This window comes from Balaenoptera physalus (assembly GCF_965194825.1).
Source record: "Balaenoptera physalus genome assembly, chromosome: 3".
Classification (NCBI taxonomy): domain Eukaryota; kingdom Metazoa; phylum Chordata; class Mammalia; order Artiodactyla; family Balaenopteridae; genus Balaenoptera; species Balaenoptera physalus.
In genome coordinates, this window is record NC_138890.1 from 173,895,299 (window position 1) to 173,967,387 (window position 72,089).

Here is a 72,089-nt window from a genome sequence, read left to right on the forward strand (position 1 = left end):
GGCTAGGTGCAGATGCTGAAGCTTCATTAACTTCATCCGTAACCATCAAGGTGACTTGCAAATAGTCTCAATAAGGATTTATTCGACAAATTAACATGCATAAAATAACTCAGGTAGCAGGGACTTTAAAGGGAGACAACACTGCTTCAGGCAAAAGACTTCACCACGGTCCACCCTTTGCTCTGCTCCCACCTAGAACAGCTGGGTGACAGGTCAGGGAGGCTGCTGTCCCAAGCTGTTCCTCCTGGGGAAATGCAGTGGGGATGGGGGCTAGTTGCTGGAGAGGATGACACCTCAGGAGAGAGCGGACCCGGGTGCCGACTCCGAGAGGGCAGACCCCTCCCCGCATTGTACCTGCAGGTGACGGAGTGAAAAGTGCCAGAAGGGGGAGGTAGACAGCTCCTTCTAGACCAGCTGTTGTCCTGAAGAGTGGGGCACCTGGGTGTTTATTTATAATAATAAAAAAGTTATGTTGAGAAATACGGATAGGATTACGATATATCACTCAAAGTAGAGACACGGAAGGAATCTTCAGTCAAGAAGAACATGATTTTGACCAACAGCCCAAAATAAGCAGGCACACGTATGCATCGTGGAGACGGAGCCAAGGGGCGGTGGCCAGAATGAGCTGAACGGCTTAAATGTAGATTAAAATGCACGCACGCACAGTACCACGTACTTTGTCAACTTTGATTTCTATTTACGTTTTGCAGGAGAAGTGGGAAACCTCCTGGCTGGCCACACGGGTCCAGGTGTGTGACAGGAGGTTGCTCCATGAGTGGGATCTGAACCACTTTCTGATTCTGTTCAGATCATAGACCCTCTCCAGTTCTAGTTCGTTAATGCCTAGAGACAATATTCCATATATTTCACCTTTTGTGTTGTGGTGGCTGAAAAATTCCAGCCACGAAGCTGCAGTTAGAAGATGAAATTTCTCCCAGCTGACACCAGGTGCAAACACACGATCTGCACTAGTTCCTCAGAGACTAACTGTGTAAGCTCCCACCACCAGCAGACAATGAACTTAGCACCAGGAGGCACTGACATGAGACCCAGTTCACTAACCAAACAGCACTCAGCATGTGCAGTAGGCCTGGCGCAAGTGAATTAATCTGCGGTCAGCAGTTGCATTTCCCAAATAAACTAATAAACACCTTCTTCACCAGCTTGATACTGCATCTCCAGCTCTACAGCAATAGACCTAGGACAGCCATACTCATTTGGGATGAACTAACCCTTTTCTGACAAGGAAACTAAGAGGAATTATTTATAACAGATCTATTAGTCTCATGGGGATGCACAGTATACTTCAAAATGCACTAAATCACATTTCTTCCAACCTACAAACCACCTTCCCCAGACAGTGCAATATCCTAGTGAAACTCTTCTTCACAGGGAAACTGGGGATAAAGAGACAACTTCTGGAAAGATGATAGTAGCAATAAACCTACTATAGAGTAGACAGTATTGAGTCAGTGGAAAAATAGCTTGTTGTTATTTCCCTGGAGTAACTTAACAGAGATAATTATATATATATATATGTGATATATGTGTATGTGTGTGTGTGTGTGTGTGTGTGTGTGTGTATGTGTATATGAGCTATCAGTCTGACAATGGTAAATATCACCTCTGGAAATATTATCATAATCATAATATGATTAATGTAATAATATTTTTAAAGGGGTTGGGAATTTTAGAAAATTCACATGAGAGCAGTGAAAACAATCAAATGGTTAGAAAATATGTCTAATGAGCAAAGGTCAACTGAATTATGATGGCTGAGCTAACAGGGAAAATATCAAACTGAGTGGGCCTGGTGAATAAACATTGACTAGCAAGGAAAATAAATGAATGAAAGATTATAATAAAAAAGAAGCAGTGCATATTAAAACTAGAAAACACCTCAGAAACCACATTTGGAGGCCCACCTGATCTGCCAATGAGAATCCATGAGGCTAAGGCCCAGAAATCTTTTTTTAAAATCTCCAATTTTTAAAATTTATTGATCACCAAAGTGGAAGCCCATGAATCGTTCCATCTCCTTCTATTATAAACAGAGCAGGGAGGTAGTTAGAAGGAGAAAAAAGGCATTTTAATTTCATGCTTGATTAGAAATTAGGGAGCTCTATTACATAGATTCTGTAAACGAGTTTCCAAACATCTCAAAGACTGCCTTTCCTGTCTTTTGCGTGATGAGGACCAGGGCGCCATTTTCAGTCTTTGGGATGGACACAAATCAGAGAAGCTGTGCAATTCCATCTAGTCCTGGTCACGGAAGGTTAGCCAGGCCTAAATGTTTTATTGCAATCAGGAAAACTCCGTATTTTTATTTCCCTCTGGATTTGGATATGTGCTTTTATTATTCTCTTTAGATAGTTCTCAACTCAGCAAGAAGAGCCTCCCTTACACAGGACAGATTCAATTTGGCAAAATCTGCACTGTTTTCCTTATCAAAAAGAGCACTTGGGAAGAACCTACTTTTGCATAATGGAGTGCTTGGCACTGAGATCCCGCATACAATCGCCGGACTGGTCAGCGTGTTTGTTGTTCTTCAAGGGGCGCGTGCTGAATTTTGAAATTTCATTCCGAACAGTTTATGCACTCATCATTCTTGTCTTAATACACATTGGTTTCAAATGCTAACATTTTAAAGTTGCTCTAAGCTCAGCTCTGTGGGTTTAAAATGTGGAAAGCCATGGGAAACACTTGGAAGCCATCCTCCTCACTCAAGTTAATAATAATGGGATGATAAACATGTACAGATTACTCTGTATTCCCAGGGAAATAAGACAACACAAAAGAAGCAGAGTAAATTGGCTCCGCTTTGCGGTTTGATGGTTCTATTAAAGAGAACATGATTATGTCCTCATATTTGTTAGCAAATCACTTTTTTTTTAAACATCTTTATTGGAGTATAATTGCTTTACAAAGGTGTGTTAATTTCTTCTGTATAACTAAGTGAATCAGCTGTACATATACATATATCCCCATATCTCCTCCCCCTTGCATCTCCCTCCCACCCTCCCTATCCCACCCCTCTAGGTGGTCACAAAGCACTGAGCTGATCTCCCTGTGCTATGTGGCTGCTTCCCACTAGCTATCTGTTTTACATTTGGTAGTGTATATATATCCATGCCATTCTCTCACTTTGTCCCAGCTTACCCTTCCCCCTCACTTTTTACCTACTGACTGTTCTTGCTTTTTGGCCTGTCTAGCTGTTAGTCCCAAATCTGCTTCAGACCTATCTCTGCCACTTGATGCTAAGAAGTCACTCACCTTGCTAGTTCTTGGTTTTCTCACCTTAAAACGAGAATAGGAATACCTATCGCATAGGGTGGTTGTAGGAATGAGATAAATCACATGTGAAACTCAACACATGTTAATGTCTTAGTTTTTCAAAGCACGAGGTATTTGAATTCATTAGAGGACTGCACATATAAGGCAGTGATAGGGCCAGCCTTCCTTCACGTGGTGTGGAAATAAATGCACCGTTGCATATTAGTGCTCCGGGCATGCTCTTGCTATCTCCCTCGCCCCTTTTTCTTCATCTGATATTTAAATTCTGGAAAAGAATCAACATGTGATGGCAAATGCAGTGGAAAAAGATTGTTTGAAACTGTGAGAGAGCAAATTCTTTTGCTATAATGACCAAATCTTCTTTTTTTCTTTTCTTTAACATCTTTATTGGAGTATAATTGCTTTACAATGGTGTGTTAGTTTCTGGTTTATAACAAAGGAAATCAGCTATACATATACATATATCCCCATTTCTCCTCCTTCTTGTGTCTCCCTACCACCCCCTCTATATCCCACCCCTCTAGGTGGAATGACCAAATCTTCTAAGAGTCACCAGGAAGCGATGGGAGACACAACATTCCTTGAATTCCATAGCTCTTTCATTGCTGCTTGAACCATTTAGACAGGAAGACTTGAGAGAACCAGAAGAAATAGAGATCATCTGAGGTTCACCTGCCAGGATCAGAGTCCATGGGGCTTGGTGTTTCGGGGTGGATCCCATCCCACTAAGCTCCTTCTTCTTTAGAACCTTCTGGCTGGTTCTTCTATGACCTACCTGCCAACTGTTCTTCTTCCATTAGATTTTTCTCCACTGAAGGAAATGCCAGTTTACCAGTTTTCTAAATTATCCTTGCAGGTCCCTGGATAAGCAGCCTGCTTGGGCTTCTTAAGCACTTGATTCCAGTAAGTATTAGAGAAAGAGACAGGGTCAAAAATGAAACAAAACAAAACTGGCTAGAATAGATAGGAGACCTCTCCTAAGCTACATAAACTGGGTTGTCGATTAAGGTGTTTTTTTGGAATATAAGGAGGGCCAGGACTCAACTGCCTGCCTCTTCCATAAACACAGTTGAAAAAGGGAACTTCTTTTCTTGAAGAATCAAACTGTAGCCTTCACCCTCTGCATTGTTTACTTCCTTTAGCTGAATCCAAGCTCCTCCCAGCCCCCTCCTCAGGACTCCTGCCTTTATCCTGCTGTCCCTTCTCTTCCCTCTGGTCACAGGCAGCTTGATGAGACCAAGGTGAAGAGCAGCTTATTTATATCACAAGTAAAATTCTAAAGAAGTATCTCTGTCACAACCCCATATTTCATATAGCAAAATACCTTTGTACTATCCAGAAAACATCTTACAGATCAAATAATTAAATGCACCATTAAATGTAAAAATATGCAGGAAAATATACATTTTAGTCAATAAAAAATATCCTTGGCAGATAATTTGAGTAATATTTAGATGATTTCAGCTTATGCTTAGCAGTAAAGATACAGGTCCTTTGTGTGGATTGTTTTTTAACTTACAGCCAAAACCCAATCTTTTCTACAAATGCATATACCCTCCCAACTCAATGCCAAACCATAATTTCATGAGTTTTTTTGACCCTTGTGTTTTCAGCATTGATCTTTCCAGTGTGTATTTTAATTTAGTGTATTTACAAAGAATAAAAAACAAGATGAAACAAAAAATGTAGCGTAAATTTAGATGTCATTTTTTTTTTTTACATGTCATTTTATTAGTCTTTAACGGAATTTTTCAAACTTTAAGGAAAATTGGGACCCTGCCATTCAAGTGGAGTATCAGGTATGTGAAGAAAAGGTAGAGCTGTAATGTTCAGAGACACTTGAATTGGAGTGGGGGTAAGCAGACTGTTTGCTGGCTCTAGGGGATCCCTGAAACCTCAAGGTTCCCAGGAGCACAGATTGAAAACCTCTGGCTGAAAACATAGGGGCTGTGAGGTGGTTACACTCAGCCTCCCCTCTGAGCTACACTAGTGAGAATTCAGCAGGCAACACCCGGAGTCATGCTGCTTCATTTGCACTTGGGATCCCAACGGGAAATGGCCCTGCTCAACTTAGTGATCGGGAGGTAGCCCCCCTCGATACTACAGCCTGACCGACATGGGAATCCTGCCCTGGCTATTTCTCTGAATTTCATGTGTGATGCCCATATTGCTGGAACCTAAGGACAGTTTTCATTGCCTATCCTAATGGACTTCTCTACAGAGTATAACATTTGGCTTTTGGGACACTCCTCTTTGCTAGCTCTCCTTGGAAGTCACTCTTTTGTCTCATTAAAGACTTCCTCCTCTTCTGATCCCTCTCTTTAGACAGTGGTGATACTGAGGGATCCATCCTTGGGCCACTGCAGGCCACTGCAGTCTCCTAAGCAAAGTCTCTCCCTGGGGCAGCCCATGCCTTCCTGAGATTGCATTTCATGTGTATCCAGCACACACGTGTGCATCTTTCATGCCCTGGGATCTCCCCCGTGAACATCGGGCACAGGCTTGGAAGGACCTGCTGGGTGCTTCACTTACAGGTTGTAAGAGGTCTGCTGGCAGCGACACTCACCCTACTCCTGGCTCTGCTGCGGCAGAACTGCCTTTATAACACCACTCCTCACCTCTCTTGTCCTCTTCTCTCACGCCTGATGGGTGAGTTTGGGCAGAAGTAATAGACAGCGTGGGGCTTCAGCTCTTCTGGGTCCTCCTTCAGGGCTGATGTGTCTGCACAGCTTCTGAATTCTCACCTTTTCTAGGCCATGCAGAGCAGAGGGGTATACTGATAGGCCCAATGAACTGTCCTCCTAAGCGCCATCTTCCTGTAGAGATCTTTTCAATAATAAATCTCACACTTGCCTCTCCAATTAACTGACCCTCGGTTTATCTCTGAATTGAACCCTCAAGCAGAGGTATATTATTTATTGGGACCCTAAACCTCCAACAATAACTCAAACTCCAAATAATAAAGACCAAGCAGGTCCACCTTCTCCCAGAGCTGATCCTTCTCTCTGCCACTCACCTACATCAGAAACCCGGGGTCATTCTCAACCATCTTCCTCTACGTTTAATTGGGCTCGACCTTTGGCTGTTCTTTCTCTAAACTTTCTCTCTTCCTGTCCTATGTTAGAGCCTACTCTACTGGGCTCATTGCAGTAATCTCCACTCCATGTCCTGAATCCCCCATCCCCTCCCATCCCTGATCCTCCAACGGCAGCTAAAGACAGCTCTAAGATGCAGGGGGACCACATCCCTACCCCCATCAAATGCTTCCGTGGCTTCCCATTTGTTTTAGTTGCAGATCACAGAAGACAACTCAGAATAGCTTATGCCAACAAAGGAAACTACTGTCTCATTAGTCTGCAAGGTCCAGGGGTTTCTCACTTGACTGGATGTGCATATACTGTAATCCCACTTTGACCTCTCTCTCCTGCTACAGACAGAAGCTCAAAGCCCCAGAGGCTGAAGACGGCCTTCTCACAAGCTCCATCTGACTCTCTGTCTTCCACCCCACCTCCCCTCACCTCACGTCTTTCCACGGTAGTGAATATTTACCAAACATAAGTGTGCTCTTGTGTTTGTCCATACACGTCTGCTCAGCTGCCCCTTCTGTCTAAAATATGACTTTTATTTTCTTCCTCTGGCCAAGATTACTTACCCCCAAAACTCAATTCCTTTTATCCAGTTACCCCTCCTTCGTGGGAAACTGGACACACTACTCTCTCACCTTCTAACACCCAGCTCTTGGCATATCAGACACCGTCTGCTGAAACTCCCCGTATAGGAAGCCAGCCTCCAAGAGGAAGTCCCTAAGCCATCAGATCGTGGGCTCTGTCTTCTTGGTGTCTGGGAAATGGTACGTGCATCTTCAGTGCGAGTTCAGTGCACTGATGGTGGGCAGGCTGTTCAGGTTAAAGAGAGAGAAAGGCAAGGTCAAGGCATCACAAAATAGCCATTCCTAGTTAAATGGGAGCAACATTTTTAAAAGTCTGTTAATTGAAAGGAGGAAATCAATAAATACTTATGGGTTGTATTGAGAATGTTTTGAGGAATTGAAAATGCATACATGGAAAACTCTCATAGGACAATAAAAAACTATAAATCAAAGAAACAAAGCAGTGCTTCCCAGATAACATGGAGAAACACGATGCGGGCCCAGAGAGGATTTGGATCTGGAAGACTGGACCTCTAGAGAACTCTGAGAGTCCACACTGGTCTACGGAACTGCACACATCAGAACTCAATGCCCAGGTTCGTGTTGATGCTGACAAGGGCAGCGCCATCTTGGCTGAGGGTGCCTGTGATAAAGGACATTTAGTTCTCACTGTACGCTGGGCTTGGTTATTGTCAAGAACTTCAGTTTTTTCATACGTTACTGAGTTAGAAAACAAAACAAAGCAAAACAAAACCTGCTCAGAAATTGATATCTAAGGACAGTTGAATGGGTCCTGCCAAATGTCAATGGCCTGGTGTTCAGAAAGTTGGCACAGTTTCAACAAATGACTGGTTCTACCAGTGTCTTTCCTTTTAGAGTTTCCAGACCTTATAGTGTCATCTCATTCTTTCTTCTCCTTTGACTTTTTCATACCCATTTACTTAAGGATACAAATCTTGGATGGTATTTTGGAACATATTTTTCCTAATCCTAGCCAAGTGTCTTTCTTTGTTTGACTAGGGAGAAAAAAGAATTTATGTTAAAGTCACTACCTCTTTGTTGTGTGTAAGTCCCCATTGATATTAATTAATTAGGAGACCTAATATTAATTCCTCTTCAATACTCTTCTTTATCTGGAATTAAAAATGACCTATTATCTCCCTTTTACTGTATACTCTTTTGTAAAAGGATTCATAATCAGAAAATTGCCCTTGTCATGCCTAAGTTCATTGTTGTATTTGAATGATTTTGATTTTTAGCCTCAAATTCAGGTAACCTATATATTTGCTTCCTGTATTTTTCCTGTTCTCAGCATTTTTCTCCACTGCATGGGAATGTCCCCAAAGTCACTGAAGGCCATGCTCATAGAGTCTTGAAGGCTACATTTGGGCCATTACAGCTGGCGTGACCTGAGGAGGTACCCCTGTGCCCTATTAGAAAGGCACATGCATACAGCAAATACAAGCCCAGAATGTCCCTGTAGATGCGGGAGGGAGGAACCAGCCAGGGAGCTGGACTTTCCAAAGCATGAGGGAGGGGGAGGCTGCAGCTGTAACATATCTGAGTGGCCCCTGACACATGGGCTTATTAAATTAAAATTATTGGCACAGAAACATGGACAAATGTCATGCATTGAATATGAATCAAGGATTCATATCCTGACTCATTCATGAATCAAGTCTTGCCTTTTTTGAGGTGACAGTTATATGATCCCCTTGAACTCTGGCTCTTTTGTTATATTAACAGGATGCCCTTTAGCTTGCACGCTTGAGATTTATCCAGCTCGCTGCTCTTGCCTCCTGACAGTGCACTCCTTGGCTTGCATTTCCATTTGTTTAAAAAACCTTTGCCAGATTGCAATCGCCTCACCCTCATCAGGGTAGTGTATATTTCATATGGGTTTTTAAAAGTTACCTCTACAGCTCTGTCAAAAATGTGTCCATACAACCAAAGCCCCCAAGAAGCTACTGCGAATCCAGTGAGTAATACCATCCACTAAAGTACCTGGAGGCAGTATTTCAGGTAAGTCCTTACCATGTACCATTTCTTGATTACAGGTAAGGCCAGGGCACCCTACAGCTGGCAACAGGCAGACATTTCTCCTCTGTCAGACTCGGAGCCTCTTTAAACACCTCCCTTCCACCTACAGTGACCTCTGCGGCTCCTGTTCAGAAGGTATCCACACGGTGTCCAGTGAACAGTAGTGCTGGAGTCTGGATTCAAGAGCTGAGGAGTGAGATGGAGTGTCCCGAGCTCCCTCCTGGTTGTCACAGCCATGCCTACGTTGTCCCATGACCCAAATGTCCCTCCAGCACTGCATCTGCCCAGGGTCCACCTCTTGGTATCTTCTCTAAGCTCTGCTCCAGGGAAAACTGTTTGTTTCTCTGCTTTCCTTCAGCTTCGCACATTTGTCTCTTGTCTCATGTTTTCCCACATCGTGTTGTAGATGTTTCTCCCTGTGGCTATCTCTCTTCACCCCCTCAGTGAGGGAAGGATTCCTGCCCCAGGGTTATGGGGACAGCCAAACACTCTACCCCCAACACTGGACAGACGAGATTAGTGTCAGCTTATTAGTCACTTATACTCACAACCCCCAGGGTGGAAGATATCGCATGTCACAGGCTACCCAGGGCCTCACGGAGGTTGTACTCAGAAGAGAGGAAATCGTCAGGGTCGGTGGGGGGCCGGCTTTGTAGTAACGAGAGGGTGAGGTGACCTCTGGTTCCTGAGGGAAGATGTGATTGACTTGTTTCGTAATTTCACAGGCTGGCAGGGCCTGACACCCACCCTGAAGGGAGATGCAGACACAGTGTCTGATCCCTTGGTCGGGGGAAGGGGGAGGTGGTGACTAAGGCACTGTGTCCGGGGAGCAGAGTGGGGAGGGGGCTTGTGGTGAGGACATCCACGGCCCTCCCAGTTTCATCAGATGTCAAGGCAGTCCCTCATACTAAGACTTAGTTTTAGGTGTGACACCACAGTGCCTGTGAACTAGGGGTGCTCTCTGGGGCCACATGTGCCACCTAAGTGTGCTGTGAACACCCCGGCTAAGAGATCGGTGAGGACCTAAATTTCTGCATCACGTGCTTTGTCCTCCCTTGTGCCCCTCAAAATTATAGCCTGGAAGGTTATGAAGATCTCATTTTTGGCATGTTGAGGGATCTAAGATTAGTGAGAACTCCCTCTGGTGTGTGGCAGGCCAAGAATTTTACAGAGGGGGATGGACATCTGGATGTCAACAGCTGGCTTTGTTCTTTTCCCATATTCATTTTCTGGACATTCCAGAATTTTTAAAGTAGTCAGAAAAAATAAAATTTCAGTTAGTTCTAATTCTTCGTTAAAGATGTCTTAGAGTATTTCCCAGCAGAGCTGAGTGTTGGAGAATCATCCCAGACAGGGCATCACCTGGGCAGCTTCACCAGGTGCTCCCAAGGGTCAAATGTCTCATGTCTACTTGGATTCTAGCTCTGGGTTTGCAACCTTTATCTCTGAGACCTCAGACAAATTACATAACTTGCCTCAGTTTTTCTACACGTAAAGTGGGAATGATAATAATAGTACCCGCCTCGTTGGGTGGTGCTGAGAATAAAATATGAAAACAAGCAGAGCACATAACATAGGGACTGCCACGTCAGCGCCCACAGGTGCTGTTGTTCTGATGTATGCAGTGTAGTGAACAGCGAGCCCCCAAAATTCACACTCCCTGGAACCTCAGAACATGACCTTATTTGGAAATAGGGTCTTTGCAGATGTAACTAGGGTAAGGATTGAGGTGAGATCATACTGGATCAAAGCGGGATTAATCCAATGACAGTGGCCTTATGAGAGACAGATTTGGACACAGGGAAAGAAGAGAGTGACCTGTGAAAATGGAAGTAGAGATTGGAGTGATGCGGCCACAAGCCAAGGAGTGCTAAGCGTTGCCAGCAACACCAGCAGCTGGAAGAGGCAAGGAGGGACCCTCCCCTAAAGCCTTTGGGGAGAGTGTGGCCCTGCCCACACCTTGATTTTGGACTTCTGGCCTCCAAAACTGTGAAGGAACACAGTTCTGTTGTTTAAGCCACGCAGATTATGGCAATTTGTTACAGCAGCCCTAGGAAACTAAGAACAGTGTTATATCATTTAAAGTGCTTAGGGAATAAAACAAAGACTAAACCCTTCTTGGGACCCTATTCTTGAGAACCAGTCCGTTGGGATAATTATTCACCTGACAAAGGTTCTTAAGTGCCTACTACATGGCAGGCACTACTGTGGAAACAGTGAGTGAAATTATAGGAACCCCCAGCCTCTAGAACTTGTGGGATTGATTCCCAGTTTTTAGCTAGTTTGCACTGCTCTCTGCAAGCTCACCTGGAGCTCCCTGGGCCCGAGGGCTGGCCCTGCAGGTGTGTGCTGCAGGAAGGGTGTCCTCAGAGAGCTGTGTGGGCCCAGAAGGACAGAGAAGAAGCCCAGGCCAGACGCCCATTCCTGTTGCTGCCCTGACCTCAGCTTCTCCCCTGTGACGTGGAGCTGTTGGCACCTGCCTCCCTGCAGGTCTCAGGACAGAAGAAGGGACCTGTGTAAGTGCACAGGACGATACCAAGGCTGCTGTGGCCCCAGCCGAAGGCTGGCATCCCGCCCTGCTGGTCACCTCCTGCTCCACAAGACGTCTCCACCCCAGAGAGTGGAGCAGCCTAAGCAAATAACCTCGGGACTCTCCCAACTGTAAACCATCCGGACATTCTAAGGCCCTGCCTTATTCTCCACATTCCAGATTAAAATATGTCATGTACTTTTATCTCTTCCAAAATCACAGGATGTCTTTTCCGCTAAACTACCAGAAGTCTTCACCCTTCAAATATAATAAAAAAAACAATTTTAGTGAAGACTTTATTCTGAAAAATATCTGATTTGACTTTGTGGACATCTCATAGACACAGACGTGGCATCTTCCTTTTTTTTCCTGAGAATCACAATGTTTATTGATAGATACAAGTATATAAAATCAGGGCATGAACGTGACTTGATAGATTAAGTAGACAATTTCATTGCGAGAATGAGAGGGACTAATTCAGATTGTCATCATCTGTTTATACCCGCAAAACCACCTCAAGGACATTAATGATCTCTCAAAATTGATCAGTGTTGTGCAGGTAAACCATGTTTCTTTTTTTTAGAGATCAATTATTTTAAGTTTTTTAGTTTTTTTGTTGATTTATAGTTGCTATACAATATTATATGTTACAGGTGTACAACATAGTTATTCACAATTTTAAAAGTTATACTCCATTTATAGGTATTATAAAATATTGGCTATATTCCCCATGTTGTGCAATATATCCTGGTAGCTTAATTTATACATAATAGTTTGTACCCCTTAATCCCCTACCCCTATCTCTTTTTTTTTAACATCTTTATTGGAGTATAATTGCTTTACATTGCTGTATTAGTTTCTGCTGTATTACAAAGTGAATCAGCTATATGTACACATATATACCCATATCCCCTCCCTCTTGCATCTCCCTCCCACCCTCCCTATCCCACCCCTCTGGGTGGTCACAAAACACCGAGCTGACAAAGCACACCGAGCTGTGCTATGGGTCTGCTTCCCACTAGCTATCTATTTTACATTTGGTAGTGGATATATGCCCATGTCACTCTCTCATTTCGTCCCAGCTTACCCTTCCCCCTCCCCATGTCCTCAAGTCCATTCTCTATATCTTAGTTTTTATTCCTGTCCTGCCCCTAGGTTCTTGAGAACCATTTTTTTTTTCTCTTTTAAGATTCCATATATATGTGTTAGCATATGGTATTTGTTTTTCCCTTTCTGACTTACTTCACTCTGTACGACAGACTCTAGGTCCATCCACCTCACTACAAATAACTCAATTTCGTTTTGTTTTATGGCTGAGTAATATTCCATTGTATATATGTGCCACATCTTTTTTATCCATTCATATGTTGATGGACACTTAAGTTGCTTCCATGTTCTGGCTATTGTAAATATAGCTGCAGTGAACATTGTGGTACATGACTCCTTTTGAATTATAGTTTTCTCTGGGTATATGCCCAGTAGTGGGATCGCTGGGTCATATGGTAACTCTCTTTTTAGTATTTTAAGGAACCTCCATACTGTTCTCCATAGTGTCTACACCAATTTACATTCCCACCAACAGTGCAAGAGGGTTCCCTTTTCTCCACACCCACTCCAGCATTTATTGTTTGTAGAGTTTTTGATGATGCCCGTCCTGACTGGTGTGAGGTGATACGTCATTGCCTTACCCCTAACTAGCCCCTTCCTCTTTCCCTCTCTCCACTGGTAAACCACTAGTTTGTTCTCTATATCTGTGAGTCAGTTTCTTTTTTGTCATAGTCACTAGTTTGTTTTACTTTTTTAGGTTCCACATATAAATGATATCATACAGTATTTGTCTTTCTCTGTCTGACTTATTTCACTTAGCATAATATGCTCCAAGTCCATCTGTGTTGCTGCAAATGGCAAATCTTATTCTTTTTTATGGCTGAGTGGTATTCCATGGCAGAGAGATACCATATCTTCTTTATCCTTTTATCTGTTGATGGACACTAAGGTTGCTTCCGTATCTTGGTAATTGTAAATAATGTTACTATGAACATTGGGGTGCATGTGTCATTTTAAATTAATGTTTTCAGGTTTTTTTTCAGATATATGCCCAGAAGTGGAATTGTTGAGTCATATGGTAGTTTTATTTATAGTTTTTTAGAGATTCTCCATACTGTTTTTCATAGTGGTTGTACAAATTTACATTTACATATGAGGGTTCCCTTTTCTACACATCCTTGTCAACATTTGTTATATGTGTTCTTTTTGATGAGGCCATTCTAACAGGTGTGAAGTGATATCTCATTGTGGTTTTGATTTGCATCTCCCTGATGATTTGTGATACTGAGCTTCTCACGTGCCTGTTGGCCATCTGGCCTCTTTGAAAAAATGTCTATTTAGTTATTTTGCCAATTTTTAAATCAGGTTGTTTGTTTTATGATATTAAGTTGTGTGAGTTGTTGATATATTTTTGGATATTAACCCTTAATTGGTCACATCATTTAAAAATATTTTCTCCCATTCTGTAGGTTGTCTTTTCATTTTGTTGATGCTTTCCTTTGCAGTGCAAAAGCTTTTAAGTTTAATTAGATCTCATTTGTTTGTTTTTTGTTTTTGCTTCCCGTGCCTTAGGAGACATCCAAAAAAATATTACTAAGATTTATGACAAACAGTGTATTGCCTATGTTTTATAGTTTCTGGTCTTACATTTAGGTTTTTAATCCATTTTGAGTTTATTTTTGTATATGGTGTAAGAAAATGTTCTAATTTCATTCTTTTACATGTAACTGTCCGGTTTTCCCAGCACCACTTATTGAAGAGACTGTCTTTTCTCCACTGTATATTCTTGCTTCCTCTGTTGTCGATTAATTGACCACAGGTGTATGGGTTTATTTCTGTGCTCTCTATTTTGTTCCACTGATCTATGTGTGTGTTTTTGTGCCAGTACCATACGAGTTTGATTACCGTAGCTTTGTAGTATAGTCTGAAGTCAGGCAGTGTGATTCCTCCATCTCTGTTCTTCTTTCTCAAGATTGTTTTGGTTATTTGGGGTCTTTTGTGTTTCCATACAGATTTTAAAATTATTTATTCCAGTTCAGTGAAAAATATCATTGGTATTTTGTTAGGGACTGCATTAAATCTGTAGATTGCCTTGGGTAATATGGTCATTTTAATAATATTGATTCTTCCACTCCAAGAACATGATATATCTTTCCATCTGTTTGTGTCATCTTCAATTTCTTTCATCAGTGTCTTACAGATTTCCAAGTACAGGTCTTTCATCTCCTTACGTAGGTTTATTCCTAGGTTCTTTATTCTTTTTGATGCAATGGTAAATGGGATTGTTTCCTTAACTTCTCTTTCTGATAGTTTGTTGTTAGTGTATAGAAATGCAACAGATTTCTGTATATTAATTTTGTATCCTGCAACTTTACTGAATTCATTCATGAGATCTAGTAGTTTTCTGGTAGCATCTTTAGTATTTTCTAAGTATAGTATCATGTCATCTGCAAACAGTGACATTTTTACTTCTTCCTTTCCAATTTGGATTCCTTTTCTTTCTTTTTCTTGTCTGATTGCTATGGCTAAGACTTCCAACACTATGTTGAATAAAAGTGACAAGAGTCAGCATCCTTGTCTTGTTCCTGATCTTAGAGAAAATGCTTTCAGCTTTTCACCATTGAGTATGAGGTTAGCTGTGGGTTTGTATTATATGGTCTTTACTATGTTGAGGTAGGTTCCCTCTATACCCACCCTGTGGACAGTTTGTATCATAAATGGATGCTGAATTTTGTCAAAAAACCTTTTCTGCATCTATTAAGATGATCATATGGTTTTTATTCTTCAATTTGTTAATGTGGTGTATCACATCAATTGATTTGCCTATACTGAAGAATCCTTGCATCTCTGGGATAAACCCCACTTGATCATGGTGTCTGATCCTTGTAAACCATGTTTCTTTTACAGGCACCCATGCACTTGCCCAGGTTTAAGACTATTAAGGTCTAGCACATAAAGCCCATCACTAGAGGTAGAAACACTGGTAATAGACTATTACAGGAACAACCACTACTTAACAGTTAAGGATTTTTCTATAATAACCAAATGGACAGTCAAATATTGCAACAACTGGACTATTCCTGAGCAAAGTACATTTCCCCAGTATTCACTGTTGCTATTCAGTTTTCTATCTTAAAGCAGCCCATAATAACTGCAGCCAAGAATGTCCTTGCAGTGGACCACCTCTGCTTGAGAACCTGGGATGTAAGTATTGCGTGGTGCTAACACACTTCTAAACATTAAACATAGTCCTAAAATATCTGATAATAGACTATGACTAAGACATTACATTAGAAAAAAAGTATATAGAAATCCATAATGCCACCCAGAAAAGAGGCCTGGACCTGAGAGGTGGGATTTAACCTTGGCAGCCCCAGTCAAGGTTACAGCGATGATCCTCCGCTGCCCTCTGGTGGCCGTGTCTGGAACATCAGGATGAGGCTCCTTTATTAGAGCCCAAGGGCTTCTGTGGGGTTGGCTTTGATGTCCTCTGCATCCAGTGTGGGTGGATCTTAACGTTTCCAAGTTAGGGTGACCAACTGACCTAGCTTGGTGGGGAATGGATGGGAGATTTCCAGGAACACAGGGCTTCCCGTTTTTAAAATTCTGCAAGTCCTGCAGCAGCGGGAACCTGTCATTGCCAGGACCACATGGGGATGAAACTGAGGAGTAGGGTTCCTTCTACATGGTGACCACTCTCCAGTTTGGTTCCATCTGCAATTTAATGACTTGCTTGGCTTACCAGTGAGGTTATGACTAACTGGCAAACGGGAGCCTAATAAGACAGAGAAGCACCTGGAAATGAGCATCAGTGGGTGCCCTGTGGAGTCACCGCTGCGTGTGGGCCTGTTGAGTGGGCTCAGTCTCCGCATAGTCTGTCGGCATCGAAGGCGTCCCCTGGGGCAATGCCATCCCTGGGGTGCTGCCCACGGCCTGGACCCAGCTCCTCGGCATGATGCAGCCCCTGACGATGTGTGTCTGCTCTGCTTCTGGAACACCCCACAGGCCCCCTCTGCGGGCAAAGTCCAGCCCGTCCTCCCTCCAAGCCTGGCCATCTCTCCCTCCAGAGGGCTTGCTTCCTCAGCCAGAGCTCTCCCTCCATCTGAATTCCTTCTTGCTGTCGGGCTGGGGTGATGACTTGCTGATGGACACGGGTCCATCCTGGTTACACATCTCATGAGGACAAGACCTGTCATGCCATGCCACCTAGCAGTGACCACCTCCCAGCCCCGTCATCCCCCAGAGCAGAGAGCAGGCCTCTTGTGGTCACCTCAAGGGCACTGACCCTCCCTGGGTGTTGCAGAAGCACCCGCCACCCCTTCTTGGATCCGAGAGGAGGGGCAGCTGGTCGTGGCAGGGACCAGCCTCCAGGTCAGGGACTCCATCTGGGAGAATTCGAGAGCCAGAGCTTTACCTGAAACTTGAGGAAGCTCCGCAAAGAATGCCTCTGTTGTTTTCCTCAACTCCTGCAGAATGGCTACCAACACCGCTGGGTGGTTAGAAAGACACATACACACAAGGGAATCTAAGGAACCTGCTCTGTGCCATTCAGGGTGATCAGTGCCCATTGCTACCCAGGCCTGAACAGACCACCTACCTTCAGGGTGGAGAGACTGAATCCACCACCACCTGTCCTGCTGTTGGGCTGGAGTCCTCCCCACATCTGTCCTGCTGTTGTGCTGGGGCTCTGCCGGCACCTGCAGCCCTCTGGCCTCGCCCACCACGCGATGTGCTGCTGTGGGAAGAGACGGGGTCAGTCTGTAACCTTCCTTTCAATCCTTGTAAAAACACAGTTCCCTTAAGGAGAATATTGAAAAACGAGGTAGGCCCAGCTACCTTTACGGGAATTCGGATTCTCTGCCAGTCGGAGTGTTTGTGGCACACACCTCTTGCTTATTTCTTCCCACTTGCTACCTGTCACCTCTTGTTTGGAATCAAGTGAGGAGCTCATGGATGAGACTAAAATGTGAATCTCTGTTAGGGGTCAGTTTCCGGGAAGGGGGGACCCTGACACCCCTCCTAGGGAGAAATAGGAGTTGGTGGAAAGAAGGAAATCCCTGGATGCCATGGAAGGTGGAGGGGCCTCAGTGCTAATGGGGGCAGCTCACCTTTCCATCCATCAGCCCAGCTGGGTGTGCAGAGTCTTCAAGGAGGGAAGGAAACAGAAGCCTGAGGGTTTCCTGGCCCAGCACCCTTATGAGGATGAACTGAGAGAAAGTTCTGGGTGGGGGAAGGGTTGATTGGACACTCTTTGCAGAGAGAAAAGTGAGAGGCATGCAGCCAGGGGCTTTGTTAGACACTGGCCCTGACCCCCCAGAGAGGACAGAAACCTCTCCAGCCAAGAGTTCTCATCTCAGCGCTATAACAACCCTGGAGAAGATATGCTGGGCAGATTCATAGCGTCAGTAATCTATGCAGGGCTGCAGAAAGGGGGTTTCCTAGTCATTTCTTCTCAAGTAAAGCAAGAATTGCAAAGCTCCTTTTCCAAATAGAAACTTCTTTTATAAAAAAGAGAAAAGAGCAAGCAAACATTTACAATTGGGAAGTTAAAGATGAAAAAAAAATTACCCTTGCCCGCAAGTGAGTTGCTGCCCTTGGGGAAACAGGTCAAGGCTGTGGGCAGTTGCCAGGGAGACCGGCCTCAAGAATTAGCCTCTCTGGCTCCTAACAGCAGGGTGTTCCTGCCTTCAACCCCACAGCCTACTCACCCACAGAATTCCTAAAAGAAAGCAAGAAAAAAAGAGCAAAAAGTTCTGAGTCAGTTGATACAAACAGCAAACATGGCAAACTTTGATTAAGGGCTAAGGACAGGGGTCGGGGGTACCTTTTACAAATATCACTGACTCCTGGCAACAGCCACTCCTGTCCCCAGTCTTCCCAACCAAGTCCTGGACCAAAGTACAGGCAAAGTATCACAGCTGCTTTTCACGGCAACATACATAATTACAAGGAAACAGTTACAAAGGACAAATTTGACTATGCACAAATGAGTCAGTAGTTGCTTACACTTGTAAGTAGACACCCCTAGTGTAAAACCCTCGTGTGATGTGCTGGGGGACCGAGAGGGTCCCTGAAAATGCATATGGCAGATAACCGAGGTTTATTTTTTGTTTCAGGTGGGTGAAGTTTTAAAAACTTTAAGCAAAACATCACAAAGTAAAAATTAATAAATAAATACACAAGACCAATAATGTAGTCAATGAAAAGATCAAATAAACCATAACTTTTGAAAATGAAAGAAAAGCATTTTTATTATTTGTATTTTTATTTGTAAATGTCTGTCGGGCTGCAACTGCAGTCCTGAAAGCCTTGTAGTTGCCCAGCTGGCAGACGTAAGAAAGAGCCTGGAGACAGTGACAGAGACATCCATGGTTTATTCGACAGGGGATCTTACCCGTCTGATGCAAAAGTCCTGGAGTGAGACCCCACCAAGTACAGCAAACCGCAGGCAGGACATGACAGTGACCTTCACTCCTTGAGGGGGAAGGAGGCTACCATTTATAAGGAAAATTGACGTCAGGATGGCTCATCAGTTACCCAGAAAACCAGCGGCTGAGGCAGGGGGCCAGCCCCGAGGTTGTTACTGATTAAGCCCTATGGTTAAGAGGATTGGATAGTCAGGTGAGTAGGTGTAGAAGAAGCAGGGACTGGTCTAGCAGGGGATGGACAGAGTGCAAGAGAACAGCCATCCTGAGTGGCCTGACCGTACGATGCCTTTCATATCCTTCCCAGTTTCCTTAAACATCTCACGCCAAGCCTGACAATATTATCTGAAGATGGGGAATTGTGATTACGGAATAGTAAGTATGTCCTGTGTCATGGAGAGCGGGGGATACCTTCACCGTGAGCAAGCTCCGTGGGTTTTGGTGTGCACTTAGCCCAACACCACGCCTCTGGCCTCCCCACCGTGATCCTCCCTGAGCGGCACTTTCTTGCATGGGAAGGGCTCCAGCTCCGGGTTTAGCAGCCCCAGGCGTTATTAATTCCTGCCCCAGGGAGTGCTGCGGGGAGTGGATGGTACCTGGGTCCAGCCCCGGAATGTTAGCTGCATTAACTTTGGGGCTGACTTTGGTAAAAGGTGCCCTCAGTGCCAAACTTGTTCACCACTGTCACTTGTCCCCATCATAATTCCTTGAGGTTCTGCCCTTGAAGAGGCTGAGTCACAGAGGCTGCAGTGACGCTTCCCAGGTCACCTAGAGGCTGGTAGCGGAGCTGGCCTTGGTCACCACCTGTGCTCCCTCTCCCCAAACCTCAGCTGCCCACACTGTTATCACAGAGCCTCTGTGATTTGGATGAGATAGTTAACCTCCCCAGCATCATATCCACCACCTTTGAAAAGAGGTTAGTACTTCTTCTGCACAGAGACACTTCCGGGCAAAACTAGTTAACTGCCAGTGATAGGGAAGGTCTCCATGCTGCTTTTGCTTGGCCCACCTGGATACGAACTTGGAAGCACCCCCTTCTTTTCCCTGAACCCTTCGTGACTCCTTCCTGGTATCTCCAGGACTTCTCACTGCATCAGCAAGCATCTTGATTTTACACCCTCATGCTTGGGGGCCAGGCTCTGAGTAACCTTGAGAAGTTGACTGGAGGCTGTGGGCTGAGGAGGGGACAGAGGATGCTGTAGTCCCAGAGTTGGGTTGGAATGGAGACAGGATGCCTGATAACGTGGGAACTCCAGGCAACCTACCAGTAGCTCAGGGAAATCTCAGGGTGGTGTGACATGCCTGCCCTTCTGAAACCATGGTCTCCCTGCCCCTAGAACACTAAGTTCTACCTGTGTCCCCCTCCCTTATGCTGGCCACACTGAGTGAATGCTTTTCACAGGGAAAAGTCTTTTTTGAGCAGATAATTCATGGCAGGTCCTAGGGTTGCACCCTGAGGGTGCAGATCCAAATGCAAGGTGCTGTTGCCACTGGGGAATTTGCAGTCTCTGGGGAGACAGTCCAGTAGCAGGTCATTGTGATAGAATGAAGCATGTCAGTGATTGGCTCAGGTACTGGGGATTGGGGCCAGGGCTCTGAGCTAGTAAATATACATCACTGGCTTGGCACTGTCATCGGAGCACATCCATCTTCCCCAGAACTTGAGGAGGAAAGAATTGTGAGATATGGGATTTTGGCCAATTATCTTCCTGTTCCAATATGACAGATAATAGAGGTTGGGAAAAAAATAAAGAATTAATGTAACTTGGTGAAAGCTTTCTATCCCTTCTTGAGAATTATCACGGTCAAAGCTCAGGGGAACCTTCTGTTCTGACAGGAGGTGGCATTATTGGTAGAGAGACCCTCACCCCCCAAATCTGTGTTGTACCCTGAGTTTGAAGCAGGCACACACCCTGGATGAACCAGGCTAAATAGAGGAGACCATTCATCACCATCCCAGTGGACAGGCACTTTGATAAACTACTCAGATGACAGAGGGACAGCTTTAAACTTTGGTCTTCTCTGGGATCTACATTTATCCCTCTTGAAACTGGGTGACCCTCTGTCTCCTTCCACCAAGAGAGTGTGGAAGAATTTCCGAGATGAGATCTTTAAAAGGCCATGGCTCCTCTGAGGAATGTCTCAGGGCACTCAGAGAAGGCAGGTCCCAAGGACAGGCCACAGAGGCTGAAAGTGCCGATGAGCCCAGCATCTGAGTCTGGCTAGCCGTGTAGGGGCGGGAACCTGCAGAGGACTCCAGGCATTCCCATCTTCCCATCTGAGGCCCCAGTCATGGGGGATCAGAGATAAGCCAGTCCTCCGTGCTGTGTCCAAATTCTTGGCCCATAGAATCCACGAGCTTAATAACATGGGTTTTGCTTAATGCCACCAAGTGCGGGGATGTTTGTTATGCAGTCATAGAAACCAGAAGTCTTCATAAGGCAAAGGATACTGTGCGATGCAGCCAGTGACCAGATGCTACAGAGTGTGGCTGAGACTTAACACCTTCAAGCCCGAGTCTAGGCTGAAGGTGCCCTAAGCTGGTAATCCTTTCGGATTCTGGCAGACGTGTAAAGAACACGAGGGTACAAAGGAGACGGTATGACATAAAAAAACCTCATGAATGATATTCTCTTTCCAATTTCCCCTAAACAAGGCCACCCTGACAGGACAGGAGAAAGGGTAAGTGACACCACTGGGGAGACTCCGGAGCACATAGGGGTGCCCAGTGCTGATTCTAGGAGGGAGAACACGCACACTCTAGGGGGACCCACACCAGCTTCCGTCTCTCGGGGCATCTGGACGACAGAGCTGTGGGGAGCTTTAGCGATGGCAACGTGCCGTAGGGAGGACCACGCAGGTTGACATCTGGATGAGAAAGCTGGTGTGCATCGTCCCATCCTTAGGGTAAGGAGCGGAGAATGAAAACCAGGGTTGCATATTTATTTATTCTCATTAAACAAATGTTTACGTAATGTTAATCTCTGCCTTCCAGTTGTCACGGCTTTGTCGTAAGAGTCCTATTAGCAGAAGTCTCCTCTATCCACAGCCCCCGCCTGTGTGCATCAGACATGTCTCCCTTTGCACACCAGGGACGCAGGCTTAGCTAATGCTTTGCTGAAATGCTTCCTCTAGCACGTGCAGTGCCCGAAACATGGCTTTGCTTTCCAGTGGAAGTAAGCCTGTAATTGCAAGGCTTGCAGTACTAACTGTCTCACTGTGACACGGAGGTGATCGCTTCAGCTCCATCACCCGTCTGACTGTGTGGATTAGATACAGAGCCAAGAAAGTCACACCCAACTCCAGGGCAGACTTACTCAAGGTGGGTGCCCGTTTGGGACTGAATTCTGCTATGGAAGCGAGACTTGCTGGATTCTGAATGAGACCCCCCCCTTACTCCTGTTGACTTAATGATTCAGAGGCAAATAGGGCCTTTGTCACCCTTGTGTGCAAGGTGTGACACAAATGTTCCCCTTCACTGTTAGTCTGAAAGGACCTGTTCCTCCTCAGTTGCATCCGTTCCCATTTGAAATCAGTTTCAGGGCCCTTCTCTGGGTTGAGTAACTGGGCTCAGGATGCAGTAACATCCTCTGGCTCTTCTTCTACAGCCTGTGCGCTGGGGGCTAGGAGACCCCTTAATACTCCAGGGAGCCCTGAGCCAAATCTCAAACTCATCTAATATTACATTAGGCAGCGGGGATTTTTTGTTTTTAATATTTTGTTTATTTATTTAATTTGGTTGCACTGGGTCAGTCTTCCCATTCGTTTTTTTTTGTTTGTTTGTTTTTTGTTTTTTTTTTAATTAATTTATTTATTTTTATGGCTGTGTTGGGTCTTCGTTTCTGTGCAAGGGCTTTCTCTAGTTGTGGCAAGCAGGGGCCACTCTTCAACCCGGTGCACGGGCTTCTCACTGTCGTGGCCTCTCTTGTTGCGGAGCACAGGCTCCAGACGTGCAGGCTCAGTAATTGTGGCTCACGGGCCCAGCTGCTCCGCGGCATGTGGGATCTTCCCAGACCAGGGCTCGAACCCACATCCCCTGCATTGGCAGGCAGATTCTCAAGCACTGTGCCACCAGGGAAGCCCCTGCACCGGGTCTTATTTGTGGCAGGAGGGGTCCTTAGTTGTGGCATGAAAACTCTTAGTTGTGGCATGCATGTGGGATCTAGTTCCCTGACCAGGGATCGAACCCAGACCCCCTGCATTGGGAGCTCGCAGTTTAACCACTGCACCACCAGGGAAGTCCCGGGGATTTTTAATAGTCATATATTTTTTGTCTTTTTTCTTTATGTTAGTTTCTGCTTTGCAACAAAGTGAATCAGCTTTGCATATACATATATCCCCATATCTCCTTCCCCTTGTGTCTCCCTCCGACCGTCCCTATCCCACCCCTGTAGGTGGTAACAAAGCACCGAGCTGATCTCCCTGTGTTATGCGGCTGCTTCCCGCTAGCTATTTTACATTTGGTAGTGTATATATGTCCATGCCACACTCTCACTTCGTCCTAGCTTACCCTTCCCCCTCCCCGTGTCCTCAAGTCCATTCTGTATGTCTGCATCTTTATTCCTGTCCTACCCCTAGGCTCTTCAAAACCATTTTTTGTTGTTGTTTTTAGATTCCATACATATGTGTTAGCATACAGTATTTGTTTTTCTCTTTCTGACTTGCTTCACTCTGTATGACACACTCTAGGTCCATCCACCTCACTATAAGTAACTCAATTTTGTTCCTTTTTATGGCTAGGTATTATTCCATTATATATATGTGCCACATCTTCTGTATCAATTCATCTGTCAATGGAAACTTAGGTTGCTTCCATGTCCTGGCTACTGTAAATAGAGCTGCAATGAATATTGGGGTACATGACACTTTTTGAATTATGGTTTTCTCAGGGTATATGCCCAGTAGTGGGATTGCTGGGTCGTACGGCAGTTCTATTCTTAGTTTTTAAGGAACCTCCATACTGTTCTCCATAGTGGCTGTAACAATTTACGTTCTCACCAACAGTGCAAGAGGGTTCCCTTTTCTCCACGCCCTCTCCAGTATTTGTTTGTAGATTTTATGATGATGGCCATTCTGACTGGTGTGAGGTGATACCTCATTGTAGTTTTGATTTGCATTTCTCTAATGATTAGTGATGTTGAGCATCCTTTCATGTGTTTGTTGGCAATCTGTATATCTTCTTTGGAGAAATGTATATTTAGGTCTTCTGCCCATTTTTGGATTGGGTTGTTTGTTTTTTTGATATTGAGCTGCATGAGCTGCTTATACATTTTGGAGATTAATCCTTTATCAGTTGCTTCACTTGCAAATATTTTCTCCCATTCTGAGGGTTGTCTTTTAGTCTTGTTTTTGGTTTCCTTTGCTGTGCAATAGCTTTTAAGTTTCATTAGGTCCCATTTGTTTATTTTTCTTTTTATTTCCATTTCTCTAGAAGGTGGGTCAAAAAGGATCTTGCTGTGGTTTATGTCATAGAGTGTTCTGCCTATATTTTCCTCTAAGAGTTTGATAGTGTCTGGCCTTACATTTAGGTTTTTAATCCATTTTGAGTTTATTTTTGTGTATGGTGTTAGAGAGTGTTCTAATTTCATTCTTTACTTGTAGATGTCCAGTTTTCCCAGGACCACTTATTGAAGAGACTGCCTTTTCTCCATTGTATATTCTTGCCTCCTTTATCAAAAATAAGGTGACCATATATGTATGGGTCTATCTCTGGGCTTTCTATCCTGTTCCATTGATCTATATTTCTATTTTTTGCCAGTACCATACTGTCTTGATTACTGTAGCTTTGTCTGAAGTCTGGGAGCCTGATTCCGCCAGCTCCATTTTTCTTTCTCAAGATTGTTTTGGCTATTTGGGGTCTTTTGTGTTGCCAAACAAATTGTGAAGTTTTTTGTTCTAGTTCTCTGAAAAATGCCATTGGTAGTTAGTTAGGGATTGCACTGAACCTGCAGATTGCTTTGGGTAGTATAGTCATTTTCACAATGTTGATTCTGCCAATCCAAGAACATGGAATATCTCTCCATCTGTTTGTATCATCTTTAATTTCTTTCATCAGTGTCTTATAATTTTCTGCATACAGGTCTTTTGTCTCCTTAGGTAGGTTTATTCCTAGGTATGTTATTCTCTTTGTTGCAATGGTAAATGGGAGTGTTTCCTTAATTTCTCTTTCAGATTTTTCATCACTAGGGTATAGGAATGCAAGAGAATTCTGTGCATTAATTTTGTATCCTGCTACTTTATCAAATTCATTGATTAGCTCTAGTAGTTTTCTGGTAGCATCTTTAGGATTCTCTATGTATAGTATCATGTCATCTGCAAACAGTGACAGCTTTACTTCTTCTTTTCCGATTTGGATTCTTTTTTTTCTTTCTCTCCTCTGATTGTTGTGGCTATAACTTCCAAAGGTATGTTGAAAAATAGTGGTGAGAGTGGGCAACTTTGTCTTGTTCCTGATCTTAGAGGAAATGGTTTCAGTTTTTGACTATTGAGAATGATGTTGGCTGTGGGTTTTGTCATATGTGGCCTTTATTATGTTGAGGTAAATTCCCTCTATGCCTACTTTCTGGAGGGTTTTTATCAAAAATGTGTGTTGAATTTTGTCGAAAGCTTTTTCTATACCTATTGAGATGATCATATGGTTTTTATCCTTCAATTCTTTATATGGTTTATCACATTGATTGGTTTGCATGTATTGAAGAATCCTTACATTCCTGGGATAAACCCCACTTGATCATGGTGCATGATCCTTTTAATGTGCTGTTGGATTCTGTTTGCCAGTATTTTGTTGAGGATTTTTACATCTATGTTCATCAGTGATATTGGCCTGTAGTTTTTTTTTTTCTTCGTGATATCTTTGTCTGGTTTTGGTATCAGGGTGATGGTGGCCTCATAGAATGAGTTTGAGAGTGTTCCTCCCTCCCCTGTATTTTGGAAGAGTTTGAGAAGGATAGGTGTTAGCTCTTCTCTAAATGTTTGACAGCACTCACCTGTGAAGCCACCTGGTCCTGGGCTTTTGTTTGTTGGAAGATTTTTAATCAGTCTCAATTTCAGTGCTTGTGATTGGTCTGTTCATAGTTTCTATTTCTTCCTGGTTCAGTCATGGAAGTTTGTGCTCTCCTAAGAATTTGTCCATTTCTTCCAGGTTGTCCATTTTATTGGCATATAATTGCTTGTAGTAATCGCTCATGATCCTTTGTATTTCTCCAGTGTCAGTTGTTACTTCTCCTTTTTCATTTCTAATTCTATTGATTTGAGTCTTTTCCCTTTTTTCCTTGATGAGTCTGGCTAATGGTTTATGAATTTTGTTTATCTACTCAAAGAACCAGCTTTTAGTTTTATTGATCTCTGCTACTGTTTCCTTCATTTATTTTTCATTTATTTCTGATCTGATCTTTATGATTTCTTTCCTTCTGCTAACTTCAGGTACTTTTTGTTCTCCCTTCTCTAATTGCTTTAGGTGTAAGGTTAGGTTGTTTATTTGAGATGTTTCCTGTTTCTTGAGGTAGGCTTGTATTGCTATAAACTTCCCTCTTAGAATTGCTTTCGCTGCATCCCATAGGTTTTGGGCCATCGTGTTTTCATTGTCATTTGTTTCTAGGTATTTTTTCATTTCCTCTTTGATTTCTTCAGTGATCTCTTGGTTATTTAGTAGTGTATTGTTTAACCACCATGTGTCTGTATTTTTTACAGATTTTTCCTGTAATTGATATCTAGTCTCACAGATTTGTGTTTGGAAAAGATACTTGATAAAATTTCAATTTTCTTAAATTTACCAAGGCTTGATTTGTGACCCAAGATATGATCTATCCTGCACAATGTTCCATGAGCACTTGAGAAAAATGTGTATTCTGTTGGTTTTGGGTGGAATGTCCTATAAATATCAATTAAGTCCATCTTGTTTAATGTATCACTTAAAGCTGTGTTTCCTTATTTATTTTCCTTTTGGATGATCTGTCCATTAATGAAAGTGGGGTGTTAAAGTCCCCTATTATGATTGTTTTACTGTCGATTTCCTCTTTTATGGCTGTTAGTATTTGCCTTATGTATTGAGGTGTTCCTATGTTGGGTGCATAAATATTTACAATTTTATATCTTCTCCTTGGATTGATCCCTTGATCATTATGTAGTGTCCTTCTTTGTCTCTTGTAATAGTCTTTATTTTAAAGTCTATTTTGTCTGATATGATATGAGAATTGCTACTCCAGCTTTCTTTTGATTTCCATTTGCATGGAATATCTTTTTCCATCCCCTCACTTTCAGTCTGTATGTGTCCCCAGTTCTGAAATGGGTCTCTTGTAGACAGCATATATATAGTTCTTGTTTTTGTATCCATTCAACCAGTCTATATCTTCTGGTGGGAGCATTGAATCCATTTACATTTAAGGTAGTTATCGATATGTATGTTCCTGTATTACCATTTTCTTAATTGTTTTAGATTTGTTATTGTAGGTCTTTTCCCGCTCTTGTGTATCCTGCCTAGAGAAGTTCCTTTAGCATTTGTTGTAAAGCTGGTTTTGTGGTGCTGAATACTCTTAGCTTTTGCTTGTCTGTAAAGGTTTTTATTTCTCCGTCAAATCTGAATGAGATCCTTGCTTGGTAGAGTAATCTTGGTTGTAGGTTTTTCCCTTTCATCACTTTAAATATGTCTTGCCACTCCCTCCTGGCTTGCAGAGTTTCTGCTGAAAGATCAGCTGTTAACCTTTTGGGGATTCCATTGCATGTTATTTGTTGCTTTTCCCTTGCTGATTTAAATATTTTTTCTTTGTATTTAATTTTTGATAGTGTGATTAATATGTGTCCTGGCATGTTTCTCCTTGGATTTTTCTTGTATGGGACTCTCTGTGCTTCCTGGGCTTTATTGACAATTTCCTTTCCCATATTAGGGAAGTTTTCAACTCTAATCTCTTCAAATATTTTCTCAGTCCCTTTCTTTTTCTCTTCTTCTTCTGGGACCCCTATAATTTGAATGTTGGTGCATTTAATGTTGTCCCAGAGGTCTCTGAGACTGTCCTCAATTCTTTTCATTCTTTTTTCTTTATTCTGCTCTGCAGTAGTTATTTCCACTATTGTGTCTGCCCCCAGTGGCTAAGGTTGGTTCAGTGGGTTGTGTAGGCTTCCTGGTCGAGGGGACTAGTGCCTGTGTTCTGGTGGATGAGGCTGGATATTGTCTTTCTGGTGGGCAGGACCATGTCTGGTGGTGTGTTTTGGGGTGTCTGTGACCTTATTATGATTTTAGGCAGCCTCTCTGCTAATGAGTGGGGTTGTGTTCCTGTCTTGCTAGTTGTTTGGCATAGGGTGTCCAGCACTATAGCTTCCTGGTTGTTGAGTGGAGCTGGGTCTTTGTGTTGAGATGGAGATCTCTGGGAGAGCTTTCACTGTTTGATGTTACATGGAGCCAGGAGGTCTCTGGTGGACCTATTTACTGAACTCAACTCTCCTGCCTCAGAGGCACAGGCCTGACACCCAGCTGGAGCACAAAGACCCTGTCAGCCACAGAGCTCAGAAGAAAAGGGAGAAAAAAAGAAAGAACAAAAGAAAAATAAATAAATGAAATTTAAAAAGTTATTAAAATAAAAAAAGTAAAAATAGAAAAAGTGAAAAAAGAAAGAAAGAAAGAAAGAAAGCAGAGAGCAACCAAACCAAAAACAAATCCACCAATGATAACAATCACAAAAGTATACAAAAATAAAATAAAATAAAATTAACGGAAAGACAGAACCCTAGGACAAGTTGTAAAAGCAAAGCTATGCAGACACAATCACACAAAGAAGCATACACACACACTCTCAAAAAAAGAGAAAAAGGAAAAAAACAAACAAACAAAAAATATATATATAAAAGAAAGAGAGTAACTGAATGAATAAACAAGTCTACCATCGATAATAAACTCTAAACACTAAACTAAGATAAACATAAAACTAGAAACCAGTCAGTCGCATACAGCAAACCCTAAATCTACAGTTCCTCTCAAAGTCCACTGCCTCAATTTTGGGGTGATTCGTTGTCTATTCAGGTATTCCACAGATGCAGGGTATATCACGTTGATGGTGGAGATTTAATCTGCTGCTCCTGAGGCTGCTGGGAGAGATTTCCCTTTCTCTTCTTTGTTCGCACAGCTCCCGGGGTTCAGCTTTGGATTTGGCCCTGCCTCCGTGTGTAGGTCGCCTGAGGACATCTGTTCTTTGCTCACACAGGACGGGGTTAAAGGAGCAGCTGCTTTGGGGGCTCTGGCTCACTCAGGCTGGGGGGAGGGAGGGGTACGGAGTGTGGGGCAAGCCTGCGGCCGCAGAGGCCGGTGTGACATTGCACCAGCCTGAGGCGTGCCGTGCGTTCTCCCGGGGAAGTTGTCCCTGGATCGCGGGATCCTGGCAGGGGCGGGCTGCATGGGCTCCCGGGAGGGCCGGTGTGGAGAGTGACCTATGCTCGCACACAGGCTTCTTTGTGGCGGCAGCAGCAGCCTTAGCGTCTCATGCCCGTCTCTGGGGTCCCCGCTGATAACTGCGGCTCGCGCCCATCTCTGGAGCTCGTTTAGGTGGCACTCTTCGTCCCCTCTCCTCATGCACCAGGAAACAAAGAGGCAAGAAAAAGTCTCTTGCCTGTTCGTCAGTTCCAGACTTTTTCCCAGACTCCCTCCCGGCCAGCTGTGGTGCACTAGCCCCTTCAGGCTGTGTTCACGCCACCAACCACAGTCCTCTCCCTGCAATCCAACCAAAGCTCGAGCCTCAGCTCCCAGCTCCCGCCCGCCCTGGCGGGTGAGCAGACAAGCCTCTCGGGCTGGTGAGTGCTGGTCGGCACCAATCATCTGTGCGGGAATCTCTCCGTTTTGCCCTCCGCACCCCTGTTCCTGCACTCTCCTCCGTGGCTCTGAAGCTTCCCCCCTCCACCACCCGCAGTCTCCGCCCACAAAGGGCCTTCCTAGTGTGTGGAAACCTTTCCTCCTTCACAGCTCCCTCCCACTGGTGCAGGTCCCGTCCTTATTCTTTTGTCTCTGTTTTTCCTTTTTTCTTTTGCCCTGCCCAGGTACGTGGGGAGTTTCTTGCCTTTTGGGAGGTCTGAGGTCTTCTGCCAGCGTTCAGTAGGTGTTCTGTAGGGGTTGTTCCACATGTAGATGTATTTCTGATGTATATGTGGGGAGGAAGGTGATCTCCACGTCTTACTCCTCCGCCATCTTGAAGGTCTCCTCTTTAATAGTTATATTTATGCAGAATTACTGAAGACATTTACTTCCATATTTGTCTTCTTTTTTTTTCTTTTTAAAGAAATCACTTTATATTTTTGAAACTAGTTCATTCAAATCTCAGAATGTAAGCTGAATCTCAGAATCTAAATCTTTTGAAATTTGTTTTGTAGTTACATATTTGAGAAGTTTTCCCTTTAAAATAGTACCTGTTTATTAAGGAAGATATGGAAAATACAGTAATGTGAAAAAGAAATGCATATACCAATTGTCTGTTTACTCAGATATGAGCACATGGATATTTTTGTGCAGATCCTTTGTTTTTTCCCACATTTGAAAATATTTCATTCAATTTCTGAATTGTCTTTTTCTTAATCCTTCAGTTCTTAAGACATGTTTTCCCCCTGAAGATACTCATGAACTCATGAACTACAATTTATATTGTAGCAAATATTGAAAAATTTTCCTGCATGATGCTACACAATTCTTATGGAACCTCTTGTAGAAAATTTCATACACTAATTTTCTATTTTTCAAATTCTTCATTAAGGTTTACTTTATGGCTTCTTTCCTTTCTTTTTAAAATGATAGGCACTGTGCTTGGTGCTCTTAAGGACATAGTTCTTGTTTCAAGAAGGTAACTATCTAGTGGGAAAATTGGGAAAGTCAGTACAGAGGAGCAAATATTTATAGGAGGAATATTCCAGAACAGGGAACAGAAAATTAAAGTATGTTTATTTTAGAACACTCTACACTCTGAGAAATATATTCAGTAAACTGCTCTCTCTGAAAGAATAGAGACACAACATAAGATCTTGGAAACAATCATGTCTTAAGGAGGAATGCTGATGGCTCTGTACCCAGTCACTCTATTTCTCCCCCTTCCTTCATGTATCTGAAGATGGCCGATGCACCCTGAGGCTTGTCTCCAGATTTGAGAGTAGTAAACATACATGATATTTGGTGGCTATGACCCTACATTTTTTTCAGGGGTCCTTGGACAGATGTGATGAGAGGCATGGATGACCCCGACACCACCGCTGGTAGGGAAGACATTGAGCTGAAGCCCAGTCAAAATCTGCGCACCATCCCAGACGGACTGGGGGAAGTACCACCCATGACCAAGGCTGCCCCTTTGGAGCCTCCTGGGAAAATCTAATTGAGGTAGAGTTAGTGTATCATATTATTTAAGTTTCAGGTTTACAACATAGTGAGTCACAATTTTTAAATGTTATAACCCATTTATAGTTATTATAAAATATTGGCTATATTCCCAGTGTTGTACAATATATCTTTGTAGCTTATTTATTTTGTGCATAGCTTTGGGCCTCTTAATCCCCTACCCCTATATTGCCCCTCCCCACTTCCCTCTCCCCACTGGTAGCCACAAATTGTTCTCTATATCTGTGAGTCTATTTCTTTTTTGTAATAGTTACTAGTTTGTTTTATTTTTTAGATTCCACATGTAAGTGATACCATACAATACATGCCTTTCTCTTTCTGACCTATTTCACCAAGCATAACACCCCCTGGGTCCATCTAAGTTGTTTCAAATGGCAGAATTTCATCCTTTTTTAATGGCTGAGTAGTATTCCATTCTTCCATTCTGTATATATATATATATATCACATCTTCTTTATCCATTCATCTGTTGATGAACATTTCAGTTGCTTCCATACCTTGACAATTGTAAATCATGCCGCTATGAATATTGGGGTGCCTGTATCTTTTTGAATTAGTGTTTTGGGTTTTTTTGGATGTACACTCAGGAGTGGAATTGCTGGGTCATATGGTAGTTTTATTTTTATCAATTGGGAAATTATGACAATAACTTGTTCTACTTATTTCATAGAACTTTAAGAAATTCTCACATGTAAGTTTTGTGAACTTGCTTTGAAAACTAGAAATTGCCATTTAAATATGGTGTTAGTAACTTTTTACTGCATAATAAATTGCCCCAAAACTTAGTCACTTAAAGCAACAAAGATTTATTGTCTCTGTGTTTATGCAGGTCAGAAATTTGGGGATCAGCTAGCTGGGCAACCCTGACTCAGGGTCTCTCACTAAGATGCAGTCAGATGTCAGCAGGCGTTGGGAGCCACTTCCAAGAGGGTGCCCACATCGCTGTTCCCAAGAGGCTTTAACATCTCTTGGGTGTTGACGGGAGGCCTCAGTTCTTCACCACCCTTAAGGCTCCCTGATGGTCTTCATGAAAGATTTTGTAGGGACACAAAGAAGACTTTCAGGTGCTGGTGCAGTTGGATGCATAACCACCCTATGGTATAAATACTAAAGTTACCACTACCTCACAGACAAGGAAACTGGGGTGCAGATATGTCGAGCAAGGTGTGTGTGGTTAACTGCCACTGAAGGGAAAGCTGGTGTGGGATCCAGGCAGCTCACATCTAGAACAAGACGTTAACCCTGTAGCCACTCAACCACTACCTTACTTTCATAAAGAATTTTGTAAAGTTTCCATTTTCTTCCCTTTTCCTTTGAGCATCCTTATTCTTTTTAAATTCTTGGTGTTTTTCCAAAGTAATCCAAATAGGTTTCTCCTTGGACATATTAGAGAATTGCCTCTGTTCATAAGCTCTTCACTTGACACTTACTGTTGAGGACTAATTATGCCAGTTTAATGGTATAATGACACTAAAAAGAAGTCAGAGACAGAGACACTTCTTTTGGGGATCCAGATTTAGCTGGAAAACCAATTGTGTGCTTGTTAAATGTAATAAAAGGATACAAAGTAACATCTAAGAGAAGTTTGGTGTGTGGGACCGGGTGCCAGTCTTGGACTTGTATTGAACACTCATTCAACTGGCATTTCCTGTGAGTCTCATTGCAGTGGACACTAGAGGGAGAGGGTGGACCATACAGCACAGCCCCCGGCTGGTGAGCTCACAGTCCAGTGGAACAGAGCCCGCCACTCAGAGTGAAGCCCATGTGTGTCAGCACCAGCGCTCCTGGGAGCGTGTGAAAAACGCACCATCTCGGATCTCAGCCCAGACCTGAGGAATCAAAACCTCCAGGTGACTCATTTGCACACTGAGGTTCGGGAAGCACTGAGCCTGGGGAGCACTTCCTGGGTGACTGCAGGAAGCACTTCTTCCTGGACTTGGTTTACTAACTGTAAAGTGGGAGTAGAATTAGACTCTTATTCCTGCATCCTGAGGCAGTGGGGGATAATGCAATAGCCACTCTATATGCATAAGAACCAAAGGGGCTTGAAAGCAGGCAATGGCTCAAGTCTTTTGGGAAGAAAAATGAATGACACCTCCATGACTGCTGGGTGTTCTCTTCACTCTCACAAAGCACAGTGCATGCTGGGGATGCACCTCTGGGGATCATGAAGGTACGTGACACCACCTGACTCTGTTTCTATATTGAGATGGCAATAAAAACCTGCTGGTTCTAATCCCTGGGCTCAAATCAGAACATGGGCCTGTCTCTAGGCTAAAACATTACTGTTATCTGACTTGTAAAAAAGGATGAAGTATGCCTCTTCAGAACCAGCAGCAAGCTGAGTTTAGGCTAATTAGAAGATGGTTGCTCTGTACTAAGCTGCAGCATCCAACCCAGGCAAAGCGCTGAGAAAGCAGATTTAGGAGATAAAATTGCTGCCTTGGGATGCAGGTCAAACTTAATCTTTGTCCACCTGCGTGCAGAGTGATGGGGCAGGACTCTGGAATCAGGCACATAATATTACGGTTAAAAATCATTCATGTTTTCAATAAATATTTCTTAAGTATCTTCATAGTATGTTGGTGAGCAAAACCAGGCAGTTTCCAGTCCTACCAGAGTTTATGTTTTGGCTGGGGAGACAGAGATAAACATAAACGCACACACAAAATGTCAAATCACAACTGTAACTGTTGCAAAGGATAAGTGCATGGCATGGTGGTAGGAAATACTAAGAATGTTTTATTAATTCAGAGAATTCCAGGGAGGCTTCTCTGAGAAAAAGTTTAACTTATCTGTGCTCTTAAAGATGAATAGGAGTGAATTTGGCACAGAAAGCATGGCTGAGATCTCCAGAAAAAGGAAAAAAGGCATGTGCAAAGGCCCTGTGGCCAGAGACACTTCATGGTCACTAGATACAGAGGCAGAAAGGTCAGCATTCAGCTTGGGAAAGCCAGTGAACCCTTCTCCCTTTGTCAGGCTCCATGTGGTTGGTGTTGGCAAGCCCAGCGTCTAGTCTACATGAAGGCTCTGAAGTCTTGCCCACATGAGCTTGCTCCCAGGTGGAAATGGTACAAGTGAAGCAGGTCTCAGCCCAGTTGTGCCGGACATGCATCCATTTACTATCGAGAAGGTATAACATCTCCATACATCTGTCTTCAGTGGAAGCACAACACACTCGGAACAGGGACCCCCATCCTCCTTCCTCAGGCAGTCTTACCAGTGCCTTGCAGGAGGGGGCCGCACAAAAGCGTCCTAAGTGCAGAGTGCAGGGCCCTTCATGAAGCCGAGGGACATGGGACCAACAGGGTTTCAGAGCTCAAAGGCAAAGCCAAAGACACTGAGTGCCGTTTTCTGGGTTCTCATGCCCTGTGCAGCAAAGGTGCTGGGTTCAAGAAATCTAGGCTTGTTGTGATGCTAATTTCAGACAACTTGATAGTAATAATAAGGTTTTAAGTTGTGGAGAGAAGGAGGGCAGTGAAAGCTGAGGGTTTGGTGGAAGCTGCCTAGTCCCAAGACCTGTGTCCCCGACCTGCATCCTCCAGGAACTCTCTCTGCTGCTTCCCCAGGGGAGACCTTGGGGGTCAGCTTTTCACCTGTTCATTTTTTAGGCTTTGTTCTTCCCGAGTTTCCCGGGCTCACCCCTTCCCTGGCCGGGGTTCCTGGAAGCATCTTCCTAGACCACAGACAGCAGCTACCTGGGGCCACTTGCTCAGCACCTGGGAATGCACAGTGAGGGAACAACTAAATACGTGTGGATGTAACCCTGTATGTTCCTGTCCAAAGAGGATGATAAGACATTTTTCAATAAAAAGTAATGAAGTAGGGAGAGTGGAAGAGAATAACTCACTCAGAGATGATTTTGAAAAAGCAAGGAGAAAATCACTGTAAGTAAAAACTCTCCAGAAATCTTGCTTAAAAAATTGTTAAACTGGCTTATGAAACGCTTTCCTGCCATCCCCAGAGATCTGGGTAAGACCCTGACAAAGTCCCTGCAGGCTACTCCCACTTACCACTGAAGCTGTGTGACTTGATGCATTTTAGGACCTTGGTGTCCCAGCTCAGCAGTGCTCCCTGGTGGCATGTAGATCAGAAGTGACATTTAACGCCCCTTAAATGTTTACATGCAGATGACAAGATTTTCCCAGAAATCCTACATTTTCCCCCTTGTGATTTAGGTAGACCTTTTAATATACTTTGATGATAATCTTTATCAGTGGATTGTACTAACAGCAGTGAGCTCAAAAGAGGCACGGTTAAAAACCAAATCCACCTCTTGGATGGACCTAGAGATGAACATACTAAGTGAAGTAAGACAGAGAAAGACAAATATCATATGATATCACTTATATGTGGAATCTAAAAAAAAAAAAAAGATGCAAATGAACTTATTTACAAAACAGAAATAGACTCACAGACATAGAAGACAAACTTATAGTTACCAAAGTGGAAAGAAGGGAGGGATAAATTAGGAGGTTGGGTTTAACATATATACAGTACTATATATAAAATAGATAGTCAACAAAGACCTACTGTATAGCACAAGGAACTCTACTCAATATTTTTTAATGAAGTATAAGGGAAAAGAATCTGAGAAGGAATATATACATATATATTATCTATATCTATATATTTATAACTGTATATCTATATCTCTATATCTACCTATCTGAATCACTGCTGTACACTTGAAGCTAACACGACACTGAAAATCAACTATACTTCAATAAAATAGAAAGCAAAACAAACACACAAAAACACTCAAATGTTTCCCCTCCTCTTTCAGTCCCCGGTCTAGTTATCTGACAAGATAATAAAAACGGCACAGTTATTGAGGCCTTAATATATGTTTGAGACTTTACTGGAATTCCTTTTTCCATTTTTATTATAGTTGTCTTTGTGTTTGGAGTATACATTTTAAATAAATAGGGAAACAGCCTATTTCTTCATCTGGGCAAGATTCTAAACTTCCCAGGATTGTTTTCAGTATGAAATGAAATCCCGATGGAAGGCAGTTATCACGGTGCCTGGAATACACTGCAGTGACTGCTCAGAAAGTGGTTGCTATGATTCATTTAGAATGTTCTGGCTTTCCTATTCCTCATCAGAACCCCTGGTTCAGCAGTACTTTCTCTGTGGCAGGAGAAGGAGAGAAGTAGAAGACTCTTTCCTGTGGGTTAGGGCCTCAGTCATGACCCTCCTCATCACCATCCTAGGGCTGGGCTCCTATTGCCACAGCTATTTCAGCTGGTACCCGATCATGCCTGGAACACGTCTGCAGAGATCAACTGGCTGAGTCACGGGTGGTCCAACCGCCAGCCCTAAGCCAGGGCAGAATCATGAGATTCTTCCTTGGAAGATCTGATGGGTATTCATTCATTCATTCATTCATTCATTCATTTATTTATTTATTTATTTATTTATTTATGGCTGTGTTGGGTCTTCGTTTCTGTGCGAGGGCTTTCTCTAGTTGTGGTGAGCGGGGGCCACTCTTCATCACGGTGCGGGGGTCTCTCACTATCGCGGCCTCTCTTGTTGCGGAGCACAGGCTCCAGACGCGCAGGCTCAGTAGTTGTGGCTCATGGGCCTAGTTGCTCCGCGGCATGTGGGATCTTCCCAGACCAGGGCTCGAACCTGTGTCCCCTGCATTGGCAGGCAGATTCTCAACCACTGTGACACCAGGGAAGCCCTGATGCGTATTCTTGATGCAGCTTGAGTGAGAGCCTCCTCGGGCCATTAGATGTTGACTTAACTTGACATAAGAAATTAAAGGGGAAGCCGGCCACACTGGGGAAGTGTAGGAGGCGTGCAGAACTGACCGAGCTGCGTGGAGGCTGCCGCTGTCTCTCCAGCCTCCCTTCCTGTTCTCTGCCTGCACGCTGACTCCACCATGGACGAACGTCTGACCTCTTGTGCTGCAACAGTAGCAGGAGGCACTGGGGTTTGCTTCTCCAGTGAGGGCTGCACCTCCGAGCCAGGGAGAGAAAGCCCTTAGGGTGTGGGGTGGACACCCTGCCGCCCCACGTGACAAGAGTCCAGGAGAACATCAGCCCCCTTCCTCCTGGAAAAGCGTGTGGCTGCTTCGCTCAGTCATCCACTTGGTTCCTGAAAGCCTCAAATTCTCACCCTCAAGTAAATGGGGTCACGAACACACTTTGTTATCTTCATAAGGAGATGGAACATGGCTTTGGCAAAGTCAATATGATGCCTGCCACCTCCTCCCCAAGATGACAGGGGCTTTCTCGCCCACATCTTTCCAACACAAGCAGTCATGCAGATTCTTTCAGAACAAAGGAATTTGCTCATTTAGTACATATATTATATGGTTTCCTATTACATGCCCAGACCCAGGTACAGACCGGGAACTAGAGAGGCCACTAAGGGTAAACGAGCTGATCTCATCGGGGTTGTATTCTGGGGGGTGTTGGGGGGGGAAGATAATCCCTAATCGCCTAATCATTATTGCTAAGTTATGATTCTAGAGGTAGATCCACGTTCTTCAGAAAGGACCACAGCTCCACGTGGGGACATGACAAGAATCTAGCCTAGGGTGAACTTGGCTGACACCTCGAGGTCAAGGAGAAGGAAGCAGAGAAAGGAAGAGTAGACGCACATTCCGTCCCCTCTGTCTTTGATGGGGGACATGGGATTTAAGAGGTGCTGAGGAGACAGAGGGCATGTTGCATTCAGGAGAGAGCTCAAAGACCAGCGTGGCAGGATGCAGGAAACAAGGGATCCCAGGGCAGCCAGTGGTGGGAAAGCTGGTGGGGACCCACGTGCTGGGCTGTGGAAGGGGCCCCCTTTCAGCCTTCACACTTGGGGCGGTGGAGACCACACACGCGTTTCATGGTCTTGGCAGCTTGGCCCAGGCTGGTGATGGCAGCAAAGGAGGCATAGAAAAGAGATGAGAGAGATTTAGGAGGTGAAACCCAGTCCTTGGTGATAAACAGAGGGAGGCGTGGGCAGCAGAGAGGGCACCTGGGGTCTGAGCTGTGGCTTTGGAGACCTGGGGAAAGCAAGAATTTGGTCCTATACATGTTGGGTCTGAGGTGCCTTTAGAACGTCCATGGGTTTCATTTAGGCAGTTGAGGATATCCGTGAGTATTTTAAGTGAGGTCAAGCCTGGATTTACATATATATATATATTAATATACATATATCAGAGGCACACGTGTACACACATGCAGGCGTTTCATTGTATGAATGGTGGTTTAAAATGCAAGATTGCCAAGGAGAAGAGAATAGAGAGAGAACAGGAGATAAGAGAAGATGAGGAAAGGAGAGGGGAGAGGGGGAGGAGGAGAGAGAGTGCACGAGCATCCAGCAGGGGACCCCGGCTGCCCCACGTCAAGGATGAGCCAGCAGACCAGCGACAGTGAAACGTCCCAGGGTCCAGCTCAGGCCTTCAGCACATGCCTGCATCGCTTCACCCCTGCTCTCCAAATCTCCTGCAGGATTCTCTGGTGGCCAGACACACAGGGAAGGGAATTCTGGAAACGTAGGTCCAGCTTGGCTGAACTGATGCAAAACCACCACAGGTCAGCATCATCAACCTGCACCCACACCCGCCTCTCTGAAGTTGACCTAATTTCCAAATAAAGACAAAGACAACATCATACAAGTGGAAACACGGGGCTCCCTTCCCCAGAGGGATACAACATTTGTGTCGCTCTGGCTGCCTGCGGTGATGCGCATTCCCCCGTGACGTCCTTAAATCCTGAGACGTGGCAAGTCCTTTGCTAGATGCTTAGAGGATGGTGAGAGGGAGAAGTGAATGAGTCGACCTGGGTGCGGGACAAAACTCCCAAGGACACCCAAGCCCAGGTCCCTGAAACGTGGGTATGATGGGGCATGTGACAAAAGGGTGGTAAGGGGCAGAGAGAATTAAGGTGGCTAATCAGCTGGCTTCCTGGTGGGGGCATCCAGGTGAGCAGGTGTTACTAGAGGGTCATCGTAAGTGGGAGAGGGAGGCAGAGGGGTGCAGAGGGAGAAGGACTCAACCCACCATTGCTGGCTGTGCACACAAGCGAGGAGCGGAATACCTTCAGAAGCCAGAAAAGGGGAGAACAGGAATTCTCTCCTAGAACCTCCAGAAGGATCCAGCCCTGGCAGGACCTGAGGCCAGCACACTGAGGTCAGGGTCAGACTCTGGACCTCCAGAACTGTAGGATAATGCACTCATTTTATCTTAAGCTGCTCAGTTTGTGACAAATTGTTACAGCAGTCGTAGAAAATTAATCCAGCTACAGAAAAGTTTTCACATCAAAATAAAGAAACAACCTCATAACTTACAGTCTTCACTTCTGCAACTTCATTTGCTGCATAAAGAGTTCCCTGGTCAGAAGTGATGTCACACAGAACACTGTGACAAAAAGGAGGAAGACTGCCTTCTCCGCTGCTAGAAACAGAAGTGGCTGCAGCTGCCAGGTGGAGATTGACTTTGCAAGAAGTCAACTTAAACTCTATCCTTTCTTGCTGTCATTGGGCTGTGTATATATAACTGTGACTGTATGTGTGCGTGTGTATGTATGTGTGAGAGTGTGCTGCATGTTTGTGCATGTGTAGAACAAACGTGTTTATATGTGAGTGTGAGAATGGGGCTTATATGTGCACATGCATGCATGTGTGAGAGAATGTGCGTGGCATGCGTGCATATGTATACGTGCATGCATATGCATGCATGTGTGCATGTGTACACCTGTGTGCATGGACACGTGTGCATGTTCATATATGCTGGAGCTAGGAGGCAACACAGGTAGCAGAAGGGGCAGAGTTTGAAATCAGGGCGGTCAGGGTGCCCACAGATCTGAGTTTGAATTCAAGCTCTGTCCCTCCCCACTGCCTGCCCTGGTCTCCAGCGTCAGGTTCCTGTGTGAGTGGTGATGATGCTGCGACTACTGCAGGGGCTTGTGGGAATTTCCCACCAGGCAGCCTCTGCAGAGCTCCAGGTCCACCCCAGACATCAGCACCTGGCTAAATTGTACTTCACTCAACCTTGATGAGCTATGAATGCTGCAGTTCTAACTTTACATCTGTATCGTCTCCTTGGGCTGTCCTATCAAAATACCTCAGACTAGGCGGCTTAGAAGAACAGAAAAGTATTCTCTCTGGCAGTTTTGGAGGCTAGAAGTTTGAGGTCAAGGTGTGGGCAGGGTTGGTTCCTTCTGAACCTATTCCAGGCTAGTCCCTGGCTTCTAGGGGGTTGCTGGCAATCTTTGGTGTTCCATGGCTTGTAGAAGCATCCCTCCAACCCTTCGCTTTTATATGATATTCTCTCCACGTGTATGTTGATGTGTGTGTGTTTGTGTGTGTGAGTGCATTCAAATATCCCCTTTTTGTAAGGACATCATTCATGTTAGATTCAGGGTCTACCCTAAACCAATATGGCCTAATCTTAACTAATTACATCTGTAATGTTCGTATCTCCTAATTATGTCAAGTTCTGAGGTGATGGGGGTTAGTACTTCAACATATGAATTTGGTGCTGGGGGACACAATTCAACCCGTAACATTATAGATTAGTTATCACATTCAACTTAGCATAAGACATTGAAAAAATTATCTTTATATCAAAGACAGAAAATGTGAGCTTGGACTTACTGAATTTACCATGTGAAGATGATCTATGATCAATTGATCTATATATCTATCTATTGATATATATCTATCAATTATCTATTGTCTATTTGTCAATCAATCTATCTATCTAGCTATCTCTCCATCATCTATCTACCTGCTCACCTATCATCTATCTGAGAACACACTTTATCATTCACTAAGCAATCCTTTTTAAGAGGAGCCTATATAAAACATCTATTTATAATTATATGATTGCAGTTACAAGGCATATCAGTAATTGGTGTAGCCCAAGTAACTTTAAAACAGAGAAACGAATTCAACCTGTGTGTGAGTAGTGAGGTGTATTTATACTTTTAATTTGTATGACCAGCAGAGGGCACTCCAAGCTAAACTTTGAAATGTATTTTTGTTGGGTTTTAAATGTATTCAGTTGAGAACAAGTGCAAATCAATTAACTCCATCTATGTGTATTAGGTGTATGTATGGTTTCTTACAAAAGAAAAGTAAGAAAGTTTTCCTCTGTTAACATATAAACAAATTAAACGCTCAGTATGACACTCTGTTTGAAATAATTTCATATTTAACAACTCTTTCTAAACAGACGTTGCCTGGATTTTTAGGGAGAAACACAGTGTAACGTTTCTCATAGATTCTAGCTGAACTTTTTGAAACAGGTTTACTTCCATTCAAAGAACGGACATTTTAGGGCACTGGCATTAATTCCAAATAACCGATTTAATTCATTTATGATTTCATTTGCAGTACTCATAAGTAAATGTCAGAAGAGAGCATATATGTTTCTTCATGTTATTTTTATGAAGTGGACCTATGTGTTCTCAACTAAGTAAATGAGAATAAAGGTTTAGGTAGAAAACTGCTCCTTTAAATATTTTTTTGTTTGTTTATATATGTCAGCTGCAGTTTCTTAAAGTACTCAAAAGGAAAATATATTATCTCAGAGGCTGCCTGTTTAGAAGTTTGTATTGTATTCACAGTGTTCTTGACAAGGAGATCTCCATGGATATTACTATCTAAAAGCATTACTTGGGAATGGATAAGGGGATTTTATTTGCTGGTTATTCTCTCATTTAGGTCAACTACTGAATATGAATTGACCAGTTGACAGCTATCTAGAAAACAGATAAACTTATCTAATACAGTTTTGAATAGATTCATGAATTTAAACTACCTGCCTCCTAGAAGTAGCTAAACTGGTCCAGGAGAGAACGCCTTTCTAAATTTGGTAAATCATTCATAAACTGAATTTTACTTGAAAAGTCTGATACCTTCATATTAATACTAAAATTCATTCCTTTCTTCAAACTATTGAATACAAATCAAACTGTATTTCTGAATAGTATTCTATGGGGTGAGAGGAATAGGAACTTTTTTTTTTTAGGGAGCAAAGCTAAACTTGGTATAAAATATTTTATCATCAAACTTAGAAGTATCTTTAGCACAGTTCAGATAGAAGCCTGGGCTTGCAACTTCAGAATTATTAAAAAATAAATGTTCGGGGCTTCCCTGGTGGCACAGTGGTTGAGAATCTGCCTGCCAATGCAGGGGACACGGGTTCAAGCCCTGGTCTGGGAGGATCCCACATGCCACGGAGCAACTAGGCCCGTGAGCCACAACTACTGAGCCTGCGCGTCTGGAGACTGTGCTCCGCAACAAGAGAGCCTGCGATAGTGAGAGGCCCGCGCACCGCGATGAAGAGTGGCCCCCTCTCGCCGCAACTAGAGAAAGCCCTCGCACAGAAACGAAGACCCAACACAGCCAAAAATAAATAAATAAATAAATAAATTTTTAAAAAAATAAATAAATAAATAAATGTTCAATTTTATCTTTTCAGTAAGTAACTGATATTACAGAAAAAGGATATGAACCAGAAAGTGGTTAAATTGTGACAAAATATCTGAGTGGAAAATACTCATCTGTTTTGGACATCTAGTTCAGACAACTGATTTTTTAATGTTTTAATTTTTTTCCTATTTTTATTGAGATATAGTTGATTTACATTATTATATATGTTTTAGGTGTACAACATAGTGATTCACAATTTTTAAAGGTTATACTCCATTTACAGTTTTTATAAAATATTGGCTACATTCCAGGTGCTGTGCAATATATCCCTGTAGCTTATTTATTTTATACATAGTAGTTTGTGCCTCTTAATCCCTGACCCCTATCTTTCCCCTCCCCACTTCCCTCTCCCCATGGGTAACTGCTAGTTTGTTCTCCATATCTGTCTGTTTCTCTTTGATATATTCACTAGATTGTTTTATTTTTTACATTACAAGTATAAGTGATATCATATAGTATTTGTTTATCTCTGACTTATTTCACCAAGTATAATACCCTTCAAGTACATCCATGCTGTTGCATATGGCAAAATTTCATTCTTTTTTATCACTGAATAGTATTCCATTGTATATATACAACTACCTTTTAGTTCTAGAGATGCTGAAATCAGGATGGTGAACTAGTTATAATCTTTACCCATTGCATCTCCCCTCTGGGTCTTCTCTCTCTCACCTTTAAGGTAAAGCACACAGGGGCCAAGCCAGTCATGGTGCCCATTTTTCCCACTGCCTTGTTGATGGAAAAGACCTAGACTGCCTTGTTTCATTCTGAGACAACACCTCCAGCTCTTAGTTGATTGGAATAGACATCAGCCAAGGGGAAGCAGCCCACAGGCTGGCCCATGTCCACGATCTGGCCTGGCAAAGGAAGGCAAAGTGGGCTAATAGGTATACCTATTTTGAAACACTGACCTAAGAAATATTCAGAAAAGGCAGAGGATAAAAATATGTGTTGGGTGAATCTTGAGATAGCGCTGGGCCAAGAGGAGTTACTAGAAGCCCAAGTTGTGACAATGCATGAGATAGTAGAAGGCACAAGTCTTTAAAATGGGTACAAAACATCCCGATCTCAAGGGGTTGTTATTGCGAATAAATTACTCCATGTAAAGACTTGCCACCCGTGCCTGGCACGTGGCATGTCTATACACGTGTTTCCTGATGTCTGCAGTGTCAGCAGATTTCTGCTACCTTTTCTACCTCTGAGGAATGTGGGATCTTCTGAATCTGGTCCTTGATGCTCGTGATGGAAGGACACAGGGGCCACCCTCTTTGTCCACACCTATCTTGTCACCATTTCTCCTTCATTGCACTTGACCTGGTGGATGTCAGGGCTTTCCGGGGGCTGCTTCCTCCTGGGATCCCGGCAGCACCTGAGGGGTAATTCTTTTCTGTTCTGAGATCCTCAAAATTACCGGGGGTTCTCCATCACTCAGCATCTCCCAAGGTTTGCGTGCTGGCTGTGGTGAGTCAGGCCCAGGAGTCCCTAGGTCACTTTCCTAGATCTTTCTGTTTCTTCCCTCCAATTTCTCAGCTTCCTGGAGACGGGACTTGCTCTGTCTTCACACCCTCGGCTCTTGCCCGTACCCGAGTTTAACCTCTAGGCTCCATGCACTAGCCATCGGGACTCTGGCTGTTGACAAGTCAAGCCAAGGATAACTTGAAATTATTGCTCAAGAGAGAATCCATCTCTCAATCTTTCGAGAATAATCTGTGTATCTACCTATACCTTTTTAGGAAATTTTATATGTTCACTTTAAGCGTTTTTTATTTAATCAGAAATTGATGTTAAATTTCACTGAATACTACATTAACATCAATTGTGATCATTTATTTATACATAGATAACCTATGGTTGACCAGTTAAGAAATATGATATTATTAAGCTTTCCTTATATCCATGAACTTAATTATTATTATTTAAAGTATTTTTAATTCCTTGTGTTGATATTTTATGTATGATTTTTACACTAATATTTGAAGTGAGGTTGTTTTGTTGGTTGATGACATTGTGCACGTGTGTGTGTGTGCCTTTGATAGGTTTGTGTACACTATCATGTTGACTTCTTAAAACAAAAAACAAAAAACTCTTGTTTTGTATGAGAAAATATTCAGGTATTTTCTAAGAATATTTTCTCCAAGGGAAAGAGAGTCAACCCTGATCTGGGTCAGTGGAAGTTTTATTCAGGTGTGTTGACGCAGAACAATTTCTCCTGAACTTGCCATCTCCCTTGCAGACTCCAGGTGGACACTGATGCCTCCCATGGCAAGAGAATACACCGGGGTGGATGGAAGACCATGAGCTGAAACACCTCTAAGGATGGCCTGAGCACCTGGGAGTTGGGAAGGTGAGCATGATGTGTCAGAGGTACCAGAGGAAACACAAGTGCCCCAAGGAAGCTGGGCTTTGGCAGCAAATTGGGAGGACATGTTCTGGAAGCAGTCCCAGAAATCAGAGATGACACAGACAGGTGACATCTTATGCCACGACGCCAGGTGTACAGGTCATGGTGCATCAGCTGGACTCCCATGGTCCCTGGTGAACTGGAGCGCCGGGCTGTGTACTCAGGCTGTACAGTTTAGAGCCACCTCTGCCTGGATTCATCTTTCTTCTGAGGGACTCATGTTCTAGATAAGCAAGGCTGTGGCGGTATCCACTGGCTTCCAGAACTGTACTTATGGACTGGAAATTTGGCAGTCTCTGTGCGGATACAGGCATTTTCTTCTTTTCCCTCCTCTAACCAGAGTGTGTGGGTTTTTTGTTTTTTTTTAACATCTTTATTGGAGTATAATTGCTTTACAATGGTGTATTAGTTTCTGCTGTATAACAAAGTGAATCAGTTATACATATACATATATCCCCATATCTCCTCCCTCTTGCGTCTCCCTCCCTCCCACCCTCCCTAGAGTGTCTGGTTTTTGGAATTTTTCTATATTATCTGGGTTTTAAGTCAGAGATAGAGGAAAAATAAGATTTTTCAAAGAAAAAAATCCTAGATCATGATTTAAACTCTTATTGTTTCAAATTATCCGCCTTCTAAATCTACTCCTCAGGCCTTCAGTGGCGGGTATCACTAAAAGAGAAACAAATATATTTAGAATGTGTCACTTAAAATGTCATCATTAACAAGTAATAAAAATCATTTTAGTTTATAATTTTTTTAACAAATTATTTGTACTGTTTTTTGTTTGTTTGTTTGTTTTAAAATTTATCTATTATTTATTTATTATTTATTTTTGGCTGTGTTGGATCTTCGTTTCTGTGCGAGGGCTTTCTCTAGTTGCGGCAAGCGGGGGCCACTCTTCATCGCGATGTGCGGGCCTCTCACTATCGCGGCCTCTCTTGTTGCGGAGCACAGGCTCCAGACGCGCAGGCTCAGTAGTTGTGGCTCACGGGCCTAGTCACTCCGCGGCATGTGGGATCCTCCCAGACCAGGGCTGGAACCCATGTCCCCTGCATTGGCAGGCAGACTCTCAACCACTGTGCCACCAGGGAAGCCCAGTTTATAATTTTTGTCTAACTCTCAGATCATATAGAATCCTGAGTGTATTGCTTTATTAGAGGGATTTAATTTAAAAAAAAATATCTTGACTAAGGAACACTTTTAGAGTATTATAACCATTCATCTATATTGATTTAAATTGCAAAAAGAGAAAATATCAAAATTCTATTTATCAATCCAAAGTACCAATAATCGAATTTCACAATGGAAGTATTAGCATGAATATGGTCTGTTTTCTCCATATAGAATTACTCCTTAAGCAGTAATCTGGGCATAATTTCCCTTGGCAGAGACCTTGGGGATTTATGTGTGAAGATTACTTGCCTTCTTATTCTCATATTTAATGACAATCCTACCACTGGTTTGAGCTGAGATTTAGGGAAAGAACATTTGTCTTTACCCCCAAGTTCTACAGGATATTAAATAAGTTTGGTCTAAACTGTTTCCCTCTTCCTGGCTCTTAGGTCACACACACAGACTCATTTCACATGCTCAGGTAGAAGGCAGACTGCAGGTACATTTTCTTCATGGGGAAGAGATCGAAGTATTTAACAATTTATGAAATCATGCAAATTTCTCTCTCTCCTTACCCACTATAAAGTGGCTCACATTGCTCATCTGCCCACCACCCAAGCCTGCTTTTGAAGTTGATGAATCATGTGGTCACATTACCTGTCAAATCAGTTTATGAAGTTACCCAGTGTAATGAGATGTGACCCCCTGGAGTTCATCAGTTATTAGAAAGGTTTATTGTGGCAGACACTGTAGAATGTGCGGTTTTCCCCTTAGACATCTCTAATTAGGACTGAGAGGGTCAGGCTTCATGGCCGCATGGAAAGACTAGAGCTAATGTCATGATAAAATAGGAAAAGAGAAAGTAAAAATAGACAAATTTGTTTTTAATTTTTAAAATTAAAGCATAGTTGCTTTACAGTGTTTCAGGTGTACAGCAAAGTGATTCAGTTGTACATAATACATATATATATATATATATATATATATATATATATATATCTTTTTCAGATTCTTTTCCATTATAGGTTATTACAAGATATTGAATATAGTTCCCTGTGCTATACATTAGGGCCTTGTTGTTTATCTATTTTATATATAGTAGTGTATATCTGTTAATCCCAAATTCCCAATTTATCCCTCTCCCCCTCCTTTCCCTTTTGGTAACTATAAGTTTGTTTCCTATGTCTGTGAGTCTAAGTTTTGTAAATAAGTTCATTCGTACCTTTTTTTAGATTCCACATATAAGTGTTATCATATGATATTTGTCTTTCTCTGCCTGGCTTACTTAGCTTGATAATCTCTAGGTCCATCTATGTTGCTGCAAAAGGCATTATTTCATTCTTTTTTATGGCTGAGTAACATTCCATTGCATATATATACCCCATCTTCATTATCCATTCATCTGTCATTGGACACTTAGGATGCTTCCATATCTTGGCTATTGTAAACAGTGCTGCTATGAACATTGGGGTGAATGTATCTTTTCAAATTATAGTTTTCATCTTTTCCAGATGTATGTCCTGGAGTGGAATTGATGGATCATATGGTAAAAAATTAATTATATATAGTATGATGGCATGTATATATGTGTAGATACACACACATACACACACACTATTTCCATCTCTCTCTGATAGTTATGGTGTAGATAAGTATGTCACACTAATCAGCCCTCTTTAGCTGTACCCCAGGCAAAGTGGACGATCCCACCTGGGCAGAAATTCACATCTTCCTCACTGACACACTGCCCCCTGCAATGTGCTTCATCTCATCTTGAGACATTCTCAACCTTCCAGGAGACGAATTCCAAGCAGTTAAGCTGCAGGTGGAAGTAGAAACCCCATATGAAATGTTGATGCAAATGGAGTGCAGGCACCTGGAGCATCACAATGGTCATGAGATCCTTGATCTTTCCTGGCTTGGGAGTCTCTGAACCAGCGAGAATATTTAAGGAGGCAGGAAGCTGTTTCCCTGTGTCCTCCCAGGTGCCCTCATCCTTTGTAAAACCCAGAGCCACTTTAGCCAGTGACAGAAACTCTCAGAATAACCTAGATGTTTCTAGAAAATCTGTGCTTCATAAATGATAACAAAATGAAAGATGTTGTTTAAAGTGGGGGAAAAGCCTGAGGCTGTCCTTCAGCACAACCCAGGGAAGCCCTCTTCAAGCCTGCGTGTAGCCCCCTCCCCACTCAAAATTAGCACCCCCCATGATGTTTTAGTTTGTCTCTGTGCCTGGAATATGCCCCCGTGGAGGGAGGCTCTGGTTATGTAAGATGCCCCCCTCATGGAACAATGGTGATGAAGAGTGAGAATGGCAGGGTTTGCGTCCAAATATTAGAGGTAAGGTTTGGGCTTCATCTCCGGTTAGCTGTGTGATCTGGATCAAGTTATTCATCTGGGTCTCATTTTCTTCCTTTGCAAAATAAAGATTATGAAAAATAAAAAAAATGAAATACTTAAGCATGAATCTAACAAAATACATAAAGTGTCTGATGCTGATAATTACATAACACTGATGAATGAAGTAAAAATCTAAATAAATGCAGAAACATACAGTGTTCATGAACTGGAAAACTCAACTTATTAAAGACATCAATTTTTCCTAAATTTATCTACAGGTGAAATGCAATGCCTATCAAAGTCCCAGCAAGGATTTTTGTAGAGATAGATAAGCTTATTCTAAAATTTGTTTGAAAGGCAAAAGATCTAGAACAGCTAAATAATTTTGAAAAAAATGAAGAGGATTCATTCTACGCAATGCTAAGTTTTATTCTACAGCTCTAGTAATAAAGATGATGTATGGTGTTGATGGAGAGATCAACATAGCTCAGTGGAACTGAATAGAAAACCTTGAAATAACCCATGCAAACATGCACACCTGGTTTTTGCAGAGAGGCAAAAGCAATTTAATAGAGGAAGGACAGTCTTCAACAAATAGCACTGGAACAATTGGGCATCTGTAGGCAAAAATAAATGAATAAAATAACAAAATATAAAGAAACTTTGACCTAAACTTCACACCTTATGCAAAATTAATTCAAAACAGATCACAGATTTAGATGTAAAGTGTAAAACTATAAAATGTTTAGAAGAAAATTGGAGAAAATCTTTGAGACCCAAGGCTTGATGAAGAATTCTTAGATGTGATACTAAAAGCATGATCCATAAAAGAAAAATTGATAAATTGGATTTTATCTCAATTACACACCTTTGCTCTGCACAAGAGAATGAAATGACAGGTTCCAGGCTTGGAGAAAATGCTTGCAAACCACACATTTGACAAAGGACTTATATTTTGAATATATTAGGCACTTGCAAACTCAGCAATAAAAAAATAAAAAAAAAACAGAAAATTGGCAGCAGATTTGAACAACCATTTCACTAATGGGGAGATATAGATGGAACTTTATGCATGGAAACATGGTCAACCTCATTAGCTACTAAGGAAACGCAAATGAAAACTACAATGACACCACCACATATCAACCAGAATAGCTAAAATCACCCAAATAGTGGTGAGGAAGCAGAGACACCAGGTCACTCAGACATTGCTTATGGGATTGGAAAATGGTACAGCCACTCTAGGAAACAGCTTGGCAGTTGTTTTATAAAAAGTAAATCTATTCTTACTGTAGGATCCAGCAATTGCATTTTGGGGTGTCTGTTCTAAGGAAACGAAAAGTAGGTTCACAGAGAAATGTGTACATGAATGTTCATAGCAGCTTTATTCATAATAGCCAAAACCTGGGAACAACCCAATTGTTTTTCCAATGGGTGAAGGTTAAACAAGTGCGGTATGTCCATACTGTGGAATACTCCCCAGAAATAAGAAGGCACAGGCGTTGATACACATAAAAACCTAGATGAATATCCAGGGGATTATGCTGAGTGAAAAAGTCAATCTCAAAAGGTTACATACTGCACGATTCTCCTTATATGACCTTGTTGAAATGACAAAAATATAGAGATTGGGAACACATGGATTTTTTCCAGGAGAAGGAATGGAGCTATAAAGGGGTACCATGGAACAGTTCTGTATACTGGTAGTGGGGGTTGATATACAATGAGTCAATTTACATAAAACCACACACACACACACACACACACACACACACAAAAACACATTTACCCAACACATGCAGTCACGCAAGTGAGTGCATATAAAAACTGGTCTGTAGGGGGCTTCCCTGGTGGCACAGTGGTTGAGAATCTGTCTGCCAATGCAGGGGACACGGGTTCGAGCCCTGGTCTGGGAAGATCCCACATGCCGCGGAGCAACTGGGCCCGTGAGCCACAATTACTGAGTCTGCACGTCTGGAGCCTGTGCTCCGCAACAAGAGAGGCCATGATAGTGAGAGGCCCGGGCACCGCGATGAAGAGTGGCCCCCGCTTGCCACAACTAGAGAAAGCCCTCGCACAGAAACAAAGACCCAACACAGCCATAAATAAATAAATTAATTAATTAATTAAAAAAAAAAAAAGAAAACACACATACACACAAAAATAGTCTGTAGTCTAGATAACTATATTGTATTTCCTGGTTATAATATTATACAACATTTATAAGATAACACCATTGGGGAAAACTGGGATGGAAATTTCAAGGAAATCTATGTACTATTTTTGAAGCTTCCTGTGAGTCTATAAATTATTGTGGAATAAAAGTTTTGAAATAAGTATAGCACAAAGAGCATTAAGAAGCAACTTTAGAATTTTTATTCTAGTATTAGAATAAAAATTATCTACTTCAGATCCTTCTTCATGAATCCACTGAATTCATACCCAGGAAAGCAAGAATCAAAGTAAGAACTCAGTCCTCTACTAAACACGGAGATGTCTGGAATCCTGTAGCAAAAATGCACATGGGTTGCTAGATGTAGAGGAAATGGTCCAGCACGAAGAGGACCCTGGGAGGGTGCACTGCTGAGGCAGCCTCACCACACTTGCCATCCGGATGTCTCTGAAGTAGGAGGTGTGTTCTGAGAGGGAGGTCAGTGTTGGCTGGTTTGGAATGACTAGGACTGTGGGAGCCTCCCTGCCCCCTGCCTTTGTGAAGAGGCAGAGTGGGAGGCTACACACAGATGTACTGACTTGGACTTTTGGAAACCATGCAGCAGGGAGGAGCAGATCCTGAAAGTGGGCAGCAGTGGCAGATCTTTGTCACTTGAAAGGGAGGAAAGGCTAGACCACTGACCCCAGGTGACACTCAGAATCTTGCAGGGAGTAGAAGAGTCTTCCTCCAGCATCTACAAAGACCTGCTCTTATTTGAACATTCAACTTACCAACATCAAGAGTTCACTTCATTATAAGATTAAAAAATTAAAAAAAGGAGAAATGAAAGAACTTAACATCAAGCAGAGAAGGAGGGAATGCACAGAAAAAAAGGAAAGATATGGAAGAAGAAAATCTTTTGCCAAGAGATGTAAAAATATCATTGCTTATGATTTGCCCAAGAAACAAAAGGTCTTAATGAATATCTGGCTTCTATCTGATGAATGCTCAAAGCAAAGACACAAGGGATCAGAAAAGAAATAATGAAGGAAAGGACAATTCAGAAATTGATCTTTCAAAAACCAGGGGAAAAAAAGGAAGCAATAAGTGAAAAAAACTTCAAAAAGAAAGCATGCCTTGGAGGCATCCCAGAGGAAAACAGACGCTGATAGAATTAAGTTAGAGCATGGAAAATCGTTCTGAGAAAAGCAAATGAAAAAAAATGGGAGAAAAGGTTTTTAAAAGGCTAGAGAGGAAATGACGTACAAGAAAGTCAGAGTAAATGTAACATACATGCAACTGGTATTCTTGATTACGAAACCCAGAAGGAAAACAAGAAACTTCCAAGATATGAGTTAAGAATACTTTCCTTAAATAAAATAAGATATGTACTTATGAATTTCAAGGACTATACAATCTTGATTAATTAGCATGGATAGAGAGTCTATGCAAATTTGTAGACTAAAAAGATAAAGATAAAAAAAAGTTTAGATAATAAGAAAATAATCAAATCACCAGTACCACCAATAAGGGGTGGTAAGTCTGATTTCATGCTTCTTCACAGTAGCTTTCAGTTGAAAGACACAGTGTATGATACCAAGTAATCCCTCAGGAAAAATTATGTGATTTAAGAATGATACATGTAGCCAAGTGGCTATTCCAGTACAAAGAGAACAGATACCCATTTTTAACATATAACAACTCAAGGGATATATTTTGCACAAACCCTTTTAAATGAAAGGCAACTAATTTCCACCTGCCAATAAATGAATGGAAAAATTGGATCAAAAAAGTAAATTAATTTAAACATAAGACTTAAGGGAAAACATAATGGAAATTATGGTTACAGAAAAAAATGATTATTATTAAATATGACAAGAGAGAAGTATGAATATACTTAAATAAGGTCAGGAAATGTAGTGTGGGAGAGAGTTCTTGTAATCATAATTAAAAGATTTGAGTTATCTAATATTTGAGTGGAATCAATCATGGATTAATTATAAGTAAAATTCATGTCACTCTTTCCAAAGGGTGCTTCTAAACATAGCAAAAATTTAGACATGGTTCAATAATGTATATATTTTCATATTTTAACGTAAATATTTCCTGGAACTATTATGCATGCTATATTCCTTCTTTCAGACACTAAGTTTATGAGAGAAGTTAATGGTAGCTTATGTGATTATTATCTAAGGACTATTTGAGAATCTTTAAAAAGGATTTGGATCTGACATTTTCTATTTCACATTTTACTGCCCTCACCTACTACCAATCCTCCCCAAATTTTGCTATGCTATTTTATCTTTGTGGCTACTTCCAATCAATGGGCGGTACATACTTTGTTTTCTGGAATGGAATTTGGGCTCTGCAAAGTATACTGACATGAATCATGGAATCCACCACTGACTGGTGGGAGGGACAGATGTAGCCTTGATGTTGTCTATGTGCCCACGCAGGGCAAGAGAAATTCTTAGATCATTTGAGGGAGGACAGTAGCTCCACTCAGCTAAAGAATGGAGAGCATGTGCTAGAGTTCAAGCTCTTGACTCCAAGACTAACACTACCCCAATGTTTTGATGTTGCAGAATATCCTATTATTGTTGAGTTACTTTAGTGCCATTGAAAATCATATGGTTGACTTTGTAATCATCACCACCATCATCACCATCATCACCATCATCATCATCTTTGTCATCATCATCATCACCATTATCCTCATCATCTCTGTCATCACCACTATCATTACCATCACCATTATCATCATCATCACCACCATCCTCACCACCATCATCATCTCTGTCATCACCATCGTCACCATTATTATCATCACCATCAGTCAACCTTCTCAGAATTATATCTTCCAATGTCTCTTCTTCATTAAAAAATCCCACTTCAATATCTTCAGTGACTCTTGCCATAAATGTATTATTTCCCCCAAAATTTCCTTATAAAAATATTCACTCAGGAAAACAAGAAAAGAATGGAAAGGAATTTTCTAATCAACTGAGATGTGTGAAATTCCGTATGATGCATATATCCTGTTTTCATAGTTGTGCCCACAAGGAAGATGCTTCAGCAAATTTGGGCAAACCTAGAAATGGAGGCACTTTGAGACAGGTAAAATGCTACTCAGTTATTTGCTATTTTGACACAAAGTTATGGGGGAAAAGATTCCCTGATACTTGAAATTTAAATATCATCTATTAAATCTTATTAGTTCACATGATTTCTTATATTTAAAAATCATTTTCTACTTTTTTCTACATTTTTTCACGTCTATGTCCTACTGACTGTCTTATAAAAAAGTGACCTTTCATCAAGTTATATTATCTTACTTTGCTTTGTCTTCATAGCTGACATTATCATATACATGTAGTTTATCATTGCTTGTATTTCCAGTAAAGAGAAACACTATAATGACAAGGAATCTGCTTTACTCACATTATACCTACAACAATGCACATATTAGGCATCATTTACAATCTCAGTTTTGGGGAGTATTGGTTTCTGTATTTAAATATTCATTCTTAAAAAATAACAACAACAAAACGCTATTACCTCAATAACTGCTTTCTACATTCAAGCTTGCCTCTGGGGTAAAATCAAAGCAAAAAGAGACAGAGACCCCAACACACACACCAAATGTTAAACAACTGATAGTCTCTGCTTATCAACCAGCGATGATTCCTGAAGTTCATTTGCTGACGTAATTTCTAGCTAACACATTTATGACAATGAAACAGCTTCAGATACAAAACAACATAGCTAATGTGGAATTATATTTGAACTAGTTCATCTGAAAATATTTTTATTCAGTAGTCAGACACATAATCCATTGCTCCACAAGCCCAGCTGGTAGAAAATAAAACTTGAGTTTCTTTGTCATTAATGTGACCTTTGTCTTTCACTCTGTTCTTTCCTGGTTAGTGAGAAAATTACCCAGAGAGATTGACAGCTTTCAGATTATAATTTTCACAGGAATGTTGAAAATGAAAACTGGCAGAACAGACTATTTGAGAAGAACAAACAAATACACTACTCTTCCTATGAGTAGTTTTCTTCACCACCGGCATTTTGTAACAAAAGAGGAACATTTAAATATTAACTGAACAAGCTATAGAGGCACTCACTATAGTTGACCTCAAGCAACAATTGGCTCAAATACTCTTTTGTTGCAGGATCTTTCTGGAGGTAGCAACCATGACAGTAAGATGGAAAACTTTGCAAGAGACCTTGATGAAAGTTGGTGGAGAACAGCTAGAAGATTGGTCTGTTATTTTAATCTTTAACGTGATATAAATATTTCAACTTTTACACTCACAGCAAACAAAGATCAGTTCTCTAAATAAACTTCTTAAAATCCTTTGTTTTCTAGATTGTTCAAACTGGACCTCAAGAAAACCAAACAACATATAATGATGGATGGGGAATTATAAGCAGTTAAGATAAGAACACGAAATTTCAAGTGTATAGGCTATGAGATAATTCCATATTCCCTTTAATAAAATCCAAGATTTAAAATTTTTATTTTATCTTGCAGTTTTATGTTTTAGTCTGTCTGAAGCAACAGATGAGGTTTCATAAATATTATCCTGGGAATAAAAATGGATAATACTGACACCTTCTGCAGGGAGACACATTTTTCCCATGATCTGTTTGGAATGCTGAGCTGACGTCTGCAGTGGGAAGAATGTGCAGGTGTGCCACTCTTTAGAAAGACTACATGCTCCTGTGTTCAGTAACAGGTTTTTATCCTTTTAAAACTAGGAACAAATCACAGTAAAGGAAGAAACAAAGACAAGGCTTGGGTCACAATGGTGGCTTCATGGAGAGGGTGATAAACTCAAAGGCATGTCAGAGCCCCTCATTTATCAGGTATTATGTCATTTAAATTAAAGTTATGGCTAATTCATTAGATGTCCTCTGAGTCCCCTGGTAGAATGTCATAGTAAACCCACACAAGATTTCTGCCATAAAGTCATTAAAAAGATGCATGGGCCCCTGAGTTCTCTGCTAACTTTCCATGTCGAAGCCCAGTGACTTACAACGTTCATTCTTATGGGTAGCCAGGGTATTTGTCAGCTATTATGACTGGACTTCCAGAGGTACTCAATTTACGGTATCTAGAATGGAGTGAAAACGAATGAACATCTGTACATTTGCTCAGATACTATGTCAGGAGATACGAAATTAGCTGTCATAACAAGTCCATAAAGCCTTAACACACTATTTGTCTTGCTCAGTTTATAAAGTACATAAACTCTGGTAAGCTGATCTAAGCTGGCTCTCTTTGGAGGACAGACTGATCTAGTGGTAATGAGAGTCTCATATGGATTTGACCCTGCTGAGGAATTTTTCTTCACTGGTATGTTCTCTCTTATTTGCATGCTGAGCAACAATTCCATCACTTAGCTTTTCTCTTGGTTCTTGTATCTTGTATTAAAATTTTATTTTAAGAAAGATTTAGAAATATCCTTCTTTTTTTTTTAACAATACGAAACTTGGTAATAATAATTTGCAGTTCACATTCAGGGATGTTTTAGTGGGAAAATGTGAGGGTAAGTAAAACTTGTTCTCCAAAGTACCTTGGAGAACAAAGTAGTTTATAAAGAAAGAGATGTTGGCAGATCAAGAATTAAAAAGGCCACTTCTTTCATGGGACCATTATAATTTAGGAAACACTTGAGCTGTGAGCCAAGACCTCACTGTGGATTCCTGTTGATTCCAGAATTTTCAGGTCAGAGCTCATGGATGTGAGGACTTTTAACTATAAGGTTTAAAACTCTAAGACTGTAAGTTTTATATGGAAAGATTTAGACCTGTGGCTTCAAAGAGTATCTCCATTTTACAGATGTAGAAAATAGCACCCCTATTCTCACACTACTGAAAATACTTTATAAACTGCATGCAGAATAGTGTTTGTCCGTGTGCATAAGTCATCATTTCCTAAAATACTGCTTATGCAACAGAAAACAAGAGATTGTGCATGAACGATGATGGGGCACAGGGTTCAGATCTTTAGCTCTTCCAATTTTAATTTACTTATTTTAAGTAGATTCCAACAGTGAAAAAGTACTCTTTGGGTAATAAATCTACAAACAAACACCCAACAATCACTAAATAATAAATAAATGGTTGATGAACAGATTCCTTTTTTCACTGGGTTTCCTAATTTACTTTAGTTTTATTTTAGTGGGATTGAATTTTAAAATAACGTTATCCTGTAAATATAGAAACAATTTAAAACAAAGGAAGGTTGGAGACAAGTTAAAACAGCCTTAAACTTACTACATGGTTCATCAATTGAACACTTTGTGAGATGATTTCCTAGATGTTTTTCCTACACAAATTTTTAATATATCTTGAGATCATATTACATGTAATTTTCTTTCATTATGTTTCCCTTGAAACTATAATCTCGTGATTTTACTTGTATTCTTTTAATTGTATGGGACCAACATAATAGTTGTCATCTACTCTAATTGTCAACTAAGACTACAAACTCTGCCCTATTGTAATTGATGCTTCTGTAAACATCATTGTGCTTACAATTCTGCTTAACTGTTGCTCTTCTAAGAGCAAAAAACAGATGAAACTAATATGGCTTCAAAGGACCTGGACAATTTTGAATGCTTTTGATACACATTAATTAATTGCTTTCCTCATGCATGTTGTCACCTTCTCCAGGTAATGCTGTTGTTTTAAACCTTTCTTAACTTTAATAGGAATTCAGCGACTTTTCATTGGTTTTCATTTAATAGGAATTCAGAGACTTTTCATTGGTTTCATTGATTGGAGACCAGAATCTAACACAGCTAGGACCAGCCATTATTTAGAGAATTCAGTTTTAAAGCAAAATATTTAAGCAAAATTTTCTCACTCTCCCAACCTCAAAGAAAAAAAAAAATAACTGTACCCCGAACTACAGATTGTTTCTAATGGCCTCAGTGGATATGTCAGAATTCTCAAAAATGTGATTTACATCATTTTTTTAAAACAATAAATATTGTATGTGTCTTAGCTTGGGCAGCTAGAGCAAAATACCATAAACTGGGTGACTTAAACAAGACATTTATATTCTCCCAGTTCTGGAGGCTGAGAAGTCCAAGATCAAGACGTTAATGGATATGGTGCTTGGTAAGGGCTCCCTTCCTGGCTTGCAGATGGCCACTGTCTTGCTATGCCTTACATGATTTCACCTTGAGCTTGCCTGGAGAAAGAGAGCTCTGTCTTTCTCCTTATGGGGACACTAACCCCATCATGGGATACCCCACCCTCATGACCTCATCTGAACATAATTACCTCCCAATGGCCCCACCTCCTAATACCATCACAGTGGGGTAGGGGCTAGAACATACAAATTTTGAGGGGACACATTCAATCCACAACAGTATGTAAGTACCCCTCATTCTTGGAAGCTTGCAATGGTGGTTAAAAAATAAAATAAGATATAAAAAAATATTACTTATGCAAAATGACTTAGTATCTGTTCCATCTATAGGTTATAGATTCATAAACATAAAACAATAAAAATTAGGAATACAAACAAAATCAAGCAAAAACACATCTTCAAGAAGTACAACTAAAACTATGTGAGAGAAAAGTTGCAGTTAACAAATATTGCTAATACAGTAAAGAAAGGGTTTCATTATTAATGTTAAAGTCAAATTTAAACCAACAGCATTCAGTGTGACACAGTGATCATTCTTAGTTAATTATATATTCTGTTAAAAAGTTAGAGGATTGGAAATCTTTGCATACTATGCAAAATAAATTTTTGAAATCATAAATTAAAATTTGTATACATCAAGGTGATGATAGAAATTCTGTGATTATGAGAGACATTAACACAGTTCTATCAGTTCTTGATAGAAAATATATACAAAAGTTTAAAAGTCTGTGTAATGAATAATTAAGAAAATAATAAAAATAAAGTTAAGAACAGTGTAAGGGAGGAAATAAAAATAAAAACCTACTCTGGAGGCAGACTGAGAGTTCAAATTTAACTCTGATGAAACCTTCAGTAAGTTGCTTCAAAATACTAAGCTTCAGTTTTCACATCTATAAACTGGGTTTTGTTAGAATTGATAAAGGTTACATTATAGGTTAATGGGAGACATATACCACTGCAACAAAAAGAATAAAATACCTAGGAATAAACCTACCTAAGGAGACAAAAGACCTGTATGCAGAAAACTATAAGACACTGATGAAAGAAATTAAAGATGATACAAACAGATGGAGAGATATACGATGTTCTTGGATTGGAAGAATCAACATTGTGAAAATTACTATACTACCTGAAGCAAACTACAGAGTCAATGTAATCCCTATCAAACTACCAGTGGCATTTTTCACAGAACTAGAACAAAAAATTTCATAATTTGTATGGAAACACAAAGACCCCGAATAGCCAAAGCAATCTTGAGAAAGAAAAACAGAGCTGGAAAAATCAGGCTCCCTGACTTCAGACTATACTACAAAGCTACAGTAATCAAGACAGTATGGTACTGACACAAAAACAGAAATATAGATCAATGGAACAGGATAGAAAGCCCAGAGATAAACCCACACACATATGGTCACCTTATCTTTGATAAAGGAGGCAAGAATATACAATGGAGAAAAGACAGCCTCTTCAATAAGCGGTGCTGGGAAAACTGGACAGCTACATGTAAAAGAATGAAATTAGAACACTCCCTAACACCATACACAAAAATAAACTCAAAAAAGATTAAAGATGTAAATGTAAGGCCAGACACTATAAAACTCTTAGAGGAAAACATAGGCAGAACACTCTATGACATAAATCACAGCAAAAATCCTTTTTGACCCATCTCCTAGAGAAATGGAAATAAAACCAAAAATAAACAGATGGGACCTAATGAAACTTAAAAGCTTTTGCACAGCAAAGGAAACCATAAACAAGACTAAAAGACAACCTTCAGAATGGGAGAAAAATATTTGCAAATTAATCAACTGACAAAGGATTAATCTCCAAAATTTACAAGCAGCTCATGCAGCTCAATAGCATAAAAACAAACAACCCAATCCAAAATGAGCAGAAGACCTAAATAGACATTTCTCCAAAGAAGATATACAGATTGCCAACAAACACATGAAAGGATGCTCAACATCACTAATCATTAGAGAAATGCAAATCAAAACTACAATGAGGTATCACCTCACACCATTCAGAATGGCCATCATCAAAAAATCTAGAAACAATAAATGCTGGAGAGGGTGTGGAGAAAAGGGAACCCTCTTGCACTGTTGGTGGGAATGTAAATTGATACATCCACTATGGAGAAGAGTATGGAGGTTCCTTAATAAACTAAAGTAGAACTACCATACGACCCAGCAATCCCACTACTGGACATATACCCTGAGAAAACCATAATTCAAAAAGAGTCATGTACCACAATGTTCATTGCAGCTCCATCTACAATAGCCAGGACATGGAAACAACCTAAGTGTCCATCGACAGATGAATCGATAAAGAAGATATGGCACATATATACGCATATGGAATATTCCTCAGCCAAAAAAGAAACAAAATGGAGTTATTTGTAGTGAGGTGGATGGACCTAGAGTCTGTCATACAGAGTGAAGTAAGTCAGAAAGAGAAAAACAAATACCATATGCTAACACATATATATGGAATCTAAAAAAAAAAAAAAAAGGTTATGAAGAACCTAGGGGCAGGACAGGAATAAAGACACAAACCTACTAGAGAATGGACTTGAGGACACGGGGAGGGGGAAGGGTAAGCTGGGACGAAGTGAGAGAGTAGCATGGACATATATACACTACCAAATGTAAAATAGCTAGCTAGTGGGAAGCAGCCACATAGCACAGGGAGATCAGCTCGGTGCTTTGTGTCCACCTAGAGGGGTGGGATATGGAGGGTGGGAGTGAGATGCAGGAGGGAAGAGATATGGGGATATATGTATATGTATAGCTGATTCACTTTGTTATACAGCAGAAACTAACACACCTTTGTAAAGCAATTATAGCCTAATAAAGATGTTAAAAAAAATAGGTTAATGGGAGAAAATATAATTATTCAGTAAATGTTGTGTTGTCTGAATAGACAAACCTAAAAAATACAGTGGAATTCCTACCTTATCTCCTTCACCAATATTACATCCAAATATGTAAAACATACTTATTTTAAAAATAATCTGAAACCATAGGAATACTAGAAGAACACAGTAGATTTTTAAAATATTGTCTCAGAATAAGAAAAACTTTTCTAAATGTGAGAAAAAACTCAGAAGCCATCAAAGATAAGAAGTGATAAATTTTACTATATTAAATATAAGTAGTTTAAAAACACGATAAACAAAGTCAAAAGCCAAGTGACAAATGGGGGAAAATATTCATAACTAATGTCAAAAGGGATAAAATAAAAGAAAATTCCATAAATCAGTAGTATGAAGACTAACACAGTGAAAAACATATCAAAGAATGTAAAGAGTTTTAGGAAAAGAAAAATGAATATTTAAAAATATGTGAAACATAGTCAAATTATTCATTAAAGATAAATGGACAATGAAATTAAAATATCTCTTCTCACATGATCAGATCAGCAAAGATTAAAAAGTTTGAAAACATTTTCTTGGTGAATGTGGAGAAACATCCACCCGTGCACATTTATTTGAAGTATCAGTTGATATAATTTGTAGAAGGTAATTTGTCCACATGTCCCCTAATTTATTTATTTTAAAATGTTTTATTGAAATATAGTGGATTTACAATGTTGTGTTAGCTTCAATTGTACAGTAAAATGATTCAGTTTTATATATATGTAAATATATATATTGTTTTTAACATTCTCTTCCATTATAAGTTATTACAAGATATTATATATAGTTCCCTGTGCTATACAGTAGGTCCTTGTTGGTTATCTATTTTATATATAGTAGTGTGTATATTTTAATCACAAACTCCTAATTTATCCCTCCCCACCCTTTGGTAACCATAAGTTTGTTTTCTATGTCTGTGAGTCTATTTCTGTTTTGTAAATAAGGTCATTTGTATCCTTCTTTTAGATTTCACATATAAGTGATATCATATGATATTTCTTTCTCTGTCTGACTTACTTCATTTAGTATGATAATCTCAAAGTCCATCCACGTTGCTGCAAACGACATTATTTCATTATTTTTATGACTGAGTAATATTCCATTGTTTATATATTGATATATATCATATCTTCTTTATCCTTTCATTGGGCGATGGACATTTAGGTTGTTTCCGTGTCTTGGCTATTGTGAATAGTGCTGCTGTGAGCATGGGGGTGCATGTATCTAAACACTTGGGCCCTTTTACCCAGCAGTTCCACTTCTAGGAGTCTGCTTTAAAGATATTTTCCGACTTAAGACTGGCAATGGCAGATATACATCTGTAGAGGAAAGTGCTCGGTGGTTCCATGATGTGTGGGCAGGAGATTGCATCTTAACTGCCTACTCTCCAGAGCCACTGGATGTTTTGAAAAGTGTTCATATATTACCTATTCAAAAGAAAACACTAACATGAAAAAGACAAGAAGCAAATATTCCACCCTGCTTTTCCAACAACATCTGGTTATGAACTCCCACATAGAAACCACTTGAAGTTTGCAGAGGAAAGGGTAGAAAAAGAACCAGAGATTTAGGGATTGTAGGTTGTGGAAGAGGCAGAACCACAAATGGGGCTTAGGGTGAGTGAATAAGAGATGCTTTCCTGTGTGGTTTCCCACTAAGAAGAAACCTCTTAGGGAATTCTAGCATGAGTGAGAGGGAAGGGTGGAGCCCTTGGGTTAGAACTCAAAGGGACTAATTAGCTAAACGGTTGGCTGAATGGCCTTTATTCAGTTTTGCAGGCAAACCCAGATGACGAGGGAAATGCAATGGCCTGTCACTCTGAGTGACCATGAAGACCGGTTGATAATCACGGTTTAATCACACAAAACAGTCGTGTGGCACCTTTTCATCTGCTGTTATTTCATCTTGTTTAAATAGAGATAATGATTGATACACATTCATGGTTGGAGCTTAGGTGACTTTAAATCATCCACCTGTGCATCTAAAATTGGTGCACCAGCCTTCAATGATTTCTTGCAATTTGAGATATTTTGCATGAATCATTTGTTGAAGAAAATGAAAAACTACCAAAAAAGTGAACACATACATTTACTACTTTAGTAATTAAAGGGTCTTTAAAAACTTGGTGTTATTCTAGTTTTGCTCCACGGCTGTCCCAATTTACACACTTCTTAGCGTGGGACTGAGGAAAAGTAGCTCAACGTCGTGAGGGCAACAGGGTTTGTTCTGTGTATCACAACTTTATGTGACCACCCCGCGCCCAGCCTGGGTGAAATAACCAGTTTACAGTTATCATCATTCTCTCAATAAGCTAACAACCACAAAAGCACCACTGCCATCATTTCCAAGGGATGCAGAAATAGCAGAGGAGCAAAGTGATTTCTGGGACGTGGTGGGTGGTTGGAGGCCCTCAGTGTCTCCACGGCCTGTCTGTTCTCCCTCACTGCCTCTTCCATTTGGCAAATCCTGATTCTGAGCATTAGTAAAGTGAAGTTGGGAAGTCTTCTTTTCGCTGGCCACATCACTCACCTTGACGGCGCTGTGCTGTGGCCAGACCCTGAGGGCAGGGCTCCTCTGATAGAAAGTCTTATATTAACTCTCAAGCCGCAGCAACCAGCGTGAAGGGACTGCTTCCTGTTGACGTGTCCCTACTGTGTTGACCTCGCCGCATGGGGCAGAGCAAGAAAGCTGAGGCCTGTTGTGTTTCCGTAGCACAAAGTCTCTGGAATGTTCTACGCTCCCGCCACACCTCCCCCACAGGGATGTGCCGTGGTATTTTGATACCCCATGAATAAACGTAAACACAACTGCTTCAGAATCCTTAAACAGGTCATGTGGGGAGAAGAGGCTGAAAGGCAGCAAAGTTTAGCTTTTGGTGGAAAATCTACAAGTTTTGTAAATATCTGATACCATTATTGCAAACATTTCTCACATCTCTCTAGCTTATCAAAGGCTTCCATTTGGCATTCAAGGTCTTTATAGGTCAGGGAAGAGCTTCTTCTTGCCTGAGATCCCTCTGCAAGCACTGGTTCCCAGGGGATTCAGATAAAGGGGAAAGCACTACAGTAGTCAGGATGATGGTGGGTCAAGTCAGAAGATCACCTCAAACCGGGTAAAGCACAGAAACAAGTGCACTTATCATGCAGATAGAGGATCTGGGATGCAGACACCTAAAGGCACAAATAAACGAGTCATCGGCTAACGTTCTTGCTCCCTTCTTCTCCTGGGTCTGTTTGCCTCCGATTGGCTTACACACAAGTGGGATCTTCACACTTGGAGGCAAAGGAGAATCCCGTTGCTCCAGGCTCACCTTCTGTCATCTTGGCCAGCCCCAATGGAAAGGCACTCCTCTTCCCCGAATAAAATTGCTGGGTTTCAGAGCCATTGACCTAGCGTTGTCACATGGTCCCTCTGACCAGTCACTGTGATCGGGACACGAGGGGATGTCCTTGGCTAAGTCCCAGCCTTGTTCCTCCCTCTTGAGATGTTGGCTGGATTTACCTTCTCCAAACCACAGACTGAGATGCGAGAGAGTGTGATTCACAAAAGAGCATTAGGTGAAAAAACAAAAGAAAACAAAACTCCACAAATCCCCTACAGGGAGGTGCTAACACCCCACCTGTCCTGTTCAGTCCGCAGCTGACCTTCCTTAGGTCCAGGTCTTTTCCTTACAGGCAGAAGCTCTTTGTTCAGACACTGGCCACACAGTGGTGCTTTTGTGGTTGTTAGCTTATTGAGAGAATGATGGTAACAGTAAACTGGTTATTTCACCCAGGCTGGGCGCGGGGTGGTCACATAAAGTTGTGATAAACAGAACAAACACTGTTGTCCTCACGATGTTGAGCTACTTTTCTCAATCTCACCCTGAAAAGTGTGTAAATTGGGACAGCCGTGCAGCAAGACTAGAATAACCGTGGGTTTTTAAAAGACCCTTTTAATTACTAAAGTAGTAAATGTGTATGTTCACTTTTTGGGTGGTTTTTCATTTTTTTTCAGTGAGTGATTCATGCAAAATATCTCAAATTGTGAGAAATCACTGAAGGTTGGTGCACCAGTTTTAGATGCACAGGTAGATGATTTAAAGTCACCTAAGCTCCAATCATGGATGTGCATCAATCATTATCTCTATTTAAACAAGATGGAATAACAGCAGATGAAAAGGTGCCACATGATTGTTCTGTGTGATTAAACCGTGATTATCAACCGGCCTTCACGGTCATCCACAGTGGCAGGCCATTGCATTTCCCCAACACAAAATGGCCAGTGATGTTGAGACAATCCCTAGCCTGGAAAGGAGGGGAGAAAACCAACCTGATAAGTCTGAGCATTAAAGTTACGGGGCTGGGGAGACCCACACAAACCACTTAAGCACACTCATTATTATGGTTGTTGCTACCTCTGGCCACTGCAGACCTGATAATTTAGTCGGCATTATGCAGTTTGAAGTGTTTCATGTTCTGCATGGTGGCAGGCTGCAATTCAAATACCAGTGGCCATGAAAAATATGCACATACGTTTAGTAGGAAAATCTCCAAAGAGACAACAGAGAAGATGGGCATATGTCCTCGCTGTGTGATGGAGGGTTTCCGTGAATTAATCATCCAGACGTAGTTTATCACCATTTTTCCTTTTGCCAGAAACATTCCCCCTTCATTTGCTGGAGAAGCTTATTAAACAGGGACATCCTAGAAAGATAATAAGGCCAAGGCCTCTGATGCTTAAATGAAACAGGGTTTACAGGCCCTGTTCTGACACAGACAACTTTCCTATTGACGGGGTTTCTGATAGCTGGGGTAATTGCTTATTTTATCTAGTTAAGGGAATTGTGCTTCTTTCTACCAGCTACTTTATTACATCAATTACTGCAAACCATCCTCTTGTATAATTTATGGGGAAGAATACAATTTCATTGAGATCATCTTTAAAATGTAAGAAGACACCCTTTGTTCATATGTTTCCAAATATTAAAATTTATATTGCATGTTCTAGGGAACTAGGGATGGTTCCTTTTCTTTGAGAATTTAAACATCTGGCTAGACATGTCACCTGTGTGATTTGTTTGTTTAATTCAAGGGTTGGAGTGGGGGGTTGTTTTGCCTCCCAGATAAGGTATTTCTGAGTGAAATATCTAATCTTTAAAGTACAGTTAACATAAATGGCGATTTTTAGAAATGAATTCCTGATGCCTTTAAAGCTGAGGGTGAGTGTGTCTGTCAGAATTCTGGCCGCAGTTATGCCACTTGGTTGCTGTTTTGCTTTAGAAGTACTGAAATGTGCTTCCATGGTTAGCAGTATAAGTGTAAACCAGAGCAATTGCTTCTGACACTTAAAAAGGATTTTATTGACAGTTGGAAACACGTTGGGGATTTGAAAAGAGTACTTTTCCATCTGTAATACTTGGTGTGATCAAAGATCACTCAGCAGCCCCAGATTAGTGGAAATGAGGCTGCAGTGAGAGTTTGCCACTCCACATGGGATGAGGGCTTGGTTTTGATTCACACTAATCCCCATCACAATCTAAGTGGAATTTACTGTAATGTGGATAGACTTCTCAGGGCTCCTCCAACCTATTTTTAAAGAGTCCTAAAGTAGATAATAATATAGCAATATTTAAAATTTCCTTTCATAGTTTAATCTCAAGTTTCCACTCTCCAGTCATACATCAGTCTAATGTTTCTAAATATTATATTTAACGCTCTGCATTTCCTATATGCATTACACATGTGTGTGCTATAGATGGTGATATTTTAGATAATAGGGGACCAATCTGCTTTGATTCTCCCTGAGCACTAGCTAGGAAGGTGATGTAGGAAATCACTGAACAATGATAGATACTGGTCTCAGATACCTGGTATAATTTATAATTCCTTCATTCCTTCCTTCCTTCTGACTATAAAATATATATACGTGTAAATATATATTTACTTATAAAATGCCAAGTATGTGCCTTCTACCTGCTCTGACACCCTAGATTTTCTAAACCTTAATTTCTGCTTCTGTTAAAGGAGGAAAATAATCCATCTCACTCACAGTGTTTAAGCAAAAACCACATAGTACATGATAGGCAAAAGCACGAAGTAAATGTGCTTGTTATCAGAAGTAAAGTACAAAACACAAAAAGAAAGGGACCATGTTGGGCTACTTCCATGAACACTGGGAGTGGAGGTTACCCAGAGCCAAGGGAAAAGCAGACAGAAGAGACACATGAGCCACCCAACTAGACCAAATGCCTGGCCGAAGGACAGGACCTGGCACTGGACGGGGACTTCCCAGGAGAGAAGCATTTTGAGGAAGGTGGGCAGGAAACAGCACAGCTTTAAAGGAAGCCTGGCCTCCAACCCCTTCAATTCACTTCTATTTTGCAAATCAACATCAAATCTAATACCCCCCAACCCAATCTTCACACACCTCTGTGGCCTGACACCTACCCTCCAACCCTGACTGTAGACGGAAAATTTAGCACCAACTTTAGCTACAAACTCTAATCCCAAGGGCACCCTGTGTCTTCCCCCAAAGATACCTGTACCAAGCATCCTCATTATCCCAAACCTACAGGTATGCCTTGGTTTGGTTAGGAAATACATCCAAACTAAATATGTGTATTTATGCATTTATTTCTCATATATATATTATGTTATATATATATATATATATATATTTAGATTTATCTCTATATATATTTACTTATTTTGTTAAATATATTTATTTTATTATATATAGATAGATATCAATCTTTCTCTCTCTGTATATATATTTACATGCGTGTTTTATTTATTTATTTATTTTTGTTGTAAAGAAGACTTCCTTAACATGTTTCTGAAAACCCATGGGGGAAAAGAGTAGGGAAAAGTGATTTAAAAATAAGCAAAAATCCTACATCTTTCTGGTCTCTTTTTTTAGTGTAAATGATCCTAAAACTAAGTGTTTCAAGATAAGTAGCTTGCCATAAGGTTTCTGTCTTTAAAAACCAAGTTTTGTTAAAGTTTCTGAACTATTTTGCAATGTAAAGCAAACATAAAAAAATACAGCTAAACACTTTTGCTTTAAAGAAAAATATGAAAGAATAATGTTTTGAAAAGGCTGAAAATTCCACACTCACATCATTTTTCTAGAATTCCCTTAGAGAAGGAGGGTGCTACCTAGTCTAATAAACCTCCACCTCTTCCTACCTCTGGCTTCACGATGAGAGGCAGCTTCCCCTGGCCAGATAAATGGTTTCAGAGGGCCAGGACAACACCTACGGGGAGATTTTCCAAACGGAGCCCTTATCATACCAGGTTTCCTACTATACTTCTTTCAAATGAACTTTCCCAGTGGAGCTGGTGCTTCTAAAGGGTAGGAAATACTGCTTTCCCTCCTGGTCATCTTTCTTTAACTCTCTGACCAAAATGACCAGCAAGATACCAGCAAGATTCTTTCAAGTTTGGAATTATAATTACAAAACATCACGTCAAGGAATATTTTCTCATGGTCTAAATACACGCACACACAGACACACACTCATGTGCACACATGCACACACATATACCTGAAGCTTCACATTAGTGTATTTCTGTCACCAAACACTCGTAAAGGTGTTTTTCAGAAGGATGAAAAAGAGATCCACACCAGCCCAGTTAAAGCCCTTTTCTTCTGGGTAATGTATTTGAGAAGTTTCGATTCCAGTAAGGGAATAAAATGATTTTATTTGAGGTGATAAGGGAAGTATGATCAATATTATCTTCTAACTATTCTAACATTTTGGAAGTAAGCTTTTGTTTCTTTTTTATTACTTAAAAATTTAGTCAGCTATTTTTTGGTCTATTTTAATCTTGTTATGGTCCTGTCAGAGAAAATTGATTACTGTAGACAGAAGAGAAGAACAAGGAAGGAAGGAGGCAAGGAGAAAAGGAAGAAAGGGTAGGCGGGAGGGGGAGAGGAAGGATATTTTTTCCTGGAGGGAGAGGTTGACAGTCTATGCACAGGGAGCTTAAACAAATATGGATTTGGTTTGAGATGCAACTTGGTTGAGTGCTATTGTTATTGCAATGGTGAGCTAGTGTCCCCAGAAAACCTTGCCTAGGATCAACTAACTAGGTAGTTAATAGAGAGCAGCAGGAAGGCAGTGCTGCTTGGGGGTTCCAACATGAGACAGGAAGTTAGAAGATTGACTTCAAATTCCAGCACTGATATTATTTATTTTATATGGAGAAGCACAACGACGTTTCTGCGCTAGTTTCCTTGAATGTAAAATAAGAATGATGTTAACTTGTAAAACAAATAAACAAGAAAATAGAGACTAAAGAGTACATGATGCCAAGTTCCTCCATCCCATTTATTGTTCAATATGAAATTGTACAACTGTGGGTCACCTAATTCTAAATCTCTAAGCAATTGTTTGTAAGACGAGATTTCCATCATCACCCAAAACATACTACCACATTCCCTCTTTCATGGATTTTAAATCAGGACCTGAACTGCTGCCACCCTCAGCAAACCTGATGCCTCTGGCTGTTTGTTGTTAAGGCAAATCATGGCAAACATGCAAGAATCTTCAGGAGTAGCGATGCCCTCATCTCTGGTTAGCTGACACTCTTTAACAAAATGGTTTTCAGATAAATCACAGTAGAAGATGGTAACTTCTAAATGTTGTGACTTGTTTCAGAACTCATAGAAGTGAGAACATTCATCTTCCCAAAACCTTGACAAGATACAGACCTGCTTCCCTTCAAAAGGTCAAGTACATAAAAGAGGCAAATGTTTTAAACTTTAGGAAGTCATGCATGGGATGTATATTCCATGTGTATAATAATGGTTTCAGATGGAAATTTAATTTTTGCTGAGGACATCTTGGAAGCACTAATTCTAGCATCTGTTCTCTCCCATGCCCTCAGTCTAACATCAGTCCCCCTTGTTCAACAAATCAGATCTCCAAGAGACTGCCAGCCACAGCACGGTTTTTGGAAAACACAACATAGCTCACGATTCATTAGATATTTGATGACATTAAGGAGAAGGAAACACAGTTCTCAGATGCTGCTATCAGAACCACGGGACCTGGACACACTCAGCCTCCTGGGAAGTCTGTCTCTTTCAGAAGATGAGGAGCTGTGAGATACACAGAGTGGATGTGATAGTCAATTCACATAGGATAAGATCCTTTAGCTCTCCCTGGGGCCCTAACAACAGGCTTTGATGGTGTTGCATGATGTCCATAGCTATTTGGTAAACCAAATGTGATATAAAGAAGAAAAAGTGGAAGAAGAGAACTCATCTGGGTGTAAGAATAGAGAACCAGCTGCAATTAGGGACTTGTGATTTTACATCACTCTGGGCACATTCCAAGATGACAACTTAAGGCTGTTATAGGTGGCACTACTCATTGGTGAAGACAGGCTCAAGCTAACAGAGATAAACTTTCATGAAATGCTGTGTAGATATTTGGTGGACTCATTCCTTTCCAGTGAGCCTTTCTGCAGCTCTTAGATGTTTCCAAGAGTACATGGACAGTTCTGGACTAGGGCAAAATGTCCAGCAGGTCATGGGGCCCAGGAATTTTCTCCATAGAAGAAACAATTTTTTTAAAGTAATGTCATGGTTTTGGAGGTTGACTTAGAAGAGAATGTCCAGTAGTTAAATGGCAAGAGAAAATGAAGAATGTTTTATTTCTTCAGGTGATAATGCTCCATATTAATGCTATGATATAACTGATATTATCATGGTATAAAAACATACGGAACACACACAAAAAAATATGGCACTTCTAAGGGCTGACACCATATGTGACTACTGCTTTTGGGTGTGAAGAGAAATTCCTAAGTGTATTTTGCTGTAGTTCTCTTTCACAGAGTGAACAATTGGGGTTTTCATAATAGTTTTATCACACCAGTGCTGGAATCACACAAAGCTGTTCTCACGTAAGTCTTTCAAATTCAGTTTCTCTTTTCAAAAAAAGACCTGAAACTGACATTCTGAAATGGCAGTGAGAGAAAGCTGATGGACCCTGTCACCAGCAAAACATCCATTTAACTGCTGATAATTATGAAAAAAATATTAAAGTATCTGGAAATTGTTTTAAGGAAATACAGCAAAATGGAGAAACACTTAAGAATATCTGCATCTCAATAATAACAGTGAGAGTCTGTGGCATTTGAGCCATGACTCTCTCTCATCTTCCTTTCCAGCTTGGTGTAGTGGAAGCTACACTCCCAGTGTTTACGACTAAGAAAACCAGGCTAACTTTCCCCACTGGAACCCCAGTCTAGAGCTACAGTTTCTTTCTGAAAGGGTGGAACCACTCTCATATCTCATTTTGTACAGCTTCATGACATAGAAGCTGTATTTCAGGAAGGTACAGCCGATTGGACTGGAGAGTCTTTCCTCTAACCAGACTCAACCTGTAGGACAGAAACTCCAACTTAGATGTAGAATGTCAAGAATGCTGTGCTGTAACCCCTTACCCCAGGTTCAGTGCTAGAATAGGAAAACCAAGAGACTGGGGCTACCATTCATGCCCAGTCCTCAACTTGTATAGTGGGAAGTTCACTCCGGAAGAGGTGGACAATTGTCTCTGTCCTCAGCCCCACTGCAGTGATGCAATGATTCTGTGGAGGGGGTGAGAAGGCCATAAGAAAAAAAAAAAAAAAAGAGCTTTATAAGCACTCCTCAAGTGGAATGACTTCATTTTCATTTGGAACAGACTGTGCAGAAGTTCATGCTTAAGGTTTTATTGAAAAGGATGGTGATCTTGGTGGTGAACTAGTAAGACATCAGTAGCAACAGGAAAAACAGTCAACCAGCTGGAAGTTTAACGGAGGGAACAACGGAAGAGGTGGCCAAGAAAAACCCTCTGAGGATCTGAGAAAGCATCAAGCACCCTGCCTTTCAGTGGGCCTCAGATTTAAGTGCTTTGGGTTGTGGAACAATTTATGTTACAGGGCATTGTTGAAACAGCTAGAAAATTGCTAGCAATTAATGGAGGCTAAGAGTTTAGTGTGATACCAATAGAGGCAGATGAGCCAGAAGCTTAATTAGGAGATCAGGGAAAGAGCCACTCAAGAGAGCTCAGTTAAAACCACAGTTATCCTTGGTTTTAAGAAAGACTCACATATTTCCAAAGATGCATACTCTGAGGAGCAGCATCAGAAGCTAAAGTCTGTGGGAGGAAGATATTACTGAATCAGTCCAGCCATCCTCCACACAAATAAACAGGAAGAAAACAAACCACA

The 72,089-nt window shown here is 41.4% G+C and overlaps 1 protein-coding gene across 3 annotated transcripts; it reads right to left on the reverse strand.

Annotated features, from left to right (window-relative positions):
* Positions 1-5,650: 5,650 nt before the first annotated feature.
* LOC309657248 (uncharacterized protein) lies at positions 5,651-26,014 on the reverse strand. Of its 3 annotated transcripts, XM_082454403.1 has the most exons (3): positions 17,400-26,014; positions 17,161-17,298; positions 12,018-17,052 (listed from the first exon to the last, which is right to left on the reverse strand). In XM_082454403.1, exons 1-3 carry the CDS (start codon positions 17,512-17,514, stop codon positions 16,835-16,837), a joined length of 471 nt encoding a protein of 156 aa, XP_082310529.1. In that variant the 5' UTR covers positions 17,515-26,014; the 3' UTR covers positions 12,018-16,834. The 3 variants fall into 3 exon arrangements, 1 of the variants encoding a protein (XP_082310529.1); XR_014261735.1 differs by lacking the exon at positions 12,018-17,052 and adding an exon at positions 5,651-7,193 and having other exon boundaries at positions 17,161-26,014; XR_014261736.1 differs by having other exon boundaries at positions 12,018-17,298; positions 17,672-26,014.
* Positions 26,015-72,089: the final 46,075 nt, after the last annotated feature.

Bases quoted from the DNA above. Each gene is read 5' to 3' on its own strand.
- LOC309657248 (XM_082454403.1), bottom strand. From the start codon at position 17,514: ATGAGCTCCTCACTTGATTCCAAACAAGAGGTGACAGGTAGCAAGTGG. The intron at 17,299-17,399 runs GTAGCTGGGCCT...CTCTTCCCACAG, and splicing joins GAATCCGAATTCCCGTAAAG to CAGCACATCGCGTGGTGGGC. The intron at 17,053-17,160 runs GTAGGTGGTCTG...CTAACCACCCAG, and splicing joins TCAGTCTCTCCACCCTGAAG to CGGTGTTGGTAGCCATTCTG.